This window comes from Enhydra lutris, unplaced genomic scaffold (assembly GCF_002288905.1).
Source record: "Enhydra lutris kenyoni isolate GAN:26980312 unplaced genomic scaffold, ASM228890v2 scaffoldscaffold68, whole genome shotgun sequence".
Taxonomy (NCBI): Eukaryota; Metazoa; Chordata; class Mammalia; order Carnivora; family Mustelidae; genus Enhydra; species Enhydra lutris.
Genome location: NW_019154152.1, coordinates 8,808,362 through 8,880,450, shown reverse-complemented (window position 1 = coordinate 8,880,450; position 72,089 = coordinate 8,808,362). Strand labels below are relative to the sequence as shown.

Genomic DNA, 72,089 nt, shown 5'->3' with positions numbered 1-72,089 from the left:
TGGGATCGAGTCCCACATCGGGCTCCTTGCTCAGCAGGGAGCCTGCTTCTCCCTCTGCCTCTGCCTGCCACTCTATCTGCTTGTGCTCACTCTCGTGTGCTCTCTCTCTCTCTGACAAATAAATAAATAAAATCTTTAAAAAAAAATTAAAATTAAGATCCATCATATTTCTTCAGAAACCCAATCTTCCCTCCTTTGTCTAATATTTCATAGACTATTTCCCAGTGGAATATCATCCACTAAATAAGCCAAAACAAAAACCTGAGTTGCACTTATACTTTTCTCTCTTTAAATCCCCATGTGCAATAGATTACACTGATCTAATCCTTTTGGAATCAAAATTAAAAATCTTCAACATAGCTAACAAAGTGTCCACAATCTGGTCTTGTTACCTCTTCAGTCTTCTTGTTACATTCCAGGAATGTTTGCCAGAAAACCAAGTCCTGCTTTTTCTAAAAATCTGTATGTTAAACATAATTTCCATAGAAGACATATGGTAAATTCTTCTACCACTTTATTTCCAGGGTTCCAACTATAGTCTTTAGTTTTTTCCTCAAATTTTGACTGAAACATCTGCTGAGACTCACCCTTCTTCGCAGATGAACAGAAATGAGGTCAGAAATACTGGAAAGCCATGTGATAAAGAGAAATGAGACCACCGCGACTCCTTACAGGTAAACTATCACACTGCAAGGTATTCAAAGAGGTACGAGAGGCCATGAGTGGCCACACCTTGATGCTGCACTTCTCTGGAGAGAACAATGGCCATTGCAGATAAATAAAAGTCTAAACAGATCATGTGTGCCATTCTAAATACAGGTAAGCTACACACACTCCCTAGTGTGAAAGTCTCCTGACTCTGAGACCCTGCACCTATTTTTTCCTCCTTGACTTTAGTACAAACATCCCTGCCCCTCTTCCTGTCTCCAAGCCGTGCTAGGTTGCACTTATCCATCAGGACTCAACAAAGCCCCCTTTCATTCAATTGAAATATCACCTCCCCTCAAACAGGCTTCCTGATCTATGTTAGAAAATTCCATTTCCCAATCGTATTTCCTCTTTTCTGAAATTCACCATACTTACCACCCCCATTTACTGCTTATTTTTTCTGCTAGACCACAGGCTCTACAGAGGCAAAGAGCATGTCAGTTTTGTTTTTCCTGCTTTTGTTCTTGCTGCTGTTGTTTCAGTAATGCTTTCAATAGCTACCCAACGGTGGCAGTGAAAAAGTGCTCGGTGACTATATCTGGAGCTGAATGTTGTTGCTGAGTCCGGACAAGAATATACACCTTTTCTCTAAAATACATTTAAAATCATGAGATCTCTGTTACTCTGTTAAACAAAGGAAAATAAACCCATGCAAACTGGCAGCCAATAATATGCTAAACCAGAAAAGGGCTAAAGGCATTTCTACTGAACATAAAAAGATCTTGGCTTTTAAAACATTTGTATTAACATTGCTCAAGAAGTTTTACCCAGAGAAATAAGGCTGTTTACTTTTGCCCACCCCCTTTGTCTCTGTTGAGGTGAAAATTCTTCCAGAAAACATTTTCCTAATTCCAAGACTGGGTTCTCTTAGTAACACCCGCAGAATGGTGTACTTATGTCCTATGGAAACACATATAATTTATTTGTCTATGTTTGCCTATCTTCCACCCATCTTGAGTGTAAAGACATTTTCATAGTCAGAGTTTCATGTTTTATTCTAGTATAATTTCCACAAACACTTAAGGATTGTTGAATAGAAAAATAATGTTTAAATCATTGCACCTAAGTTCCTGTGGGATATGAGACCTTTGTCCTTCTGCCACATCTCTCTCTATGCCACCTCTATTTCCCCTTCTATTTACTCTACATTCCCTTAAAGTACAGTTTAATTAATAAGTGGCTAAAGTAACTAATGTGTTACAGCTTAATTAATAAGTGGCTAAAGTAATTAATGAGTGAGTGAAATAAAACGCAAACACACACAGGGAAATCTTAGGCAAAGTGTACACAAAGTCACATTATTGCTACTTCTTAAGAACCTACATTTTAGAGTCGAGATTCAGATTTGCATTCGATCAGTGCCTGTTTTTTCATTATACCAAACAAGCTATATGATCTTTCCTCGTAAAATTTTTGTGGGCATTACATAAGGCAAGTCCTCTGCTCAGGGTTAAGCTCTCCATAGATGCTGACTGTTGTGTGATGTCATTATTATCACAAACACTTGTTAACGCACACGGACGCCAGAAACCCACACAGTAACGGAAAATTTCAAGTCACACAGAAAACAGAGTTTGGGTCTACTCTTCCAGATCCAAACTCTCAGACTGTTGAGTCATGTCCTGAAGAAAAGTTCCAGTAGTCTTATTTGTTCACATTTGCCCCATTTGTCCATCATCCTACCAACCCCTGAGACTGTTTAAAATCTGACCCCCAGGCCTGCAGACTCTCTTTCATAAAGAAAACTGGATTGAGCCCACCCCTGTCTTTTCTTAGCATCTCCTTGCCATCCTCCTGGGTCCTCTGTATGTCCTTCTGTTAGGTACCCCAGGATTCGGAGCTCTGCCCTTGGCTTCCCCAACACTCACCAAACCTAGGCCCTTGGTGAAGACCAAAGATACACAGAAATGGCACCCTCAAGCAACCAGTCCTCTTATTTCTCTTCCTGGGCTTCAGACAGGGCACTCAAAACATGTGGGCCCCTGAGAGACCATAGCCACAAACCCAATCAGTGGCTGTGGCCTGCACAGGGAACACTTCCCAGGGGTCTAGCTCCTGAGGCTCTGAGGTCCCAAGGCCGAGGTAGACTGAGTCCCTGAGGACTCTTGTCTTCTAGAACAGGCAGTATCCTGGGCAGGCAGAGTTCCCTGGGACTTACGAGATGGCAGATGCCCTCTCCACCACTGCTGAAGCCATCAGCAGTGAAATTGTGTGTGTGTGTGTGTGTGTGTGTGTGTGCGCGTGTGTGTGTATGAGAGAGAGAGGAATTGCATGTCTTTGTAGGTAACTGCATTTATGTCATAGATATTCAATCTTTGTATAACTTTATGTAATAGTGATTTTAGTATGAAAACGCAAATAGACCTATGAAAGAGAATACATGTTCTTCTGATTCAAGCCTAAAAAGCAAATGCCTTTGCTATCATGAATCAGTCCTATTGATCAAACACTTGAACCGTCATGTAAATCTCCTTACACACATGCCTGCCAGCCCCAGCAACACAGACTTTAAGATATTTTTAGAACACGTTCCTTCTTTGTCACAACACTTCAGTCCCTTGTTATTTCTGCTGTTGGACCCTCATTGATCTGCAGATCTCAGTTCTTTCCCACCAAGCCATGCTCATCTTCCTAAAATAGAGATCAGATCATCATTTCTGCAGAGTTTATAAAGCCTTTTTTAAAAAAGATTTTATTAATTTATTTGACAGAGAGAAAGATCACAAGTAGGCAGAGAGTCAGGCAGAGAGAGAGAGGGAAGCAGGCTCCCTGCTGAGCGGAGACCCGGATTCGGGGCTTGATCCCAGGACCCTGAGATCATGACCTGAGCTGAAGGCAGAAGCTTAACCCACTGAGCCACCCAGGCGCCCCTTAAAAAGCCTTTTGTATCAATAAATATACAAATACAATATCAAGCAATTTCAAACCCTTGACTTCCTCTGCAGTGTCACCTCCTGCCCCTTTTCCTCCAAACACCCTAAATTCCAGACTAATCTATTTGGAATTCCAAACACACATTATAATCTTCCAAGCATCATCCCTAGGCATATTGCAGTCCCTCTTTCTAGAATATCTTTCCTATCCTTTTCTATCTGACTCAGCTTAAAATCTAGCATCACTTATTTGGAAAGTCACCCCTTACTCTCCCTTGAGTTTACCCCTGCCTTAGCCTTAATCAGATTATATTGCAATTATCTGTCTAGCTCTCTGTTTCTGCTTCTAGATGGCAAGTTTCTCAATGACAAGGACCTTATTCCTTTTTTTTTTTTTTTTTTTAGATTTTATTTATTTATTTTGACAGAGAGATTGATCACAAGTAGGCAGGGAAGCAGGCAGAGAGAGAGAGGAAGGGAAGCAGGCTCCCCGCGGAGCAAAGAGCCCGATGCGGGGCTCGATCCCAGGACCCTGGGATCATGACCTGAGCCGAAGGCAGAGGCTTTAACCTGCTGAGCCACCCAGGCGCCCCCAAGGACCTTATTCCTAATGTTGGGCACTAGGTTTCTATAGTTGCTCACAAAGTAGGCATTCAGAATTGTGTTCTCAATTACCAGTAGTAAAATCAATATTATTAGCATCTATTTGTATGACATTTATTATATAGCATTTTATAAAATTACTAGTATAATACCAATTAGAAAATAATTTTATGTTGTATTTGGAAAAAGCCTGAAATGTATACCTGTATGTTTACAAATCTAATTACCCACCTCTTCACACATTGTTTATGGTCATTGTCTTCCTGAAGTTACAGCATAATATAGAAAAGAAAAGAAATAGTTCTCATTGCTGAATCTTAAGGAAAAATTTATTAGTTTATAGTGATATCACAAACTCAGATTAAAGCAGAATATTTTTATAGAAGTGTACATTCCATGAAAACCTCTCTTTTTAAAAAAAGATTTATGTATTTATTTGAGAGGGATAGAAAGAGAGAAAGCATGAGCAGGGGAGGAGCAAAGGGAGAGGGAGAGAATTCTCAAGCATATTTCCCACCGAGCCTGGACCCTGATGCAAGGCTTGATCCCAGGACCCTGAGATCATGACCTGAGCCGAAATGAAGAGCTAGACCCTCAACTGACTTGTCACCCCAAACCTCTTTTTTTATTGTAACATTTCTATAGCCTTCTCTCAGTTCACACTCCTACCCCATCCAATTTCCTTTTTCTGGAAAATTTATGTCCTGTGACAAGCATGATTAGTAGGGAGGAAAATAAAGAACTGTGGGATCTAATTGCTGCTCTTGATTTACTTTTGTCTTTGAGGAAGTGTCTGCCTTGTTTTATAGAAATGCTTCATTTATTCATATACTGTATTTTGGGAAATAGTTGCTATTCTGAGTAGCATCAATGGTGCAGATTTTGATTTGTATGCACAGCCTAGGGCATTTTAATGCTGATAGCCAGGTAAATATAGGGGCCCTCAAGTGAGATGAGGAAACATCACAAAGATAAAGAATTCTGGTGATTATAAATATAAACAAGTATTGTGGTTTCAAAATATGTTCACAAGTTTTATGATACTCCTGTCTTGAGGGGATAGTGCGTAATTCCCCTCCAACTGAGTTTGGGTTGGGCTCAGTGATTCATCTCTAAAAAAACAGCATATGGTTGGATGCATGCTTCCTGAGGCTAGGTCATAAAAGGCATGGAGGATTCCTCTTTGCTGTCTCTCCTGAATCGCCCACTCTGGGCAAAGCCAGCCTTGATGCCACGAGGAAACTCAAACAGCCTGTGTGGGCAGGAACTGAAACCTCTTTGATAATGAATAGCACTACCTATAGTGATCATCTTGGAACTAGCTCCTCCAGCTCCACCCAAGGTTTCAGATGTCTGCAACCCCAATAACTTGTGGACTACAACCAGTAAGAGACCCAAAGCAGAACCTTCTATGTAGGCCAGTCCTGAAGTCTTGACACTCAGAGACTCTGATAATCAATGTTTACTGTTAAGTTAACTTTGGGGGTAACTTGTTACACAGTGTAGAGAGCTGATAGGAAAAGGAACACAGATTATCCTATGTAGTCCTACATATGGATAAGGAACTGAAGGCCAGGGCAGGGTAACTGCAGTTCTTAGCCACTTGGGCCACTTAAAGATAATCCACTATAATTCTACTTAAATCACCCCCTTTGAAACTTACCTCAACAGAGACACCTGCACATGTGAAATACAGTAAGCACCAGGCATGATATTTGTCAAAGGATTTCAAGATCACTTTTTTCACACAACAAACAATTATTAAGATAAGAATAATATGTCAGGCCCAGAAACCAGACTTTATGCTAGACCCTGAATATTCAGAAATAAATATCAGTATTCCACTAGAGGACATAACCTGCTAAGGTAAACAGGCTTATAAAATGAAATTTTGATACAAATGAGAGTCGCAGGAAACCCAAGGGTGTCGTTGGAAACTGAGTGGAGGAATCACACCACAGCCTAGGGACCAGCAAAGATCGTGAGCAACAAAGTAACATACTAGGAGTCTCCAGGATGAAAAAAGGTTAAAGAACAACAGACACTGGGCATGGAGTGTGCTTGAGATTCTCTTTCTCCCTCTGCCTCTGCCCCTACCCCTTCCCTGTCTCAAAATAAAAATGAAATCTTCAATGATGGCAGGGTTGGAAATTTTATTTTTATTTTCTTTCAAGAGAATAGTATTCATTATATGTTACCTTTTCAGTGATGAAACTCATTTAACACAAGGTAGAGGGTTTCACAAAATTGTCTGAGAGGGAAGATTTGAGAAAAGTCAACAGTATTATGTTTCCCAAAGGATAGAATTTTCGGGTTTACTAATTTTATTCAGTCCTTGCACACACATGAGATAAAACTTGAAAGAATTAAAAAACCAACAAAGAAAGAAATTATGAAATTCATTTTTAAAGGAATTTCAATAAGTGATTGGTAGCAGAATCCAATTATATCTATGATTTACATTTTCAACTTCCTCAAGTTACTTATTTCTGATTATGTTTCTTTAAAGTAAAGAAGTTGGGGAGAAAAAGTAATGAAGCTGGGATGTATAAATAAAGAAAACTCTGAGATAGAGAAACAGTATTTTTTAATAATCTAGGTAAATTTCATACAGCCACCCAAGCATCCCGGGATTTCTATTATATAGGTCTTGAAATCCTTTTCCCTTTTATGCACATATTGGTATCTCTATATTCATTGCAGGTGATTAATAGGTGTTTAGTTTATCAAAAGATCAATAGTTGATTAGGTAAATATATGTACCAGATAACAGGATTCTTGTTTAACAATTTAAAAAAAAATGTTTTGGGGTGCCTGGGTGGCTCAGTGGGTTAAAGCCTCTGCCTTCGGCTCAGGTCATGATCCCAGGGTTCTGGGATCGAGCCCCACATCGGGCTCTCTGCTAAGCAGGGAGCCTGCTTCCCTTCCTCTCTCTCTGCCTGCCTCTCTGCCTACTTGTGATCTCTGTACGTCAAATAAATAAATAAAATCTTTAAATAAATTAATAAATAATTTAAAAAGTTTTTACTTGGTTTTTATATGCTTTACAAAAATTTATAACTTTAACTTTCTTCCCCATCTTAAAATATTTAGTCAGAGAATACAATTTATTATTACAGGTTTTAAAATTTTGTATGACTATCATTTTAAAATTATGACCATTCTGTGAGAAAACAGTACCAGCCTCGGGATTTTCCTCAGGACCATCTTTGTGAAATCCTATTTTTTTTTTTTTTAAGATTTTATCTATCTGAGAGACAGTAAGTGAGAGAGGGAGCACGAGTAGGGGAAGGGGCAGAGGAAGAGGGAGAAGCAGGCTCATTGTTCTGCAAAGAGCCAGATGTGGGGCTGGACCCCAGGACCCTGGGATTATGACCGGAGCGGAAGGCAGACTCTTAACTGATTGAACCACTCAGGCACCCCTGAAATTCTTTGATCTTGCTTTGAATGTTTGGAATCTTTCTCCTCGCTATAAAATACTACAAACCTTTAGGTCCATTCTTACCACTTCTGAGTAGGCGGGAACTTCCTGAGATTTTACACAGCAGATGTCTGAGCCCTTGATCTTGCTAGTTGATTGTGACAGGCTAGCTCTCAAGCTTTCTCTCTTCTTATAGGTAAATGATAAAAATTCCAACCACGATTCAGGCATGGTTTATCCCAATGATTCCACCATCAGTTATGATGTGTTTATCCTCATTGGCATCCCTGGTCTGAAGAAGCTGCTCATGAGGATCTCCACACCCTTCTGCGAGGTACCTGGTGGCTATGTCAGGAAATGTTATCCTGATCTGCATGGTGGCAGTGGAGCACAGTGTTCATAAACCCATGTACCTCTTCTTCTCCCTGTTGGTTTTGTGGGATCTAATGCTATCCCCATCCACAGTGTGTGGATGAGCATCTTCTGGTTTGATGATGTGGACATCTCCTTTGATGGTTGTGTAACCCAGCTCTTCTTTATGCTTTTTGCCTTTGTAGGGAGTTAGACATTCTCTTGGCCATGGCTTTTGATCATTAATGTGGCCATCTGTTACCCATTGAGATATACCCCCATTCTTAGCCATGGTGTCATTGGCAAGATAGGGGGTGTTGTAGTACTCAGGAGTTTTGCAACTGTTTTCCCATTATCTTTCTAGTGAACCATCTGCCCTTTTGCCAGGCAAACATTATTGCCCATACATTCTGTGAACACATGGGGCTGGCAAACCTGGCTTGTGCTGATATCACCATCGACATTTGGTATGGAATCTCTGTACCATTACTCAGTGTTATGCTAGCTGTGGTGACAATAGACATCGCCTATGGGCTCATTCTCCAGGCAGTCCTCAGGCTGCCATTCCATGATGTGTGAAGGAAAGCCCTCAGCATGTGTGGTTCCCATGTCTGTATCATCCTCATGTTCTATCTTCCAGGGATTTTCACTGTCATTGCTCAGTGCTTCAGCCAAAAAAATCCCCAAGCAAGTCCACATTCTGTTAGCCAATCTCTATGTTCTTTTTCCCCTCATGTTGAACCCAGTTATCTATGGGGTAAAGATCAAACAGATTTATGACCTAGTGGCCCTTGTGTTTTCTTTGAAAAGGAAATGTTGCCGAGGATAAATGACTCTTGTGGTTTTTTAGACATAAGTAGGAAGAGTCCTATTTTAAAAAAGGACAGGTAAGTTGTCATTTTGGATAGATTCTACTTGTTAAGAAAGTAGTCTTTTTTTATTCGCTAGAGATGACCCAACTTGTATGTGTCCCTTATTTCAAAGGTAAATACGTTATTGAAAACCCATAGGCATAAAGCTACTATTTTAAATGTCTACAGGGTTCTTTGGTATTTAATAACACATTTCCATTTCTACCAAACAAATATAAGATTTATAGAACACGTCTCCATCTACTATTCAGACTTTTAGATCTTTATGTGTCCTCCCCAACAGCTACATTCAATACAAATTAGAGTTCACCCCAAAATTGTGTATAAATAAGGGAAATGTGGAGGTTCTCCCTTCTATCTTACTTTATTCACAGAAGAATACCTTCACAATCTTGTAACACAAACGGTAATATTTGATGATAGTAGATAGCCTGATCTGCACAAATGAAATGAGATTCACTGCTGTAAGTATGTAATTTGGGAGGAAAAAAAAAGACAAGACAATTAAATTTTTGCAAACACAAACTGCTTGGATGCTATGTGTCCTGTGCTACCCTCCTAATCTGTGCTTCAGCAACCCTCTTTTCAGACTCCTTAACACCTATTTCACAGGGCTGTGGTATGAGGATCCAAAGAGAAGTCGGATGCAAGAGCACTTTAGAAATTATAAAATGCTATACAAATGTGCTGCATCGCTGTAATTAAGGTCATTATCTTCCCTGGTATGAGCTTTCACACTCCTTACAGTCAAAGGTTAAGAACAAAACAAAGCAAAAAAACCCGTCCTTTGTCTACAGCAAAGTCTTATCTTTTCTTTTCTTTTGCATCAGGATTAATTGAGCCCCAGGGTAGTGTCCTGCCACAGCTTTTTCATATCAGGCATGCCCTGCCCTCTTGGGATGGGGGATCACCAGGCATACTCCTGGGTGCTCAGTCTGCACAGCCCTTACTCTAGACAGTGTGGGCTGGGTCTGCACTTCCTTCACAAGCACCTACAGGAATTTTCAAGGAAATTCTACCTTGCTCCATAATCATGGAACTTCCTTTTGGGGTATAGAGAAAATATTTTTGTGTTTTCCCTAAGTTGGGTTTTCTGAATAACTTTTACCAAAATCTTGGCATCCTGGGCTAAGAGCAAGTCTTGGAAAGTTAATTTACAATGATAGTGAAATAACTAAGGATAATGAGAAATCTCCAGATTTACCTAATTCCAGAAGGACAAACACATGGCTGGGTTTAGAGCTGAAGACAAGTGTCTCATCTTTTCCCTGGAGAGATTTATTTCTCATCAGACTCCAAAGAAACTTTCCCCGAAAGAAGTGGGAGTGAGATAGAGGGAAAATAGTCTCTCTGGCTTCTACAAGCAGAGAAAATACATTTATCTTCAGTATTTGGTTTTGACCTAGCCTTCACTGTATAGCCCTAGTGGTAAGAATCAAGTATGGGAAACCACACAGTTTTCATTTTTTTTTTTTTTTAAGATTTTATTTATTTATTTGACAGAGATCACAAGTAGACAGAGAGGCAGGCGGGGGGGGGGGTGGAAGCAGGCTCCCTGCTGAGCAGAGAGCCCGATGCGGGGCTTGATCCCAGGACCCTGAGATCATGATCTGAGTTGAAGGCAGAGGCTTAACCCACTGAGCCACCCAGGCACCCCTTCACTAACTTTTTAAGGGAATAGTAATAATCTATTCCTGATCTAGAACAGTTTGTGTGTGCATTCAGGACAAAATTGATGACATGAGTATTTACAAGGCAACACATGCTCAGCACAACATTCCAGTATAAATGGTCTTCTACTTCCATAATACTCAACCCTGTTAAGTCTCGGGTGGCTGCTGTCCCTGTGCCTATCCCTGTCTCTCCTTCCCACTTTATTGCTTATTGCCGCATAAATCCATATACCTAAAAGAGCCTATCTCAATCACAACAAAATAATGTGCTAACCACCCCCCCCCAACAATACTACCAAGCTTAGGAAGATGACAGGTCTTGGGGCAAAAAAATGGCCAAATGGACATAAACATCAGGGTTCAGAAGACAAAAGCCCAACAGTGGGTGAAGTTCAAATGCAGTCCTAAAAGGACTGAAGTCACGGCCTGAGCATATTTAGGCCTCTGAGGTGGGCCTCAACAGAACTGCAGGCAGTGATGTACTACTGAATGCTCAGCAACTGTCTTTTGGGGGGGTTGGTTTGTACATTTGCTGATTCCTGAGGTGTAGATATTCCCAGTATAACTGATTTCAAGCTGCCAATATGCTGTTGACCTGCTTGCAAAATTCCTGAAAATTTAATACCTGGCTTTTGGCGTGAAGAGTCTTTCTTCATTCAGCACCCCACTAATTGCAGCTCTTCTTAGACCTGATACACTGGGCTTAGAATGAGCTTGGAAATTGCAGCTTTGGTTTAGCTCAGAAGAGATTCAAAAGAGTGAGGTCTCTGTGCTGGAGAAATCCCGCCTTTGTGGGAGCTAGGACAGTTAGTGAGTAGGAGCAAATACTTTGAAATCATACAGACTCATTAGCTTTATGCTCAACATATATTATTTATATGATACCGAACATACTACTTAATTTTTTGGTTAAGGTAGGATTCACATAACATAAAAATTCCCTATCTTAATTAACCATTTTACAGTGGTCAAGTCAATAGCTTTTAGTACATTTACAATGTTGTACAATCACCACCATTATCTAATTCCAGAACATTTTCATCATCCCACAAGGAAACCACATCCTCCCCAAGCAGTCACTTGTTATTTCCCTTTCCCCAGTTGTCTAGCCACTACTAATTGACTTTCTGTCAATGGATTTGACTATTCTGGACTTTTGACCTAAATGGAATCCTACGATACATCAGCCTTCTGTGTCTGGTTTCTTTCACTTAGCATAGTGTTTTTAAGCTTCATCCATGTGATATTATGTATGAGAACTTCATACCTTCTTATGGCTGAAAAAGATTCCATTGTTTAGATTGAACATATTTGTTTTATCCATTTATCAGTTGATATGCATTTGATATGAGTGGTTTCTATTTGAGGGTTTATTAAAAATAATGCCATTTATTGTAAATAAATAACATTTATTTACAAGTTTCAATGCAAACATGTTTTCAGTTCTTTTTGGTATATACCTAGGAGGAGGACTGGGTCATTTGACAATGCTGCTATATTTAACCTTTTGAGGAACTGCCAATCTGTATTCTACAGAGGCTGTAACATTTTACAGTCCTACCAGCAAAGCATCAGGGTTCAATATCTTTGTATCTCTACCAACACTTATTATTTCCCCCTTGTTTTTTTTTTTAATTACAGTAATCCTGGTGGGTGTGAACTAGAACAATAAAAAGAGATTGAAAAAATACTTCCTTTCACTCCTTTTCCTACCGAAGTGCAAGCTAAGCTTCAATTCCAGAGGAAATAGCATGTGTGAAAGTCCAGAAGGAAAGGGAATGTAGTTTGAAAAAGCATAAGACATACAAAGTGATTGTAGCATAAAGGGCATGTGAGCCAAAGTGAGAGCAAGGGTGAGAGGTGGGTCAGTGGGCACCAAGCAACAACTGGTTAGCACCAACCACGCTGTAAGAGGCATTGAAGATAAGTTGGGGCACTTGAGTTTTCTTCCAAGCAAAATGGGTAACTTGAATGATTTTTAAGTAAAGGATTGACCTCATTAATTGGGATGTAGTAAGACCACCCTGATTTCTGAGTAAAAAAAATGGATGCAAGAGAGAAAAACTTGGAGTGAGCAAATGCCAAATGAGGCTGCTGAACAGACCAAGAACACAGAAAGAGACAGAGAGAGAGAAGTGATCATATTTTAATATGGCACTTGAATGAATTTAAAGGCTATTCAGAGGACGTAATTGAATAAATGATTTTTAGTTTATGTCGATTGTGGAGTTTCAGTGGGATAACCAGGAGACATTGCCAAATACAGAGTTGGCTATGTGGGACAGAGAAAGAATTGGGAGTAGAGCTTCAGATGTGGGAATTTTCAGCATGAAGATTGTTATTCACTTTATGAGTTTAATGGGTGCTAAACAAGCCTATGAATAAAGTACTGTTTTGTTTTTTTTTTTTTTTAGAATTTATTTAAGGAGGACATTGAAGCAGAATAAAAGGACCAAAGGAAGAGTAAATATTTTTGCATTTAAGGTTTTGATTGTATAAAATTAAGATTCTTCCCTCTGATGTCTGTCATTTTTTAGGGATTTGAAAAATTCTTATCTCTCTTCCTGTAATCCCACCATTGATTTTCTCCAACAGAATTATAGTCTTGAGATTCATAGGAATTGAGTCCATTATTGGAGGACTTCCTGCTACTGATTTACATAACAAATGCTATTAAACAATATGATTACTTAACTTCCCACAATTTTTCTTTCCATATTCTCAGCCAAGGGTTACTGCATCCCTTTAGAAAAGAAAAGAAAAGTGACCTTGTCCCTGATCTGCTTGGTTTTTACACCATAAATGATGGGATTGAATGCAGGAGGGATGGCCACATAGAGGTTGGCAAACATAATATGAAAGGTGAGAGAGATATTGTGACCGAAGCGATGAGTGAGGGCAGAGAATATGGCTCGTGTGTAGAATATGAGAATGACACTGACATGGGAACCACAGGTACTAAGGGCTTTCTCTCGGGCATCTCTGGATGAAAGGTGGAAAACAGCATGAAGGATGAAAGAATAGGAAATACCAATGAGGATCAGGTCTGAGATAACGGTCATTACAGGCACAGCAAAACCATACCAAATGTTGATGGAGATGTCAGCGCAGGCGAGCCGGGCCACCCCTATATGTTCACAGTATGTGTGAGGAATGATACATGACCTGCAGAAGGGCAAACGCTTCACCAGGAAAACAACAGGCAGAATGACACTGAAGCTCCGAACAACAATGCTCACCATGATTTTGACAATTGTCCTAGGTGTCAAAACACTTGTGTATCTCAAAGGAGAACAAATGGCCATGTAACGATCAAATGCCATGCCCAACAAAATGGCTGAGTCCAGAAAAAAGCTGAAGTGAAGAAAGAACATTTGGGTAAGGCAGCTGGGAAAAATAATTTTCTGAGCTTTCAACCAGAATATGCCAAGGGTTTTGGGCACACAAGTGGTACATAATATGAGGTCTGCAGAGGCCAACATGGAGAGAAAGAAGAACATGGGCTCATGGAGGCTGTGGTCCATCGTGATGAGGTAAAGAAGGATACTGTTGCCTGCAAGGGCCACCAGGTACATAATGAAGAAAGGAATCCCAATCCAGATGTGGAACTGCTCCAGCCCTGGGATCCCCATGAGCATGAAGAAGCCTGGATTGAAACTTGTTAAATTCAGTGTAGACATCATGGTAATTGTAATTCCTTGAGGACAAAAATATAGTATTTTATTTCTGGAACTGATGGGCCATGAATTCCCTGTAAGACTTTTCCAGAGCTAAGATCCCTTCATTCTCTTTGCATGACAAACACTGTGGCAAACACAACCTACCTTTTGTCACAATTTTTATAGCACTTACCACAGGATGCCAAGAGACATTAATTAAACTAATAATTCCCTGACTATAGACAGTACCATAACACAGTATTATTACTATATTGGGACCGTCCCACCAGATCTATGACCTGGGATTATTGCTGGGCCTGTGTTGTCAGCTGAAGTTCCAAGATTATCTTGTCCTCACCAAGTAATTCAGTCTGAGATTTCCCGAATATCCTACCAGGCACGAGTCTCAATAATATCTTCACTGAGGTATCCATTCAAAGAAATAACAGGGACCCGATGCGAATTAGTAAATCTGTATTCTTCATTGCCAATAAATCATTAGGACTCTAATGAGCCAATATACTACTGCCTATTCGTTCCACTTCCTTAATATCTCGAAGAAAATCTCCTTCTAAATATTCTTCTGTCAACTCATCGACAATTCTCCAAAACCCCTTATTTCTTCCACCTGCCAGTTTCCTGACTAACTACCGTCGCTTTGTCATCACATCCTTCTCCCACCACTGGAGCATGATGTTCAGAGGGTTGACAGAGGCTCCTCCTCCTTCAGTCCCTATATCTCATCTGCCAGCTCTTCCTTTTTTTTTTTTTTAATATTTTATTTATTTATTTGACAGAGAGAGAGAGAGATCACAAGTAGGCAGAGAGGCAGGCAGAGAGAGAGGGGGGAAGCAGGCTTCCTGCTGAGCAGAGAGCCCCATGCGGGGCTCGATCCCAGGACCCTGAGATCATGACCTGAGCTGAAGGCAGAGGCTTAACCCACTGAGCCACCCAGGTGCCCCATCTGTCAGCTCTTCTGATCCTCTTTGAAATCCTGTCTGATCTGCCTACTCTATTTGTCTACTTCCTCACCTTTTCAAGTCATTAGTCACTAACTGGAGCCATACAATAAGAATCCCAGTTCTTCCAATATCCTGGGAGTTTTTTTCTTTATCTCATGCTGCCAGATTGCTCTCTTAAAAATATGAAATTATTAGAACATTTACAACCTTGCTTAAAAGCTTGTCATTGGGATGCCTGGGTGGCTTAGGCAGTTAAGCATCTGCCTTTCACTCAGGTCATGGTCCCAGGTACTGGGATTGAGTCCCACATGGGGCTCCTTGCTGGGCAAGGAACCTGCTTCTCCCTGTGCCTGCAGCTCCCCCTGCTGGTGCTCACTTGCTTGCACACGCGTATGTACTCTCTTTGTCTCTCTCTCTGACAAATAAATAAATAAAATCTTAAATTTTTTTTAAGATTTTATTTATTTATTTGACAGACAGATCACAAGTAGGCAGAGAGGCAGGCAGAGAGAGAGGAGGAAGCAGGCTCCCTGCTGAGCAGAGAGCCCGATGCGGGGCTTGATTCCAGGACCCTAGGATCATGACCTGAGCCAAAGGCAGAGGCTTTAACTCACTGAGCCACCCAGGTGCCCCTTAAAAATATTTTTTAAAAAAATAAAAGCTTGTCATTGCCCCCATTATACCTACAGAATATATTTTATCTCCTGCTTGGTGAGTCCGTCGTTTCCTTATATATTTTAGTTCTACCTATGTGAATGTGTCTCACATTTTCCCCTATAAGGTGGACGTCCATATAGACCTCCATAGATTTCTCCTTCATTCCTACAACTCATTGCTTAGATTACTGCCTTTTCCATCAGTGTAATCTTGTTTCCTCTCAACATGTGTAAATTCTATTCATTGCTCTTGATCCTTACCAACACTGATGTCTCCAGCACACCTTCTGAACCAAGCAGTCCATTCCCTTGCTTGTAAAATCACTTTAATCATTTTACCAAACTACCAGATGACTGTATTTTTACATTATTTTCATGCCTGTTCTCTTGGATTCTCTTTTATAGATATGTGAGCATCCTCTGTTAATGATTGGAACTCCTCTTGAGGACAAATTTTCTGTCCTCACAGATCTCTTCTAGAATAAAAGAAGGCAAGATTTCACATAGAATAACTGTTCATACAATCTCAGGAGTAAAACTGATATTTCAAGCCTGTCATTCTTTACTTATTTTTTCATTGTGTCCTGTTTGGGCCAGAAAATATTGAATATATAGCTTGAATACACGCACACACATACACCACACACACACACATTTTCTTGGCTCATTGTCTCATCCTCCAACCTCAAAGACAATAAAAGTGGGTTGAGTCTTTCTCAAGTCTCCTTATTCTAACCTCTACAGTCACATACCTCTCTCTGACTCTGAACTTTTCTATCTGCCTCTTCTGCTTTTAAAGACCACTGCAGGGCGCCTGGGTGGCTCAGTGGATTGAGCCTCTGCCTTCGGCTCGGGCCATGATCTCAGGGTTCTGGGATCGAGTCCCGCATCGGGCTCTCTGCTTGGCAGGGAGCCTGCTTCCTCCTCTCTCTCTCTCTTTCTGTGCCTACTCGTGATCTCTCTCTGTCAAATAAATAAAATCTTTAAAAAAAAAAAAGAAAGAAAGAAATAAAGACCACTGCAATTATATCAGAATCACCCAGATAACCCAATGTAGTGTTTTATAGTCAAGTGATTAGCAGTCATAAATATCTTTTGACATATAAATAACTTATATGCAGGTTCCAGGAATTAGGATATGCATATCTTTGAGGGGTCATTCATTATTTTAGCTATTATAATCTTTCCCTGGATTTTTCCCAGGATCTTTTCCAGTCTGCCTCCCCAAAACAACTACCAACATTACCATGCTCAGATTATACTCACAGGCACCTTATTCTGATGTTAGGAAACCAATAAAGGACTCGAAGATGATAATTCCAAGATAAGAACAGAGAGATACAGGAGGTAACACAACACAGTTGGGGAGAACATATAAAGAGAAAGGTACCCAGACAAGAAGTGAAGAGCATAGGAACAAAGAAATTTAATTCCAGCCAAGAAAGACAGACACACCTGGACAGCATAACCTTTTATTTCTCACTGCTTTTCTCAGGGGATGGAAAGACTGAGAAGCGAGGTGTCTAAATTCTGGGGGAACTCCAGGGAGTCTAGTCACCAGTCAATACTATTAGTATTAGTATATAAATGTTTACATTAATGTTTTCCTGGTCTAGAAACATGGTATGATTCAGGGTTTGGGATAGAGAGGAGGAACCACGAAGTGCTGGAATACTTCAGCGTGCATAGAGTAGTCATTTACAGAGAATTCAAGAAATAATTTTTTTGAAAGAAAAAAACAATTTGAATTAGCTAGGCTTCAGGTTCTGACTCTGAAGAATGGTGTGATAATAACCCTTTAAACTCAGATCCCAGATGTTTATGTGAGTGTTTGGAGAAAAACAATTGATTGATTAGGGATGTGGGTGAGTTCCAGATATGGTTGTAGGACAAATACGAGTATCACCTGTTTCACCAAATGGGGCTTTCTGGTCTCTCCTTGTAACTGCCTTGAGGTACTTTGAAGAAACTCTAGACTCCTGAGCAAGATGAGCTAATCTTTTACATAAACAACTCCTTTAGGTCTTTGCATATTATCGAATGTTTAACCTACTGCTGGTGATTATCATTAACAACCAGATGCTTATGGCAGAAACTTTAAAGTTATTCTTGAAACCACTTCTTCTCTCACTTCTCTTATTTTCATTTTATTGATTCTGTTAATGTGTTGCCAAAAACAAAACAAAACAAACAAAAAACAACAACCTACCACAGGTCTTAGTATCTTACAGGGACATTTCACATTTGAATTGCCTTGACAGTGTAACAGATCTGCTTACTAAGGAAAGAGCTGAAGATACATTGTAATTTTGTGGTACTAAGGTTTCCATTTTACAAATCAGATAAAAGTATCAAGTTCAGAATATCTCAAGGGAAAACAGGCCAGCATATTAAAGATTGTATGCTGGCCAGCTTGGTATATCAACTGTGGCGCATAAAAATGGGTAAAATAGGGGCGCCTGGGTGACTCAGTCGGTTAAGCGGCTGCCTTTGGCTCTGGTCATGATCCCAGAGTCCTGGGATGGAGCCCCGCATCGGTCTCCCTGCTCAGCAGGGGAGTCTGCTTCTCCCTCTACCTCTGCCTGCTGCTCTGCCTACTTGTACTCTCTATCTGTCAAATAATAAATAAAATCTTAAAAAAAATTTTTTTAATGGGTAAAATAATCTCCTCCTCCCCTTAAAACGTATTCTTTTGATTCTGCTGTGCCCCTGAGTTCTTGCAGATCTTTGAGCAACTTACATGAAATTGACCTTCTTTCATCTCAGGAGGTCAAAGTGAAAATTCCAGAGGAAAAAATCAAACTGAGCATGAGGTAACACTAACCCCATCCATTTCAACTATATAAAAAAGTAAGTCTAACATTCCAAAATAAAAACACATAGTATACACAAAAACTCCATTTCAAAAAAATCAAAGTAAAATAGTAACACACTGAAATATTTTAAAACTAAACTGTTCCATCTAAGAAGAGCCTAAGGAGATATGAAACTAAATATAATGAAGTTTCCAGGATAGGACTCTGGGACAGAAAAAGTACATCAGTTAAAACTAGAGAAAACTGTTATGGCTGCTTGTACTAGATTGTCCTTTGTCTCTGACTGAGGAATTTGTGTCTTCTACCAGCCACCATGAAACTGTGGCAAGATAACTTGGTTAGCTTGCAAGGAGAGGAAAATTTCAGACTCCTCACAGTTCTTAACATAGACAATTTGGGAATATAGAATAAATACATCATAAAACCAAGTAAACAAAATATCCCTAAGAAACAATGACTCACAGAAATGAAACTATCTTTACTATCAGCTGTCCTCTTTATAAAGGCATCAAGATTGATTCTTTGGAACAAATAAATTTAATTATAAAATGATTTGTTGAAAATGAAACAGATATATACCATTCTAGGATGCTATATCAAAAGAAGTAGTGTTGAGTTATAGCTCTTTCTAACAAGGTTGTTTTCTGAACCTACAAAACATATAGTAAATGTTCAAAAGATGTTTAACTATTATAATTAATTCTTGTATATAAAATAGAATATATTGGGTGAACCTGGTAGTGGTATTAGGGAGGGTACATATTGCATGGAGCACTGAGTGTGGTGTATAAACAATGAGTTTTGGAACACTGAAGAGACATAAAATAAAATGAAAAAAAAAATATATGTATGTATGTATCACCTATAATTATATCATCATCATTTTTTCTGTACAAATAATCTTAGTTATATACTGGTATTTCTACTGCAAATATACTGTAAATAGAAGTAAGTCTTTCGATATAAATTATATCTGAAATGAACATTTGTTGATATCACTTTACCTTCATTAATAATAATGTGTCAATATTGGTATATTGGTTATAAAATGTACCATACTGGTATAAGATATTATTGATATCTTATTATTAATTATAGGAAATCTCTGTACAGTCTTTGTAAGTTTTCTGTACCAGAAACTACTAAGATAGGAGCTTATTACAGTAAAGGGATACAAGATCATGTTTTTTTAAAAAATCACCAGCATTTCTCTTCTCTTACGTAGTCCTAAGACTATGAGAAAAAAATGCTCCCCTCATTATAGTTTCCACTTCTTTCCTCCCATTCCTTCATGAACACTCTCCAGTCTCTACCACCCACTAAAACTGCCCTCTCTCTGGTACCCAGTGACCTGCATAATGTCCAGTCTTATGGGTAATTCTCAGCTGTCTATCTACTCAACACATAAGCAGCATTTGAAAACTATGAACACTTCCACCTACTCCAATTTTTTTCTTTCATATCTTGATTTTTATATTTTCTCCTGTCCCTTCTTCTACCTCATTGGCTGATTCTTTTTTTTCTCCCTTTCTATGTCCTCTGTCTTTCCTTTTTCTGAATCTTTTATTACTCCAGGGTTCCGTCTTCAGCTCTCCTTGCTCTAGTTTTACTCCACAAAGTGTGTGTGTGTATGTGTGTGTGTGTGTGTGTGTATTTTAAGCACCATTTATTCACTCATGACTCCTAAATTTATATTCCAATTCCTAGATTCAACTGCTTTCTCAGCACATCTACCTAATGCTGTATAGGCATTTCAAGCGAAACATGCCCAAAATCAGACTCTTCCTCCTCCTTAAACCATCTTTATCACTGTAAATAGCAACTCCATCATTCCAGTTGCTGAGACCAATAACGTTTGAATCATTCTTGATTCTTTCTCTTATATCACTCGTGTGATCATCATTAAATCCTATTAGCTCTACTATCAAAGTGTATTCAAATTTATTTTCAAAACCTCTAATTCTCCATCCTTAGTCCATGTGGCTATAATTTCTCATCTGGAAAATCAAAATAGCTTCTTACATGGTCTATCTTCAGTTTACTTACCATAGAAAAGCCAATAATATTTCTAAACATGTAAGCCATAACATGTAATTTCTCACTTCAAAATATTTTTGACGACCACTATGGAAAATTGTTTAACAGTTCTTTTCAAAACTAAAAATAGACTTTCCATATAACCCAGCTATTGCACATTTTGCAGTAGATATGGGGCATTTATCCCAGAGAAATAGAGATTTTATTTTCATGCATGAACTTATAGTTGGATGTTCATAAAGATTTATTCATAATAGTCTCAAACTGAAAACTACACAAATATCCTTCAAAAAATGAATGGTTAGACAAACTGTAGTATCACTGAATACTACCTAGCAATAAACAGAAACGAACTGTTGGCACACTCAACAACTTGCATGAACTGCAAAGAAATCATGCAGAGTGAAAAGCCATTCTCAAAAGAGTGAATACTGCATAACTCCATTCATGAAACATTGGTAAAATATAATTATAGAGATAGAGACTAGAATAGTGGTTGTCAAGCGTTAGGAAGAGGGAAGGGATAGTCATGGCTATACAGAAGTAAAATGTGGGAATCTTGTGGCAATGTTCCATTTGAATATCATGATTTTGTTGGTAGTTTAGCAAGGCAATACATGTAATAAAATTGCATAGAAATATACATACAGACACAAATGAGTACATGTATAAATGGTGGAATTGGAATGAGCTCTATGAGTCCTTGTCAATCTCTTGGGTTTGATATTTTGTGATAGATACTTAAGACATCAACATTGAGAGGATGAATAAAGGTGCATGAGATTTCCTAGTATGCTTCTTTGTGAACTTCTATGAATTTATAATTATGTCAAAATTTAAATAGTTTTTAAAGACCTCTTGCTGTGCTTTTCTAGCTCACTAAGAATAAAATATAAAATCTGTATTGCATGACTTACTGAAGCCCCTGAATGATGCGGCCTCTTCCCCACCCAACCACTTATCCCCACCAATCCTCCAGTCATAATATACCACTACCTATTCTTCAGACACACCAATCAAGCTCATGTTTCTAGGTTCTTGCTCTTAATTATACCTCTGCTAGGGATGACCTTTAACCAAAACTCTGAATGTTTGCTTTCATCGTCTAATCCAAGTATCTGATATGACATCACTCTTGATTGATCCTATGCAAAATAGAACCTATCTGTGCCCCCATCATTCTCAATCCCATTACCTTACTTTATTTTTCTTCATTTCTCTTATCACAACCTGTCATAATTATGGATTCACTTATTTATTCACTTATTATTATCTACATGTTTCCACTGGAATATAATTTCCATGAGAGCAATGACTTTATCTGTTCGGTTATCACCAGTAAGTACTCAATAACAAATACTATTGACTAAATAGTGTTTGACTCTAGAGGAAAGAGGGCTCTCATACAGTGTACATATAAAATCATATGACTGTTAGTTGGCAGAGAAACTCTAGAGAATGATAATAATTTTATGTATACTAAAAATATTTGACAGAATCAAAGGAATAGTTTCAAAGAACAGAGCAATGACTGCCAGAATGGTATTTTACTAGGGCAGCTACTATATCCAGGGTTACAATTAAAAAAAAAAAAACAAAAAACAAGAATCAAGAAGCTAACACTTCTGCCATGAACATTAGCACAGGTGATTCTCAGTTTCCAGAAAGCTGCAGAATAAACCTTTATACCATACAATCTAGGGGTCACAAGTTAGAATCAAGGTGTCACCAAAGACACCACCATCAATGGCTATCACATCAACATATTAGTCATACTGGAAGAATGCGAGTGAAATAAGTCAAGCAGAGAGAGTCAATTATCATATGGTTTTGCTTATTTGTGGAGCATACGAAATAACACAGAGGACATGGGGTGATGGAGAGGAGAAGGGATTTGGGGGAAATTGGAGGAGGAGACAAACCATGAGAGACTGTGGACTCTGAAAAACAAACTGAGGGTTTTGGAGGGGCAGGGGGTGGGAAGTTGGGTGAGCCTGGTGGTGGGTATATGGAGGGCACATACTGCATGGAGCACTGGGTGTGGTGCATACACGAACTCTGGAACAATGAAAAAAAAATTTTAAAAAATAAATAAAAATTTAAAAAATAAAATAAATAAAATTTTAAAAACAGAGTAAAAAAACCTTCGCTTTGAACTTTTTTGGGAAGAAAAACAAAGAAGGAAATCATGATTTCTGACTTACTCTTTCCTGATAGATCTTTAAGAATACATCCAACTGAAGAAAGTTAAATTTCATTCAGATGTAGATATAGTGTTCCAAATATTTCAAAAAGAAGGAATGTTAAATGGAAGTTTAAAAAGCCAACTGGCAGAATTCAGGGTAAATACATTCTCAAATACATATATTAAACATACAGGTGTCTTTGTCTTTTCTTTGCCTACTTATTTTATTTGACCCATTTTCTATTGCAATTTTTGTCCTTTTTTCTTATTAATTAATTTATTTATTTATAGGGCTGCCTCATAGTTATTTTCCCATTATTAAAAAAAACTGCTTCCAGGCTGATACTTATCATTTTACTTATTTTATATTTGTCTATACAGACATTTTCTATGAAGGTATAATTGTGCTCGCTTCTGCAGCACATATTCTATGTAGGTATAATCAATTGGTTAAGCATTAATTTTATTATTTGTACTTTTTGAGTTCTAATAAGAAATAAGTTCTTATCCAGTTGTCATAAATTTATTTTCCTATATTTTATTCTGTATATTTTACATGTTTGCATAGAATTTGAAACACCCCTCCCTTTTTAAAATGACAAAACTTAAAAAGAAGGATATGGTAGAGAAAGCCACAATCAGTTTTTTGAAACTCTTTCAAGCCAGCTCAAGCACACTTCTGCTCCTATGTTTAAGAATGCTTTTTAGGCCCCATAGTCCCTGTTAGCTCCTGGTTGTTGCCTCCAAACTTCACCCCACTGAATTTTACCCGTATTCCAAAACCCCTTCAAGAAGAGCACCCCCTGGACTTAACACTACCCACTCTAGAATCCCCATCAGATTAAGGAAGCTTTCTCTTAAGATACGTATCACTTAAAAAGTATGATAAAATACTCATTTGTAAACAAACTGAAGGATTTAACTTCTCTCTGAACCCTCTGAAATTCAAAAGGTTTCAGATACACTTGGAAATGTTGGTTATTTCACCAAGGCTTTGACTGGAATGTCATATTTGAGAGAGACATGCATAGACTCAGATATGACCAAATAGCTCTGAGGAACTAACATGGCTGACTTTATGAAACCTGGAGCCATAAGGCTCCTTGGAAATGTTGGCCTTGCTTACAGAGTTCCCACCATCCTCACCAGAGACAGACACAGAGAGAGAAGGAACACAGCAGGGGAAGTGGGAGAGGGAGAAGCGGGCTTCCTGCAGAGCAGAGAGCCCGTTGTGGGACTTGATCCCAGGACCCTGGGATCATGACCTGAGCCAAAGGCAGAAGCTGAATGACTGAGCCACCCAGGTGCCCTGGATTTCTCATTCTTAATAGCCATACTGATCTTAATGTGTTGCCTTTTTTAATCTCCTTCTGCTTGCTGTTGAGACTCCATCCCTACTAAGACTTCACAACAACAGATGATCCCTATCACCCAGAGATACTTCTGTCAGCATTGGATTCAACTGCCTCCACTTCTGTAATATGTTCAGGGTGTCTCTACGCCCCTACAGCAGGAGGATCTTACAGAAGATGAGAACTTCCACCTTCAGCAACCTCAGATTTAAGGGTCAAAATTGTTCAGGGAGGAAATGAGGGAACTGAACTCTAGCTGAGGACAAAACATAAGCCTGCTCCCTGCAACCTCCCCTCCCACCCCCGGGGACTCTTGGGTGGGACATGTATGACAATCTTCCAGGAATCTGCCAACTGTAGTAATGTGCTGGAGGGGAAAACAAATTTAAGGAAAGGCAAGGTCTCCAGTCTCTTACGTATATTGTAGGTTGGTTCTCCTTAGAATATGAAAGTTCTTTTGAGAACTTTCCCTCCTTTCCCCCAACTCCCAGTCCTCAAGATCCTCATGCAGCAGTTCTCTCTGCCCCTGGGTTCTGTCCCTGTCCTTTAATAAGCTACCATTTTGCACCAAAAAAAAAAAAAAAAAAGAATGCTTTTTAAAATTTTTTCCATTTGGATGTTGTTTTATTTTCCATATATGTATTATAAAATAGGGGAAATTCTCCCCCCAGTGTCCCAAATGAGGTAAAAATTATGATGAAAATTTACTATAGGTTCACAGTTTCTCCCTAAGGGATGCAATCTTGTACATAAAAGGATCAGAATAGCTCCGTTGTGCGAAATGGCATAAGGCTAACCTTTTTAAAGTTTTGTTAGTGAGACTACATCTGTTTATTTGATTGTTATTTGCTTCTATTTGTTTCTGTTTTTATTTTGTCTTTTCTTCATCACTGAAAGAGCAACACCTGGTTGGGGCTTAGATGTTCATAGAGAATTGAAGAATCCCACCTTAAAACAGAGAGCTGAATACTGGGTTAGTGCTATTTGAACACCATTTATCATTATTTTAATAATGAAGAGAAAATCTGTTAAGACTTATGACCAGGGCTTATCAATATGTCCTGAAATTTCAATCTCATTTTAATATTAAGACAACCAAATTAAGGAGATGACATGGAAAAATGGATGAGTAAAGACCTGCAATACTTTGCCCTCTGTAAAAGTTATGAAAAAAATTAGATAATTAATTAGGGTCAACTTATTCATAATTATGGGAGTTAATCAAATGCTTGAAGCCACTTGCAGAGCATTTATTTAAGAAAGATGGCTCAACAGAGTCAAGAAAAAAGAGCTTTGTGGAGTTTTAAGTTGTCTGAAAATTATTCTCCTCTCTCCAGCTATGTAGAGCCTTAAAAATAACAGCTGACATTACCAGAGAAGTTTGGCAGCCACTGGAGGAAGCAAAATGGAAACTGGGCTCATTCAAATCCTCATTCCCAAAGAATTTTCATTATCTGACTTGTCTGGTAGTTCCTTGGAAGACCTGACTTACACAGCTGAACAAAGTTTGTTCAGTATTAAAAGGTTTCTGGGGGAAGGAAACATTTATTGAAAACAAAGCTGGCAAGTATTTTAGTTTTGTTGCTGCTTGAGGCAACATAGAGCATTACAGTAGACAGTAAACTAACCAAAAAAACTGAAATGTTAAAGCTGTAGAAATGAGACATCTGTAGAAGCTTTGGAAAAGACTGGCATATCCTTGTAAATCTAGAAGCTCAGAGACATGTGAGGGCAGTGAGCATGCTCAGGAAAGACCTAAGAATGCTCTAAGTTCTCACCTCTTGCCAACCTCAGGCTCTGCAAAAGCTGGAAATGAAGGCTAAGGCAGGGTTGTAAACTGCATGGCTGAGTAGTGACTATGTGCTCTAAAATGCACACAGAGCCCCCTCAGTAAAGACTGGGTGGTTTATTGTTCTTGGTATTTATGAAAATCTCTGTTTAATCATTAGCTGACCTCTAGGATAACTGAGTAGAGACTTCAGTGATCACATGAGACAAAGAATATAAACTTTAGAGAATTAGTTCAAGAAAGTGATTAAAGAAACAACAGCTAGAACAATTAGCAACACAAGCATACCCTAGGAATAAGGGAAAATCCAATTTCCAGAGTTACCACAGTTTAAACCACTGCCCAGTGTCTTTGCATGTCTCATATAGTTCACAGACTAGAAAAAGAATAATCAATAGAAACTGTTCTTGAAAAGCCCAGATGTTTGAATTATACAAAGACTTGATATCAGCTATTTTAAATATGTTCAAAGAGCTAAAACCAACCATGTCTATAGGATTAGAAATATAAAAAAGAAAAGAAAAAGAAAACAAATATAAATACTGGAGTTGAAAATTGTAATAACCAAACTGAAAGGGGCTCAAAGGCAGATTTGAACTAGCAAAATAAAGACTCACCAAATGAAAAGACAGGTCAATTGAGGTCAACCAATCTGAGGGACTAAAATTTTAAAAAGTAATAAAAAATTAATAGAGCCTAAGAGACATGAGACACTACCAAATGTACCAACATATGATACATAATGTGAGTCTGAGAAAGAAAGGAAAGAGAGAACAGTGCAGAAAGAGTATTTAAAGAAATAATGGGAGTGTCTGCATGGCTTAGTTGGATAAATGTCTGCCCTTGCCTCAGGTCATGATCTCAGGTCCTGGGATTGAGTCCCACTTGGTGGGGAGTCAGTTTCTCCCTCTCCCTCTGTTCCTCCCTCCTGCTTGTGCTCTCTCTCTCTCTCTCTCTCTCTCTCATAAATAAATAAATAAATAGTGATGGTGATAATAAAGAAAAAAGAAAGAAAGAATGGCAATAAACTTCCTAAATGTAATTTTTCAATGAATCTATGCATCCAAGAAGCTCAAATATTTTTTGGTAGGACAAATACAAAGAAATCCACAATGGGACATTTCATAATGAAATTGCTGAAAGCCAAAGACAGAGTATTGAAAACATGGAGAGAAGGGGCGCCTGGGTGGCTCAGTGGGTTAAGCCGCTGCCTTCGGCTCAGGTCATGATCTCAGGGTCCTGGGATCGAGTTCTACATCAGGCTCTCCACTCAGCAGGGAGACTGCTTCCCCCTCTCTCTCTCTGCCTGCCTCTCTGTCTACTTGTGATCTCTCTCTGTCAAATAAATAAATAAAATCTTAAAAAAAAAAAAAAGAAAGAAAGAAAACATGGAGGGAAGCAACTCATTATGTACGAGGACTTGTTAATAGGACTGGCAGCGGATAATTCATCAGAAACCATGGAGGTGAGAAAGCAATGGAATAACATTTAAAGGGCTGAAAGAAAAAAAAATCTCAACTAAGAATTCTATATCTGACAAAAACTCTTCTTCAGAAATGCAGATGACACTCAACAAACTAGGATAGAAGTTCCCTCAACTCAATAAGTTGCATCTATGTAAAGTTCACAGCTAACATCGTACTTGATGGTGAATGATTGGATGATTTCTCCCTAAGATCAAGAAGGTAGGATGTCTGCTCTTGTCACTTTTACTCAACAGTGTACTGGAGGTTCTAGCCAAGGAAATTAGGCAAGAATAAAAAATAAAAGGCATCTAGATTGGAAGAGAATAAGTTAAACTATCTCAATTTATAGTTGACATGATCTTTATATAGAAAATCCTAAGGAATCCACTAAAAATAAAAATAAGAAACTATTAGAACTATATATGAGTTCAGCATGTATAGTTAATTACACAATATTTAAGGTCAATATAAAAATTGCTTATATTTCTATTCATTTGTAATGAACAATCTTGTAACAAATTAGTAAAATGATTCAATTTATAAGAACATAACAAAGAATAAAATACTTAAGAATAAATTTAAGATGTATAAATTGTATACTCTGAAAAATAGAAAGTATTGTTGAAAAATTAAAGGAGACATGCTCTGCATAATGAATGGGGAAAAATATCACATGTTCATGGGTTGGAAAACTCAACATTGTGAAGATGGCAATACTTCCTAAATTGATCCGCAGATTCAACTCAATCTCTATCAGAATCACAGCCGACTTCTTCATAGAAATTAATAAATTGTTTCTAAAATCCATATGGAGTCTCAGGGATCCAGAATAGTCAAATCAATTCTTAAAAAAAAAAAGCAGTGTGAAATAAGAGGACTCATAATTCCTGAGTTAAAACTTATAATGAAACAGTAATCAAGGAAGTGTGATGCTAGTGCAAGAATAGGCACTTAAATCAACAGAAACTTACAAAGTTCTTTCACATTCATTGTCTCACTTGTCACTCACAATAAAATCATAAACACACAAATCTGTGCACACCACATACTTTCAGTCCCAAGTGCAATTGGACACTCCCTGAAGCCACCCTAACTTTACCAAGCAGAATTATACTTCTAACCTCTGGATTCCCATAGGTCTTTACACCCACTGTCTTACTTAATTACTCATAGCTGCTCACGGTAAGAGGACATGTTTTCCTTACTGTAGACCTGAAATATTTACTAAAGAAGGGATGATTCTTGACTTTTCCAGTTTTTAAATGAGCAAGATAGGAACAATAGTCCCTATATATCCTTTCCTTCAGGATGACATTTGAATACAACAGATTTTAGCAATGAAGGGGTGAAGAGAGAGCATTAAGGTAAAAAAGGAGCAGAGGTTTGAAGACAGACACTAGACAGATGGTGAATGAAAGAAGCCCAAGAGGAAAATACTCTAGGAAGGATGAAAGGATGAGAGAAAGAGAGGAGAGAGAGTGGGATTGAAGGCATGGAAGAGAACTAGTATCAGGAAGGAGATGCAAAAACAAGTTCAATGGAAACTCTCACACTAAATAAGAGCCTCTGAGTTGGTGCTGACCATCACTGCACCACACTCCTTTGGTTCTCAGAGTGTCTATCAATTGATTTCTTTTCTCTGGCTCTATGCCAGAGCATCTCCTTGTGTGCCTTAGATCCTGTGTTGAACAGAAGTATATTGGCCCAAGTGTCAGGGGAGGGCTTTGAAACTAAGGGGGGAAAGGACATACAAAGGGAGGAGAATCCATATCCCCAAAGGAAAAGAGGAAACAAAGACCATATGAAGCAAGACCCTAGATTCAATTCTATATATTAAGGAAGGCTGAGCTGTGCAAGAAACATTGAATCAAAAAACTGTGAATATGAGAAGGTGGCCTCAGGGAAGTAAGTCTGGGTCATATATTTTCAAGTTGGAGAGGAGGTTATTAATATGGTGGAATGAATGGGTAATGGGTACAAGATAAGTAGACAGCTCTTAGCAACATTCAAGGAGATGTGAATGATGAAGGGGAAGAGTGGACTAGGTCACCCGAGGGAATTTTGTTCTGCAGGGTACAATGGGGGAAAAGCAGTTTGAAGGGTCACTTTTTATAACAGGTCTCTTTTATACAGGTGAGGATTGATGAGCAGGTGATCCTTGGCTTGTAAGAAAGATAGTAGAATCATAAATGGCACACAAGCACTATCCTCTGACATTGAGAAACAATGGGGAAAATGTTTTTCTACTGCAATTGGGGGGGCATTTATAAATGATAAAGTTCCTGGATGGAACAGTCAGGTAAAGGACTCAAAAACAGGTGGGAATTGGAAATAGAAGGAATACTTTTTCTGGTAATTTCCCCAAAGCTGAGAAAAGCAAGAACTAGAGGGCAAGAGAATTGGACATAGAAGGAGTGGGAGATCTGAAAACAGGGGTTTCCAGAGAGAAAATTGTGAGTGGAGCTCCTAGGGATACTCCCTAATTTGGGGGTGCAGCAACATCAAGGCTGCCTCAACTGGACTGAAAACACAAGCCCCATGGATTAGCAATAGGGAACTGCTGTAAACTAAGGCTGCCTTGGAGGCTGATTATGGAGAAGGAGAACTGAAGTCAGAGAAGAATGGTGACTCGGACAAATGGGACCCAGGAAGGTGGGAGCACATAGTGGAGGGTGCCCATGGTGAGTGATGTTGGAGGAAGAACGGAGGCAACAATTGGCATGGGCTGTAGACTAGAAGAGAGTGTGAGAACAGAGGTTCTGTGCAAACCCATGGTTTTTATGGCATGAGTGTGTGCCCCTGACAGTGTGAATTTATGTGGCCATGTGAGTGGAGCCTTACCTATTCTCTCATCTTTCTTAATGTTCACCACATGTCAACTCTGTCCCAGACACCAGTGAATAGGACAGCAGCCCTGACCCTTAAGGAGCTCGCAATATATTGGGGCTGAAAAGATTTCAGTGTGGTAAATTCTAGAGGGAGATAGGTGCTTGCAAGGGAACGCAGGTGCCTTGAGGGGGCACACAGCCCCCCTCGGGGGATGAGGAAAGTCTTCCTGAATGAGAAAAATAAACTGGGTAAATAAAAGTGAGGATGGAGGTAGAAGAAGCAGAATATATGAAAGACCACAGAGAAAGAACAGGTTCAGAGACAAGTATTTGATCCAGTTTCAGCAGAGGAAGCAGGAAACATTTGGGTGAATCTTTCAGGCAGAGGGAGTTTATGATTTGTAATCAAGTCAGTACTGTGCTCAAAATTATCTTTAGGAAACATAATTTACATATGGAGGCTGTTGTAGAGACTGGAAGAAGTGCAGACTAGGTGGTGGGAGTGGGGGCAGTGTTCAGGTAAGTGGAGCTGAAGCCTGGTAAACCGGGTAGATGACAAATACAGATTTGGGAGGTATTAGCACGAGCACACTGAATGAAGCCCAGGCTGTGGGCCAGATCAGTCAGGGAGAGTGGGCAAATGAGGAGAGGTTGCAGACAGCCCAGAGGAAATACTGACAGTCCTGCGGGGACAGTTGAAGGCTTGATGAGGACTGGAAAGCAAGGCCAGGAGACAAGAGAAGAACCAGTGGAGGATAAAGAAATCAAAACCTAAAGAGGTGTTAATGGAAGGACTGACTTTGAAGGAAAGAAGAAAGAACAGTAAGTAGTGGAACAGGTAGTAGAATAAGATGTTTATATGAGAGCTGTTGTTGTTTTGTTCGTTTGTTTTCAAGGTTCTAAAGACATGAATATTTATAAATGCAAAAGATCTAAGAAAGAAGATCCAAGAAAAATTAGGAGAAATTGAAGATATAGAAGAGAGAAGTAATTGATGGAACAAAGTCCCAGAGGAGGTAGGAAAAAAAGAGGATTCAGAGAATAGATGGGGAAATTATTCTTTTAGAGATGCATACATACTTACACACATATGCACATATATACATAGGCACACACACAGGAATATGTGTACGTGTGTGTTTACACAGCTAGTTTTAAAAATAGTTTAAGAACACACACACATGAAAGTAATTGTGGGACCTGCAGATCCGGGTCTTTTCTTTTTTTTCCCCACATAATGTCCAGTGCTCTTTCTAAATGCCACAGCAGACTTCACTGCCTCCATACTTGTCAGAGCATCTGTGATGGGGGGAAAAGAGATGCAGTGTCTTCAGTGCCCACTGCCCCCAATCCCATTCTCCCACATGGTCTGCCAAGCAGAGAAAATTGCTCCTTGGTGTGGGGCTGTAGCCCTTCTGTGCAGAGCCTGGGGCTTTCGCAGAGCTCATTATAGTTCACATACCTGTAGCGATTAGAGATTGCTTTTGGTGTTCTAGCTGTTCCTGTTCTTTTCAGAACCTGTGGCACTGTATTGGGTCTGGCAATGTTTTTGAGCCCTGTGAAAGTCCTAGAATGATACTGAAATCCTTGGAATAAGAACACAGACCCTTTCTGTGGGCAGGGTCTATAGCCGTGCCCTTTGTGCAGAGAGCCTGTGGGTCGTTGTCTAGAGAGAATACGCCTTCGCAGAGCCCAGAGTGGTTGTAGGACCTCTAAGTGTGTGCAGACCTTGTGGCTGTTTGCAAGCCTCTCCATGCATTCTGCTGGCGTGTATGAAGTCTGAAGCTACATGTTTCCCCTTTGGTACAGGAGAAGAAAATCATGGCCCTTTCATCTGCCAGCAGCACAGCTGCTGGGAATGACTCTGACACTTGCGTGGCAGGCTGCCTCCTCACTGGCATCCCTGGGCTGGAGCACCTGCACATCTGGCTCTCCATCCCCTTCTGCACCATGTATGCAGTTGCCCTGGCAGGCAACAGCATTTTAATTTGTGTCATCCTCTCCCAGCCAGGTCTGCATGAGCCCATGTACGTATTCTTGGCCATGCTGTCCAGTGCTGATATCTTGCTCTCCACTTCCACAATGCCCAAAGCATTGGCCAACTTCTGGCTGGGTTCTAGCCACATTTCCTTCAATGGCTGTCTCACCCAGATGTTCTTCATCCACTTTCTCTTCATGGCTGACTCTGCTGTCCTGCTGGCCATGGCCTTTGACTGATTTGTGGCCATCTGCTTCCCGCTGAGATACGCCACAGTCCTCACAAGCTCGGTCATTAGGAAGATCGTCGCTGCCGCCCTGACCCGTAGCTTCACCATCATGTTTCCGTCCATCTTTCTTCTCAAGCGCCTGCACTACTGTCAGATCAACGTCATTGCACATACTTTTTGTGAGCGCATGGGCATCGCCCGTCTGTCCTGTTCCAATATCTCCATCAATGTCTGGTATGGGTTGGCAGCTGCTCTACTTTCCACAGGCCTGGACATCATTCTTATCACTGTTTCCTACATTCATATCCTCCGAGCCGTCTTCCGCCTCCCTTCTCGCAATGCCCGGTCCAAGGCCCTGAGCACTTGTGGCTCTCATGTCTGTGTCATCCTGCTCTTCTACATCCCTGCCCTCTTCTCTGTTTTGCCTACAGGTTTGGTGGGAGACACATCCCACACTATGTCCATATCCTCCTGGCCAACCTCTATGTGGTCATCCCACCTATGCTCAATCCCATTATTTATGGAGTGAGGACCAACCAGATTTGGGAAGGGGCGAAACAGACGTTTTCCTATCTTGCCCAGGAATCTAAATAAATGTTCTCAACTTGACCTCAACCTAATCCTTTCTGTATCTATCGGTTGTTCCTATAGTCACCCTATCCTTATCTCTACATCTCCCAGATATTGCAGAGCTATTATCATCTATGTCCCAATTTATTTAAATACACGCTCTACTCAAACCCACCTTCAATTTCTTTTTTAGAAATCTACAGTAATATCCATGCCACTTTCTTCTACCTGTTATTCAAAACCTTTTGATAACCCACTGTCTTAAGAAAAACTGATTAGGGGAAATGTGATAACTTACCTGAATCTACCATCCAAATAAGACTTTTCTCAGCATCCACTTGTATCTTCTCCTTACTATATGTATAAGAATATGTATTATATGTATTCCTATATTATAATACATATAATATAGAAAAACATGTATCATATACTATATATATATATACAGTGCTTGGTATATAATAAATGCTTTGCAAATATAGCTTTATTTGTATTGTTGTTTTAAGTAATAGCTCTTCCAACTCAATTAATAGCTAATTACCACATAATTAATAATAAGTTGTCCTGAGAAAAACCATAAAAGACTCTTAATCATAGGAAACAAACTGAGGGTTGCTGGAGGGAAGTGGGTGAAGAATGGGGTAACTGGGTGATGGACATTAAGGAGGGCATGTGGTGTAATGAGAACTGGATGTTATATGCGACTAATGTATCACTGACCTCTACTTCTGTAACTAATAATACAATATATGTTAATTAATTGAATTTTTTAAAAAATTAGTCCTGGGACCCAAGCAGAATCATACATGAGTTTTATCTCTACATAGAGGAATAGGAAAGAGAAAACAAGATTTAAAAAAGAATTAATCTAATATTCATAATAAGGGAATTCAACCAAATATAATTTTTAAATATAAAAATTAACCATATTTAGAAATTGTTGTAGACACTGTTTTAAGTATACCTACTACAAAATACATAGACATTATTGCTGTTTTGCAGACACACCAAGTTCATCTCCTCCTCAGGTCCAGTTACCTGTCAGTCTGATGCCTAAAACACCCTCTTCCTTTATCTTTACATGACTCAACCCCTCCTTTCATTCAGTTTTCTGTTTATATGTTTCTTTCACAGAGATATTCCTATGATCTTCCAATAATAAATACTTCCCTTTTTTTCATGGCAAAACAACCAAAACCAAAGCTGTTCCCCCAAAAAATCCCCAAAATAAAATACCATAAGCAAAACCAAAAGTCAATATCAAACTGGGAAGAAATATTTTCAAATTATATTACAGATGAATGGTTAATTTTTCCTATGATATAAAGAGCCCATAAAATGTAGGGAAAAGGGATGCCTGGGTGGCTCAGTTGGTTGGATGACTGCCTTCGGCTCAAGTCATGATCCCGGAGTCCCAGGATCGAGTCCCGCATCGGGCTCCCAGCTCCATGGGGAGTCTGCTTCTCCCTCTGACCTTCTCGCTCATGCTCTCTCTCACTGTCTCTCTCTCAAATAAATAAATAAAATCTAAAAAAAAAAATGTAGGGAAAAAAAGATCAACAATCTAATGAAAGAAGACAAAGTCAATTGGGATATGCTTAACTATTATCAAAAGAAAATGTTAAGGCTACACCAAAATACAATTTCTCACCTGTCAGATTGGCATAAATTAAAAGGATTAACACTGTGTTGGCAAAGATTTAAGAAAACAAGCCCTCTCATACATTGTTTATGAATATAAAATATGACAAATTTTTGTGGAATTTGGAAATATCTTAACAAAATTCTCATGCATTTATCCTTCGATCGAGCAACCACACAGGAAATTGCCTTTTAGACATATCTTCACAGGTACAAAACAATATATACACAAAGTTGGTAATTACGGCAACATTTTTATAATACTAAAGTAATTGAGACACTTAAATGGAGTCTGAATTCTGGACTCCAGTGCTTACTAGGAGTGGTACATTCTTTAAGTTCCACAAAGACTTTAAAACCACACAGATTTGACTTAGAGAAATTCACCATATTCAATACATACCAGCCATTTGTCACTAGGCAATATATTGAACCTCTTTAAACTTCTCTTACTTCTCTGTAAAATGTGGTAACACCCACTTCAGAGTTGTTTTGATTATTAAAGAGATTAGCCTGACATAACAAAATAAATGGTTTTTAAATGGACATTTTGTTGCTATCAAATTTGTCACTATTGGGGAGCCTGGAGGCTCGGTCAGTTAAGCCTCCCACTGTTGATTTTGGCTCAGGTCATGATCTCAGGATTCTGTGTCAGACTCTGCACTCACCTGGGAGTCTGCTTAAGATTTCGTCTCCCTCTCCTTCTGCTCGTGTCCCTCTTTCTCTAAAATAAACAAGTAAATCTTTATTTAAACAGGTGTCACTATTATAAAATAGCTGGAAATACACTTCCTTTCAGGTGTATTTGTGTGCACCTCTGGGGGAACTGTATTTCCACAGGTTTAATACCTCAAAGTGGAACAGTTGGATGATAGATTATGCATATTTAAAATTCTAATAAAGTACGTCACTTTTATTACTAAGAAGGCTTTTTTAAAAAGCCTTATTCACATATTTTTGTTCATATCAATTATGACTTGAATTAAACAACCCTAGGGTATCTGTTCCATTTTAGCAAAGTCTTCGTAACTGTTTTAGTGACTTTTGGTAATGGATTCTCTCTTTTTTTTTTTTTTTTTGTCCTTCACCCCTCAGTCTGAATAACCTTGAAAAAATCGAGAGCCTTAAAGGCCTTGACAGAAACAGAATCTCACCAATCTGAATTAGGAAACAGTTGCTAATGAAGAACAAGGAAAGAGACAACCTGTGTCACCATCCTGGACCTTCTGACAATACCCTTGAGCACCAACTATGCCCCCAGCATCCAGAGAGGCTGGCTGCATCCTCACAATCTGGGAGAAGTAAGAGTCAGCCAAGGAAAAAGCCAAGCCTATATTACTGTATGTCATGATTGGATCATCTTCCAACCTAGAACACTACCATTTCTCCATCTGGCCATCCTGGCTGAAAACTACAGGGCACTGAAGCCGGGTCCTAGAGGAAAACTTCACAAGAATTGTCAAGAAACATTGGCAAAGATTTGGAAATGGGAGAAAAAGACTATTGGTGCTCTTGGAGTGGAATTTTGGATGTTGTCTAACAGACTCTGGGAATTATCTGGTTCTATAAGGATGTATTACTGTGATTATCTTTGACTGACTGGGGTCTAGGCTATTTTGAAACCCTGCAAATTGTAGAAAATGTTAACAAAGTAAATGTTTTCTGTCTGGCATTGCAAATGATTTCTGTTCATGGCAAATGAAATTAATTTTGTCTACTGAGAATACAAATTTCTTGTCAACTGCTGGCTTCCTCAGAGTAACCCATAAATAATATGCTGATAAAACAAGGCAAAGTTTAGTCTTAATATAAGAAAGGAGCCAGTGTCTTCAAAGGGAGAGTGGTAAAGTTGAGATATTTATGAAAATTTAGACTTCTATTCAAAATAGGTCTTGCAGTTCAGGGGCTTAATTAAGACTGGGTGAAGATAACAGTTTAAGACTGATGGAAACAGTAAGGTTAGAAGAATTTTAAGGTAAGAAGGCTTGAAAAATCTTGAGGAGTAAATGCTGTCTATTAAAGTTGATCACATATAATTGTATTTCTAGGTTGAATAATAAACTTATTTGAAATTTTTACTTTCCTGGACAAGAGCCTCCTAAAATAGCAAAATCATGTAGGAATAGTAAGTTTTTATTAATGTAGAGAGTAAGTTATGTAGGATGTAGAATGCTTCCATTCTCATTCTTCAAGTCGTGTTTTATTTGAACTGATTTTAGTATCTTACTGGCTCCTTCCTTAATTAATGAATTAAGTAAATCTTTGACATGTGTTTATTTATAATTGTGTAAATGTTGTCCATTTTATCTCTGTTTTAAATCCTTTAATGAGAAAGGAGATGAGAACCTAGGAGGATGAGAGGGAGAGAAAAAATTATGTGACATTAAAGACTCACGTGAATTTAAAGTGAGGGGTGCATGTGTGTCAGCTAACTGGAGAGAGAAGCAGCAAAGAGTCAAATAAAAACAGGATTCGTATCTTTCTAAGAAGCCACAAAGACGATGGAGAATGGCAAAGTATTTGAACATGTCAAAGAGTGATTATAATAGTGGAATTTAAACTGGGAAAATTAAAGAGTAGTACAGACATGGAGGGAGTACTGTAGACAGGGAATAGGAGGCAGGAACCAGTTTCATTAAGGTGGGATTAAAGAAAATTATGGTGATGGCACCTAGAGACAGAGAGTGAAAATTGAAACCGAGGTCATATAGAGGTTTTGTAATTACGTGACAATAGGTATGCAGCATGACCATGGGAAGGAGGGACTGAGAAAGGATGGAAGACAAGCTTATTTTAGGAAAGATAGTGAACAGAATGAAGGTCAATATAAGTAAGGATCTTCTATGAATAGAAATATTAAAAATCATGATAAAAGAGTTATGGAGAGAGAGAGAGAGAGAGAGAGAGAGAGAGACAAAGAGCCAGAAGCAAGACCAAGAATGTAAAGATAATATTCCAAGAAGTTGAAAATACAGGGAATTTTACTGATAGATGACTATAAGTCTCAGATTGTCCAGTGGAGAATTTCAAAAGTTGGAGAGGTGTGGAATATGGAATTAAAACTAGGGATATCCAGGGTCTTATGGTATGAGAGTCTGCACAATGACCTTGAATCATGAGATTCTTGCATGTGACATAACAGGGATAAAATGCATAGTGACATTGTTCCTAATGGTCTCAAACCAGTGAGTGGTGGTGACTATCCTGAAGAAGGAGGTGTGACAAGTCAATCCAGGAGAACTCATCGTTGTCTGCTCCAGCCTCTGGAGATGTGGAGGCTGGGGAAGGGCTGGTCTCCTCTGAGGCAGAGGGTCACTGTCTTGATTCCTGGGGCATCACTCCAACATTCCATGCCCCTTTTGGACAAGATAGACATCATCTGTTCTCCACAAAGCAGTTGAGTTCTCCAAGGCTCCCTTCAGCCTTAAATGCACAATGTTAGACTCCAGGACCTCTTAGGTGCTTACAAAATATTTGATTCTTAAAAACAGTATTGCCTATAATTTAGAGGAGGGGTAAGCTTTAAAAACAAAATTAATCAACACTTAACTGTCTATTAACCATACTGTTAGGTTTCAATTCGACTGTCCTAGTTAATTATTTTGAACATGTGGGATATGGGCATTTTTTCTTTGTTTTAAATCATGTAGGAAAAATAAACATCCCTGAGGCCAAGACCTCAATATCACCATCTCCTAACCTCTGATAATACCCAAGTCCTTTGTATTTGCTGTTCTTCAAGATCCTGTCACAGTGAGGCAGGCATCTCTTCCTCTTTCAATTTTACCATAAATGTTGCAGCATTCTTGACAAAACCCCACACTGAAAATAACTGGATATACTTTGAAAACCTCCCTATAGCAGGCTTTTGGGCTCCTTCAATCCCATCCCATTCTTTCCTCTTTTACCCCTCCCCCACCCCCAGAAGTTGTCCTTGCTCTCTGTCCCAATCTGCATATGCAGGTATAGGTGAATGAAACCAGGTGTCCTTCATCCTCCCTCCAGAGAGTTTCACCTCCCCTGGAAGACTTCAGGAGTGGGCTGGTGTTGAGTGGAGAAGTGTAGGGGATTTTGCAAGTTTTAAGTTGTGACCTGAGCTTGGGGAGAGAGCACAGAAAAGCTGATCTTGGGCCCAAAGTAGCTGTGGAAAGGCCATTGACCAGCAGACCCTGATACTGAAAGCTAAATGGAAGAGGAGAGGCAGCCCTGAAGCCCTGAATAAAGGGATGGGGCCATCAATGAGAGAGACTGAGAGGCCCACAGCCCACATTTCTTTCTCTTCCTGCTCCAGGAGGTAAGCCCAGTTTCTTTCTTTCCTCCTAGCTGCCACCTTCGCCGGACACCTTAAAGATCTACCCAAAATACAAGGAGGTACACTTTCCATTGCTTATAGGATAATAAAATCAATCCCCATAAGGACCCCTGGGTGGCTCAGTCAGTTAAGCATCTACCTTCAGCTCAGATCATGAGCCCAGGGTCCTGGGATGGAGCCCCAGCCTCCAGCTCCCTGTTCAGTGGGGAGCCTGCTTCTCCCTCTGCCCTTACCCTTGCTTATTCTCTCTCTCAAATAAAAAAATAAAATCTAAAAAACACAAACATGAACAAAACAAAAGAAAAACAACCCATAGAAGATATTTATTGAATGGAAAGTAAACTAGCAGACACATTACAGGACAAGACCTATTTAGTACCTGACATGCCAGTTAATTTTAGGCAAACTAATGTAAGTTGAGTTTCTTAGAGTTTCTTTCTAAAGCAGATTTCCATCTTTCACTATCTTTTTTGTGATAAGCTGAATTTTCAGGGGTGAAAACTGAATTGTTAAAGGCCTGTGAAGGGTGAGGGTGGGTGGACTGGGCTTGCATGAAGTAGGGTTTCAACACTGTGGGGAAATAAGAGAGATCAAGGAAAACTTGTTAAGAGAATTCAAACTGATTTGAAAGATAAAAAGACGTTTTAAAAAGAGCAAAGCAGTGTGGCATTTGACGTGGAATTTTGGAGTAGCTAGTCCCTTGAGAGAAATACAAGTCAGAAGAGAAATGCAAATTGTATCGAATGGAATCAGGTATCCGCTCTGATTTATTTATCCTCATGTTGAAAAAAGATTTTGATGATGGGGCTTCCGGGTGGCTCAGTTGGTTAAGCGGCTGCCTTCGGCTCAGGTCATGATCTCAGGGTCCTGGGATACAGCCTCACTCATGTCAGGTTCCCTGCTCAGTGGGGAGCCTGCTTCTCCCTCTGCCTGCCACTCTGCTTACTTGTGCTCTCTCTCCATCTCCTTACTTGTGCTCTCTCTCCATCTCTCCGTCAAATGCATAACTAAAATCTTAAAAAAAAAAAAAAGATTTTGATGAAAAGAGTTTTGAGCTAATCCCTATGCTAGATACCATCTTTCCTTTGTATCTTTTCCAGACCTAGATCTTAGACTTCTCCTTTAAAAAAAATTGTTATTGAAGTATAGTTGACATACAATGTCGTATGAGTTTGAGATGTACAACATAGTGGTTCGACAATTCTATTGATTATTCAGTGTTCACTACAATAAGTATAGTCACCACCTGCCACCATAGGATGTTATTACATATTATTGACTCTTCTTTATGCTGTACTTTTTCATTCTGTGATATTTATTTTGTAACTGGAAGTGTGTTAATTCCCTTTACCTATTTTGCTTCCCACCGAACACACACCCCAGGCCTTCTTTAATATTGGGGTTCCCTTGAGCTTTCTCTTTGGCCCTTTGCTCTGTTTCTCCCAGGTGCTTTCCCTGGAAGGAGGTGCCTTCGGTGTACTCCTTTGAATATCACTTCATATATCTTCTTACTTGTATTCTTCATCTCTTAAGATGTGAAAGTAAGAAATCTGGATGTATATCTAGAGTTACATATCCTTAATCCTCATGTACACATTATCACCAATTTGTATGGAGAGAAAACAAATTATTTCACAGATCCACTCTATCTGAACTCAAGAGCATCTAGTTAAGCATGTTTTCCTCTGTACTAAAGCAATAGCTAGACATTTACTCTCCCTGGATCGAGGCATTTTGTTACTTGCAGACCTCTCTACCCTGCTCACTGCTGCTAGGTGATCTCTTATGTGTCATTTACAAATTCAGAACATGTCATTCCCCACTTGCCCCCTACTATCTCACATCACACACTCACACACACACACACACACACACACCCCTGAATAAAACTCTTTAGTGGCTTGTCAGTGATGTTAAGATCACCCGGTGGGGCAAGAATATGGTCCTAGGACAACTGGATATCCATGTGCAAAAGAATAAAATTGGACTTCTATTTCACACAATAAAAATGAACTCAAAATAGGTCATAAACCTAAGTATAAGAGCTAAATCATAAAACTTTTAAAAATATATAAGAGTAAATCTTGATAACCTTGGATTATGTAAAGCCTTCAAAGATATGACAACGAAAGTTTAAGTGACAAAAAATGATGACTTTCAGCAAAATTCAAAATTTGTTCTTCTAAAGGATCCAGTCAAAAAAATGAAGAGACAACCCCTAGCACGGGAGAAAATATTTAGAAATCAGAATTCACAAAGGACTTTTATCTGGAATATATAAACTCTTACTTAATAATAAAATGACAACCTGTTTAAAAAAAAGGGGGGGCTAAATAGACATTTCTCCAAAGGAGATATGCAAATAGCAGTAAAGTATATGAAATGATGCTTAACACCATTAGTCCTTTGGGAAATGCAAATTAAAATATCAGTGAGATACCACTTCACACCTACCAAGATGACTATAAAAGTCATAATAACAAATACTGGCAAGGATGTGGAGACATTAGAACCCTTTACACTGCTGGTGAGAATGTAAAATGGTGCAGTCACTGTGGAAACAGTCTGGAAGATTCTCAAGAGTAAATACATAATCTGGCAATTCTATTCTTAGGTATATGCCCAAGAAAAACAAAAAGCTTATGTTAAAAACAAAACAAAAACAAACTTATAAAAGAAAATTCATAGTCACATTATTCATAAAAACCAAAAAGCAGAAACAATCCAAAATACCTAAAACCTGATGAAATGGTAAAGAAAATGTGGAAAATCCATACCATGGAATGTTATTCAGCCATCAAAGGAATAAAGTACTCACACACATGCAACAATAATGAACTGTAAAAATAATATGCTAAGTGAAAAAATTCATGTTGCCCAACTCTTCTGTCCTTTTATCTTGACATCTCCCGCCCCTAATCAGCCTCTCTGCAGGCCCTCCTCCCCCAACCCACTTTCCCAAACCAGGTCAGGTTCATTTTCTAGGTTCCCTTGGGTCAAAAGCTTGCCCTTCTTTTTCTTCTCAAAAGTCGCTGTGCCTTTGAAACATTATAGTTCAGATCTCGGGCTTCATAAGCTTTGCATATATTCACAAGGACGTAAAAACCCATATATACGGTCTCTCGTAGGGTTCATAGGTCATATAGGTTAAAATCTTGGTATAATTTTTTAAAGTTAACGATGTTTTTGCAAAACATACCATTGTGATGCGAAACGATTATCTTTACCTACTCGTTTAAATTTGGATATTCTTTATTCAGACATTTTAATCAGGCGTATTTTCGGTGTTCCTCAACACTGACACGAAGTCGGAAAACCCAACGGATGACCACTTGCAAACGCCATCTGCGGCGTTCAGGTGTTCTCCTGGGCCCCAGGACGTGCGGCGCACAGGTAGGCGGAACAGCGCCCCCGCCCGCAGGTGGGGCCCGCTGGACCACACCCCTGGAGAGCCGGACCCGTGCGGCGCTGGACTGGCGGGCCCTATCAGCAGCCCTCGCCCTCCCTCGCCCCGCCTCTGGGCCCGGAGTCTCTCCGCTGGGGTGGAGGAGTCCGCTGCGGTGTGACCTCGGCTCCGATCCAGGCCCCAGAGCCCAGGTTAGTGAGCCAGTCTGTTCTCTGGCCAGCCACTGTTGTCCGCGCAGGTTCTGGGAGTTCGACCCGCCCTGCACGCTGGGTTGCGGGGTTCGCGGGTGAACAGGAGTGAGGGAGACCTCTGCGGTTTTGAGTTGACTGACTTTTGCATGGGAGCTCCTCAGGCCAGGCTCCTCCTGTCTCGGGACCCGGGGGTGGTCTGTGCAAAGGGTCGTGACAGGAGACCGCAGGAGGTAGGGGAGGCAGTCCTGAAAAGTTTTTTGAGTTCGGGAATGCGTGCAAACCATGGGACTGGCGTGGATTCCGAGGTCAGCATCCCCTCCCCCATCTCTGCCTCTCTGCCCCAGGAAGTGACACCGCTTATCCTCCACCCGGGAGGCCCTGACCTCTCCCCGGGGAGCAGGAGGGTGAGGCTTCCGCCCTCGCCGGACCTGAGGGTCTGTTCCAAGGCCGGGTCCTCGAGCCCTGCGTTTCAGGGAAAGGAGCAGGCCCACACGCCCCAGGCCCTCACAGTCTACCCAAAACTACTGGGAGTCTTGACCACCTGGGGCTGCTCCCATCTGGATCCTCTAGGGCTTCTCATTCTGTCGGTATGCCGGTCACAGGGAGACGTCTGCCCTTCTGTGACGGGCCACTAACTGTCGCTCCTGGCGGAGGTGAGAGAGTAGTAAAAGATGCGGTCCCTTCGCTTTCTGAGCTTATGATATAGATCATTTTATTTTTATTTTCTTTTCATCCTTCTGACACTAATCTCTTGGAGCTTCCATTTTTTTCTTCCATCCGTAAAATGGATCCAGTAATATTTATACCCTAGAGTTTTGGTGAGAATAAAGTGAGGGAGAGGTTTAACATGGGCGACTGCCTGACAAAGTGTAAATTAAGTCTTTATTCTTGAAAAAGTCAATGCTGAGCTTTTAAAAAAATTGCCAAAAAAATTTTTTTTTGCAAGAATAGAGCGGGGAATAAAATGTGTTAAAATGCACTATTGTAAAGAAGAGTATAACCAACATCTAAACAAATGAAAGTATAATAAGAGTTTTAAAAATTTGGAATTGCAAGTGGAATATCACAAGTGCAGGGGAAAAAATAATAATTTTGTGAATTAGCCATTAAAAAAAAAAGTGGACTGTCTAAAACTCAGGGAAAAGAAAAGTTGTGCAGGACAGTATTTTAAGAATTTGCAAAGTTATTTAATTGTACGTTTCTGAAGTGGATGGGATAGAGATTCTTTTGAAGTAAATTTTAAAAAGAATTTGAGACTGATTTTGTTCCAGTTCCAATATTTATCAAGTGTCACCTGTTAGATAACCATTCCAGATAATAGGTTAAAATAGAATATAACCCTACACAAAGGTTAAAAAAAAAATAGTTATTCCCTAAGTACAAGAAACTAAACTCTCTTATAAATGCAGCTTCTACCTGTTTAGGTTTTTTACCACATTTTCAGTAGAGCTCCCAGCTGGTGGGTAGACTGCCCATCTTATTTCTAACTCATTCTGAGGCCCCATCCTGAGCTAGCTTGTAGTATTTCTTGCCCTGTCACTGACTTATTCTGAAGCCATTTGATATTGAATTCTAAGCTTCCTTTGGAGTGGATGCTTCTGATCTAACTAGGAGCTTATCCTCTGACTTTTCCTCCCCACCCCACCCCCCTTCTAGCTGTTTTGCCCCCAGATTGCATCTGCCTGGGAAGGACGTGCCTTTACGTAAGACAGGGCTTCTGAAACCTTGCTGTGCATAGATGTCACCTAGAGATCTTTATTGACTTGCAGAAACTGAATTGTCCATGATGAGGCTAGATTCTGCATAAAGAACTCCAGGGATGCCAATGCTGATAGTCAGCAGACTACCAGACATTCTTTTTCAGGCATCTGCTTCTGATTTAATAGTTCACCAGGACATGAATTTGGGCTCTTTCATTTGCAGATTTGATCCACAGGGCTCTGGCATTTCAGCCTCTGGGATCTGCTCTCCTCCCACAGCCAGGTTGTCATCTCTCCGTCTGACCACACTGCTCTTGAGACAGGCTTTCCTGGGAGACTGAATTGACCCGCCTTGGCTCCTTTGGGGTGTGCTCTGGTGTCTTGGGTAGTGAGCAACAGCTACTAAACATGCTAACTGTATGCTTCCCTCCACAATTTCTTCCTTTCTGCAGCCTCAACTTTATACCCTCTGACAAGACACATGAACTCTTTGAGCAAAAATCTTTCTCTGTCCTGAATATCTATAGTACTGCATTAGATGGAAAAGAAATACAGAAATATAACAGGACCACATTTATCATTTTAAATTTTCCAGTGGCCTCATTAAAAAGAAGAAACAGGTGAAATTGATTTGAATATATTTTACTTAACTCAGTGCATCAATAATATAAAATATTAGGATGTGTTATCAATATAAAAGGTGTTAGTGATATGTTTTAGATTATTTTTTCTAACAAAATCTTTTGAAATCTGGTGTGTATTTTATACTTAAAACATCTCATTTTTTGACTAGCCACGTTTCAGGTGGCTACAATATTAGACAGCTCAGTTCTAATTTATGCTTAGAAGATCAGAAAGACAAGCCTTTAACTTTTCTCAATGTGTTTCTTTGTTCTGTTTTTGTAGTAATCAGCTCTAATGAGCTATAATTTACATCTATAAAATCAATTTTAGGGCGCCTGGGTGGTTCAGTGAGTTAAGCCTCTGCCCTCCTCTCAGGTCATGATCTCAGGGTCCTGGGATCCAGTGCCGCGGTTGAGCTCTCTGCTCAGTGGGGAGCCTGCTTCCCTCTCTCTCTTTCTGCCTGCCTCTCTGCCTACTTGTGATCTCTCTCTGTCAAATAAACAAACAAAAAATCTTTTTTTAAAAAATCGATTTTAAAGCATACAATTCTGTGAGTTTTGTTTCGTATACAGGTGTGCAACTGCCAACACAACCATTTATAAAGGTCATTTCCATCACCCCCAAAAGTTCCTTGTGTCCTGATGCAGTTAATCCCCTTCTCACAACACTGGGCTTTGGCATCCACTAGTCTGTTTTCAAATAGCATAGTTTTATTTTTTCTAGGATTTCATATAAATGGAACCATACAATAACTTTTGATATCTAGCTTCTTTCCTTTTGTATCATGCTTTTGAGACTTGTCTTGTGTAAGTATCAGTTCCATTTTATTGTTTGGTAATATACCATTGTATGGAATATACCACAATCTTTTCATTTACCAGTTAATGGTTTTATGGATTATTTCCAGTTTTTGGCTGTTAATGCATTGCATCTATGAGGCAGAAATGCCCTGTGTCCTGTCCTGTACATGAAGGTCACAACTGAGACCCCAGGGCTAGTGTGTCTTCAATGAGGTGGTGCATTTGTGAGTTGGCTCTTCTTTAATGTCCCTGAGAAGAGTCCAGCTAGGTGAGCAGAGCAAATGGTTTCCAAGGAAAGTGATTAAATGCAGAAACACATACTCACTCACTCTATACACACGTAGATACATACATAAGAAAAAATGTGTAAAAAATTCTCATTGTGATTTAAGACAATGGTAATATAATTGCACAACTGAAAATGTCTAATAATGAGAATAAAATAGTGTTTTTCAATGAGGGCATCTATCTTAATTCAGCACAAACAGTAAAGTTAGAGTACGTTCTAGGATCTCAAGTTGTATAGTTAGAGAAGCTTCTAACTTTCTTTTTTTTTTTTAATTTAATTTTATTTTTTCAGTCTTCCAAGATTCATTGTTTATGCACCACACCCCAGTGCTCCATGCAATACGTGCCCTCCTTAATACCCACCACCAGGTTCACCTAACCCCCATCCCCCTTCCCTCTAAAACCCTCAGTCTATTTCTCAGAGTCTGCAGTCTCTCATGGTTTGTCTCCCCCTCTGATTTCCCCCAACTCACTTCCCCTCTCCTTCACCCAATGTCCTCCATGTTATTCCTTATGCTCCACAAGTAAATGACCATATGATAACTGACTCTCTCTGCTTGACTTGTTTCACTCAGCATAATCTCTTCCAATCCCGTCCATGTCCATGTTGATAACAAAAGTTGGGTATTCATCCTTTCTGATGGAGGCATAATATTCCATTGTGTATATGGACCATATCTTCTTTATCCATTCGTCTGTTGAAGGGCATCTTGGCTCTTTGCACAGTTTGGCAACTGTGGCCATTGCTGCTATGAACATTGGGGTACAGATGGCCCTTTTCACTACATCAGTATGTCTGGGTAAATACCCAGCAGTGTACTTGCAGGGTCATAAGGTAGCCCTATTTTTAATTTCTTAAGGCATCTCCACACTTCTTAACTAATCCTTTCCGCAGGCAAATGGAGACAACTAACTCAGGTCAAGCTCTCTCACATTGTCCTTAAGTGCCATCTCATTAAATCTTGTTATGAATTTTAATAGTGGATTTTTCTCCTAGTTCCAAAAGAAGTAAGAAGAAATGAAAAGGGGTAAGAAAGTAATTCATAAATTCTTATAACAGATACTTATGAAGAGCTATCTCTCCACCAGACTTTGCTTTGTCCCTGCTAAAAATATGAAGAGGCCCTTTTCCTCCTGGTGGCAGGCAAGAGCACTGAAGGATCAGAGAGCAGCACCAGCGTAAGGGTAGCCATAATTAATCTTTATTGAGACTATTCTCTGCATTGGCTTAGGTAATTATCACAACTATACTCCTAAGGGAGGAATTTATCTCAGCAATGCACAAAAGACGGAGCCGCATCTTAGATCGGGAATCATTCCAGTGTTCTAAAACTAGATCAATGTATTTAGGATTTAGACCTGGGTCTACGTTGCTCTAGCACCAGTGCCTTTTCTGCCCTACACTGCCAGGAAAAAGAAAGCAGCTTAGGTCTGTACGATGTGCTTCCAGAAAGGAAGCAGAGCGGGACTGTGGAGGGAGCCTACAGATATCTTAGGAAGAGCTGTAGGGTGCTTTTCAGTGCTAAGAAGAATGGAGCTATCGTATGAATCAGCGCAGCGACGTCACGGCCTGAGTGCCCTTGCAGGTGGTGTGGGTAGCGTGAAGAAAACATTCCCTTTAAGAACCAGATGGGTTCCTGGTTAATAACCTGAGACTGGGAGGTGCATAAAATTGGATTGTAATCTTTACTTTGTCACTTACTCACTCTGAGACTTTTGGCAGTTAAATACCTTCTTAAGAAATTCATTTTTGGGGGCGCCTGGGTGGCTGAGTGGATTAAGCCTCTGCCTCTGGCTCAGGTTATGATTTCAGGGTCCTGGGATCAACCCCGCATCAGGCTCTCTGCAGGGAACCTGCTTTGCCTCTCTCTGCTTGCTGCTCTGCCTACTTGTGATCTCTCTCTGTGTCAAATAAATAAACAAACTTTTTAAAAAAAGAAAAATTCATTTTTCACCTTCATAAAATAGGTGTTATTAAGCTTCCCTTATAGAATTATTGTGGGATTTGCTTTTTTTTACAGTATGTTTTTTTTACAGTTCATCCATTGCCTAGCACTTAAGAAGTGATCAGAAAATGGTACTGGTGATGATTTTCCGTCTTCCTGTTACTGTTCTTAAAACAAATACCTTCATACATCATTATCTCCCCACACCAGCCACAAAACCATGCTTGACTCTCCAGTCTTTTCCCACAAGCACACATCTTCCTGGGGTCCTACACTAGAATGCCTGTGGCCTTCACCGCCACACCTTTCCCTCCTCCCCTTTCCCCCCAGCGCACAGGTCCCTGTCAAAGTTTATGACGGGCCGTGTTGAAATTTCATCAAACAGAACCTTTCTCATTCCACATTCCTAAAGCCCTGGGTCTGTGTTTGACTTTTACTACTGTTACCACCGAATGTCTGGTCAAAGTTCTGAGGTTGAGGACGGGGCCTTGAGCTAGGACTGTGGACATGTTAGGTTCTGCCAACTCTGTGACTCACAAGATGTTTGATTTTATAATGTCATTCATATCTATTGTTTTATCAGAGAGCCACAAATAATCTTATTTATTTGGAGTTTTTCTGTGAGGGATAAGGAAAGCAGGGAAATGGGAGTTTTAAATCGCAACTAGGTATCAAAGATTACCTCAGGGTTATTATGATCATTGTTTTTTCAGTGTGTCTGGGAAGGTGACCATGATGGATGAGAGGGCCCCGTGAGGAGCAGAACTCTGAGAAGCTGCAAGTGTCTTCACAGTAAAAGGATTCTCACGGGAAAGCTCATGACAAAGGAGGTTCTAGATGTTCATTCCTCAAAAGTTGAGGACCTTAACACACTTGAAACTAATGTAATACCGTATGTTAACTCTACGGGCATTAAAATTTAAAAAGAAGTTGAGGACTTGCGTGTAGATACTGCTATTTCTGAGGATACGGTACTGAACAAAAACAGAACAGTCTCTGATTCCTAGAGCTTATATTCTAGTGGGAGGATTCAGGCAACAAAAGATATACATTAGGTAGTGATAAAAAGAAAAATCAAGCATATGGAGAGTGACTGTGTGGGTGGCCAAGCTTTAGTTAGGCTACACAGAGCCATCTCTGCCGATAAGGGAGTGGGTAAGGAGATGTGGAATGAAGTCACTGAGTCAGGTGGAGAGTCGGGTGAAGGGTCTTTCTTGAGGAAGTAACAGCAAGTATAAATATCTGGAGGCAGCACTGTATTTTGGTGCTTTTTTAAAAAAATTTTTTTTAAATTTAATTTTATTTTTTCAGTGTTCCAAGATTCATTGTTTATGCATCACACCCAGTGCTCCATGCAATACGTGCCCTCCTTAATACCTACCACCACGCTCACCAAACCCCTACTCCCCTCCCCTCCAAAACCCTCAGTTTGTTTCTCAGAGTCCACAGTCTCCATGGTTCATCTCCCCATCCGATTTCCCTGAATTCACTTTTCCTTTCCTTCTCCTAATGTCCTCCATGTTATTCCTTATGCTCCACAAGTAAGTGAAAAACCGTAGTGAAAAGAAGGGCCGTATGTACCCCAATGTTCATAGCAGCAATGTCCATGATCACCAAACTGTTTCAGTGCTTTTAACACCAAGGTTGTATGAGAAAAGATCAAACAGATGGTGGCTTACTCAAGGCCACTTCTCTCATGGGCTTCACTTGGTCCCTCCATCCACCAAGAGTGAAGGAAAATCAATCCTTGTTCTGATGCGGGTAGAAATTGATGTCTAATATGAGCTGGGGATGAATAACATGTTTGAAGCTTGAATAAGAAGCCCTTGTGACCCCAGGTATCTGGCCTGTTTGTCCAGGATACTCAGCAACCTTTTATTGACACTCGTTTCTTACCCTGAACCTTTTTTTTTTTCCCCCTCACCTACTCAGGATTCTGTAAGCAAGAAACACTTTAGAAATTCTGGCTGGGCAGGCAGGAGCCAGGAGAGAAGCTACAATGACCTCAGCGCTCCTGGTGGACATACGAGATGAAGTAACCTGCCCCATCTGCCTGGAGCTCCTGACAGAGCCCCTGAGCATAGACTGTGGCCACAGCTTCTGCCAGGCTTGCATCATGGGGAATAGCACAGAATCGGTGATGGGCCAAGATGGGGAAAACAGTTGTCCTGTGTGCCAGACCAGCTACCAGCCTGGGGACCTGCGGCCAAATCGGCACCTGGCCAACATAGCGGACAGGCTCCGAGAGGTGGTGTTGGGCCCCGGGATGCAGCTGGAGGGGATTCTCTGTGTGCACCATGGAGAGAAACTCCAGCTATTCTGTAAGGAGGATGGGAAGCTCATTTGCTGGCTTTGTGAGCGGTCTCAGGAGCACCGAGGTCACCACACGGTGCTTATGGAGGAGGTTGTCCACGAGTTCCAGGTAGGATTCCAGAGGGAAGGCAGGGAGGAGCAGGGCCCTTGGCAGGAGAGTGTAACTTTTCTCCATGCTATAATCTCATTTCTTTGGTTTTCCCATTTGCCTAGAGGATGAACCTAGAAAATGCCCTCCTGCCCAAGAGTAGAGACTTTATCTCTTCCTTGCTGCTCAAGACCTGCTCCGCATGAGTACAGGTTGCTGCGGAGGGTAACTAGGGGGCTCGGTGGTTGAGTGTGGGGGAAAGTCCTGCATGGACAGGTTCCCTGGGAGGAAAGAGAATCCACCAAAGCCCATTGGCTTTTTATGCACACCCCCTGTGCATAAAAGAGCCTTAGGCCTTCTTATTTCTCAGTCCAGCAGGACAGGCTTCCGAGGTCAGCATACCCTCCCCCCCACCCCATTCACTACGTTCTGAGCACAGAGATAAGGTAGTGCTTGACCCTGCTTGCCCTGATGTTTCTTTAAGGAGAAGTTCCAGGAGTCTCTGAGGAAGCTGAGGCTAGAGCAGCAGGAAGCTGAGAGACTGGCCACGGTTATCATAAGGAAGAGGACATCCTGGAAGGTAAGAAGGATTCTTCTGAAGGTCTGAAGGTGTCCTGGGAGAAGAATTGGGGCAGGGCATGGGAGTCTGGGTCCTATCTCTTCCTAATTTGGCTGGCAGAGCTTCTCTTGCATAATCCTTCACTGCAGCCCTTCCCAACAAGGGTGTTATTCATGGCACAAGGATAGAGAAGGGGGAATTAGAGAATGAACATATCAAAAAGGAATTCGGGTTTTTAAAGATACTTACATAGGAGGGGAACTGTGGCCATTGGCAGCCGGCAATTCCTGATTCCAGACCTTGTTCTACAGTTGGAAGTTCTGAAAGCTCCTGGAAAGACAGGTCACACACCAGCTTATCATTCCCACATGGGTACTCAAAATTGGAAGGGGAGATGGATGCAGAGGCCCAGGAGGCTGGGGAGGCAGCTTTAAATCTAGACCTCCCCTGGGAGCCACAGTCTATGTCTTAGAGTCCTAGATAAGGTAGCATGGGGCTCATGGTTTGGGAAGAGCTGAAGAGAGAGCAGAAGGAAAGAACAGGTTCTGAGGGACTTCCTTCCCATCTCTGCTCCTCCTTTCCCAGTGAAACCTGGCCAGGAGAGCAGCGCTGAGCCTGACCCTCCACCCCTGCCCACCCCCAGCCCAGTTCGAGAGCAGAGACCCTAGCTCAGCAGATGAGCAGGCTTTTTCTCTTGCATGTTCCCAAAGAATCAGATGGAACCCGAGAGACACAGGATCCAGACAGAGTTTAATAAGTTGAGAAGCATCCTAGACAAAGAGGAGCAGCGACAGTTGAAAAAGCTGGAGGAGGAAGAGAGGAAGGGGCTGAGTATTTTAGAAGAAGCTGAGAATGAGCTGGTCCGGCAGAGCCAGTCACTGAGGGAGCTCATCTCCGATCTGGAGCTTCGGTGTCAGGGGTCAGCGGTGGAGCTGCTGCAGGTAAGGCTCGTGAGGAGCCCCTAGTCTGAGAGTCATGGCAAAGGGAGACCAACATTCCTTCCCTTCATGCATGGGGTTCGTGACCTGGTAGGGGCAAGAAAAAGATTTATTTGGCCCTGGTGTGCTTCTTGCCTATTAAACCATATGGAGGTCATGGGTAAAACATAGGATGATTAAAGTACAAATGCTTGGGGACTGTCTCATTTTTATTTATTAAATACAAAGTGTAGTCCAAAAGTTTATTTGTTACCGTGGAGATCTGTTATACCCACTGATGTTCTAGAGCAACATTTCTGAATCTCAACACTACTGATACTTTGAGCTGGAAATTCGTTGCCATGAGGGGCTGCCCGGTACCTTGTAGGATGTTTGGCAAGCCTCACTGGCCTCCACATACTGGATGGATGTCAGTAGCATCTCCCCTCAGCTGTGACAACCCAGAATCTTCCAGATATTGTCAGATGTCCCTGTGGGGTAGGTGTATAATCCTCTCTCCCCCTGTTGGGATTCACTGGCCATGTGGTACCTGTTGTCTCTGAGGCTGTGTTGGGATTTGTCGGGTACTTTTTACCCCAGCTTAGTCACAGACAAACACACATCAGGCTCAAGTACTTAGAGATTCTGTATGTCATCATCATTCCTTCTTTGCTTTCACTCTCTCCTCTTGGGCGGAATCATTTAACATGTTGTAATAGAAGTATAAACAGGTCTTTTTAAGGCACAAAAAAGGCTGGGCTCTGGGGTGTGTGTGTATATGTGTGTGCACGTGTGTGCACTAGGAGGGTGCAAGGTGTCAAATTTGGACAGATTTGATGCAGGAGCTTGAACAGAAGTTGAAATCTTTTCAGGTGTTTTCTACATAGAGTGAATGGTGTGACTGATGGTGGAGACAGGATGTATTTTGTAACATTCTGGAAACTTCAGGCTATTCCTTACTTTCTTGCTTTCCTCTTGCTCTCCCTTTGTTGGTAGAATAATCACTTCTTTACTTATTCTTGGGCCCTGGTGTTGGGGTCATGGAGAAGCTACACTCTACCTATTGGGGCTTTTCTCACGCGTTGCTTCTGGTTTCCAATCTTCGTTTTATTCCTCTTGCCCTTTTTCTTCAGCTTGGGTATTGGGTTACCCTAACGCTTCTCCCTGCCCCATTCTAGCCCCTCCACAGATTTTTCAAGCTGTAAAAATTGCTCCCTAAGTGCAGAGATCATCAGTTTGTATGATTTCACCCAGGTCCCTGTCGAGACCCTCACACCTCTTCATATGACTGCCCAGTGGGTCTTTTAACTTGAGTGCTGTTTCACAGTCAGGTTTTCTAGAGCTCACCCAGCACACTATCTTCCTCCTCTTCTCCATATCTGTGTGACTTTGTTGCTCGTTAAGATTTGATAACCGATGGAAGTCTGCAGCTCTCAAGTTTCAGTGTGACCCTTGAGAATAAAGTTAATGGAAGAGAAGGAGCCAAGAAGTGGCCCCAGATTGGCCATTTGAGTTCCTCCGTACAACCATGCCTGAAGGCTGATGCATCCTGGATATTCGGTATAAATTGACACATCTACCCCCTTTGCTGCTTTCTGTATTCAAGCCTTTGAGCTGTGTTTCTGTCAAATGCTGCTGAAAATAGCCCCAACACAGAGAAAATAATTATTCCTATGTTGTGTAGATCAAGCCTTTTCTTCAGTCAGTGTGGTGTGTAGAACAGAAGTCAGGGAGACCAAGGGGGAGGCCATGAGGTAGCTTTGCTCTAGGGAGGCTGGCGGTGGCAGTAATGACAGTGAAGAGCAGGTGGCTAGAAGATGGGGACTGGCTTTGTTTGAGATGGGACATCAGGGTGAATAGAAGGTAGTTTTTAGGATCACGCTTTGTCTGAATTTAGTGATTAAATGGATGGTGGCAGCACTGAGGGAGATTAAAGGAAAGAGACCTCACAGTTGCAGGAAAAGTAAGGGTTTTTTTGTTTTGTTTTGTTTTGTTTTGTGTTGTTTTTTAAATGTCTTGATTTTGTGGTGCCTGTGGCTCATTTGCTGGCATATGTGAGAGAGATGTGAGCAGAAGGACAGGTTTGGGAATCATGAACGTGGGTGTGTTGAAATCAAGACAACTGGATGAAGTCAGTAAGGGTAGCATAAACGGTGAGAAGAGGTGAAGTTTGAGAAATAACCACTTTTAAGGCTCTTGAATCTTGAGATAGCAACATCTCATCTTTGAGAATGGCAGCATCTCAAAGACAGAAATTATGACTTAATCATGTGGGATTCTCTAGTGCTAATAGATGATACAAATATACACACTCTGTCATCAAAATAAAGGTACCAATGAATGAGTTCAATCATCTCCCAACATCTCTATGTAGGGTCTCAGGGACAGTCTACTCTGAGTTTGTATTTTACTTTGTGGCCTCCATTTTGGGTCCATCTTTATTCCCATCATACCATGAGGTGGTGGGATTGGGATAAGGAACATGGATGAACCTATTACTCCCTGACTTAACATTTCTCTTTCCTTCCTAGGATGTGAGTGATGTCATGAAAAGGTATGTTTAGGAGAGAATACAGGGTGGTTCCCTTGGGTTGACAAAAGATTCCTATACCCATAGAGTTATCTTATGGTCGGTGGAAAAGTAAAGAAGAAAAATCACAAGGCAGGGAAGGTTTAGGACTGTGATGTCATGAGTTGCTCATCTTGAGAATTTTTGAGTTCCCTGAAATAAAGGGAATTACCTAGTTTCTATGGTAAGAGAATTTGGGGTAATTTTGTGGGGGATGGACACAAATTGGGGACAGTAGTGTTCTTAAGAATAAGATTTGCAGTATCACTAACTCCTGTAGTAGCCCATGATGCAACCCTTTGATACAAAACTACCTGTTTCCAGCCCTGATTTTAGTAGCTTTTAGTATTTTATTGGGGAACTTTCCCATCTGTCTTTCCAAGGTCCAAGAATCAGTGCCTCGGTCATTTGCTTTCAATTTCCCTTTCTCTCTTGGCTTTAGAAGAGTCCTGCCTTGCTACCTGTTTTTCCTCAGACGTCCCATTTTTCTCAGTTCCAGTAAAAACATAGACATGAGGTCTTGAGAAGATTGGTTTTGGCCCTGGAACAAAAACATGTTCTCTTCTCTGTCCCATACTCTAGAATCTCATCCATCAAGGTGACCTCTGAGGTTCCCCACACACCTGGCACCTTTAAGCTTCTCACAGACACATGAAATATGGAGCCTGTTGTCACTCCTGAAGTGTTCACTCATGGTTTAGAGGTGAAGATGTCTCCTTTCTCCAACTGGCATGATACTCCCAGAGACAGTGCCTCCTCAAACACTGTTCTGGAGGCCTTTGTCCCTAGGCCTTTGACAGATCTTAAGGCCTAACCTCACTGTTCAGAAGGAAACCCTTTACTCAGTACTCTCAGAGTCCCAGCAAGCAGGTTCCTGGTATTCTCCCTGTCAACACACACATCTCCAGCCCCTTACACTAGACCCTTAAGATGGCACTGACTGTAAGTATTTAGTATCTTTCTTAGAGTTAGCAAAAGATTTCCCAGTGATTGTTTAATTTTATATAATCTTAGGATGTAGAGAGAGAGAGAAGGGAAATGGTATTTTACAAAAACAAAACAATCCTTTGCAGGATTAGATCTTATCAAAGTTTGCACAGATGGTGAGAAGCTAGTTTCTAGTCTAGGTCTTCTGGTCCCAGTGCCAGAGCTCTTTGCAGACGGATGTTAATTTTCTTCAAGAAAGAATGCTGAAGTTCTCCCAGGGGCTTGGTTGATGAGGGGATGGATGTTGGAGAAACCCAAGGCCAGCAGTGTAGGATATTCATAGGTCTGTTCTCTCTAGAAGTGAGTTCTGGACCCTAAAGAAGCCAGAAGCTCTCCCTACTAAGCTGAAGAGTATGTTTCGAGTTCCAGATCTGAAAAGGATGCTGCGAGTGTTCAGAGGTGAGGAGATTCAGGGAACAGCTTTTTGGAGGTGGAATTATTGTAACATAAGCAATAAATAGAATAGAGTATAGAGTTGGTGTTTGGGAGTAGTGGTGCAGAGAAAGGACAGGGAGAGAGGGACATTCAATGCTGAAGAAGATGCAGTTCATACTTAAGGGGGAAGCAAGATGGCCAGCTTGCATCCTTATAGAATTCCCTACCTCACCCCTCAACCAAGCAGACCTGACCTATGTCCATTCTGTACAATGTAATTGACTCTATTTATTGTTACAGAACTGACAGATGTCCAGAGCTATTGGGGTAAGTAGCAACCATGGCATCTTTGAGCTGACATGTCCTTATCCTTCCTCATATGCTCCCCCCTGGACATACCACACACTCTGTTAGAAGGTGTTAATACCATCTCTCCATCGCCCCACATAGTTCCGATTCCTCCACTTCTGTCTTTCCTCTTCTCGGTGTCTTAAGACCCTGTACCCATCGTCATCTGCTGATTTTGTACCTTTTCCCACAGTGGACGTGACTCTGAATCCACACACAGCTAACTTAAATCTTGTCATGTCTAAAAACCGAAGACAGGTGAGATTTGTGGGTGCCAAGCTGTCTGGGTCTTACCTGGAAGAGCATTATGACTGTGGTATCCTGGGCTCTCAGCACTTCTCCTCTGGGAAACATTACTGGGAGGTGGATGTGACCAAGAAGACTGACTGGATCCTAGGGGTATGCTGTAATTCAGTTGACTCTACGTTCTGTTTCAACCAGTTTACAAACAATCGGAATGTTTACTCCAGATACCAACCTCAGAGTGGCTACTGGGTGATCGGGCTGCATCATAAACATGAATATAGAGCCTATGAGGAGTCTTCCACTTCCTTGCTCCTCTCCATGATGGTGCCCCCTCGCCGTGTTGGGGTTTTCTTAGACTATGAGGCCGGCACTGTCTCCTTTTATAATGTCACGAACCATGGCTTTCCCATCTACACCTTCTCTAAATATTACTTTCCTACCACCCTTTCTCCATATTTTAATCCTTGCAACTGTGTAGTCCCAATGACCCTGCGTCGGCCAAGCCCTTGAACGTTCCTCTGTCTGCATCCACATCTGAGCAGGATCCTTCACTCTGAGATTCATCTGTACCTCAGTCTCTCCTTTCTGAACTTCCATTTTCTCGTATTCTTACATCCTTCCCTTCAGACATTTGCTCAGCGCCAGAATATACCCAGAGGTGATAGTTAACATCCCTAATTAATTACAGATCTTGGGATGGGTTGGGGGGTCGCTTTCAACATGTTACCATTAAGCATGATATTTGACAGAGTTTTTTTTGTTGTTGCTGATTCATGGGAGCAAATTCAGCAGGTTCCTTTCTATTAATTTGCTATACTTTTTGGTACTGAATGGAAAATTGAATTTTAGCAGATAGTATCTATAATTATTGAGATAATCCTCTGTCATTTTTATTCTGTAACTGGAATACATTGATTGGTTTCCATTTTTAAGTGTAACACCAAGCCCTGGAATAAATCACTGTTCTTCATATGCAATATTGGATTTGTTTTTGCTAATACATTGTTTAAGTTTCATTTCTATCTCCATTTATGAAAAAAATTGACCTGCATTGTAACATTGTTGTCAGGTTTTATAAAATGTAATAAATAAGCAAAGAAATTACTGTATTTCTGTGTAAGTATATATAGGATAGAGTGCTAAAAAGCATTATACAAGTTAACTTTGGTGGATTTAAATTCAAAGAAAGAAATCTTAACTTCCGTTTTCACTGCAACCTTCATGGATTTAAAAATTTAAGGGTAGTAATTGAAAATTTAAAACAAATTCTCCCAAATTCACTGAAGTAGATAAAGGGGAGAAGAAAATGATCACTCCAATACAGATTTTTCTCCCAGAATGGGAGGGAAACATACAAAGAAAATATAAAGTGGTTTTAGGAAGAGAAGGAGTTTTTCGGGCTTCCCGCCTATCTTTATGCTCAAACGTGAACAGCTGGTGGGTGAGCTGCTATGACTTTGCTAGAGGTGGTGTATGCTTTTGAGCCAGCTCTAGAAGAAATTAGGAGGTGGATGTGAGTGTGGAAACAAATATCAAGGAGTCAACTAGAGCTGCTGTCCAGTATGGTAGCCAAGAGCTACCAGAGGCTATTGAGTACTTCAGGTGTGACTAGTCTGAATTGAAGTGTGCTTTATGTATAAAATGCACACCTGACTTTGAAGACTTAATTTTAAAAAACAATGTAAAATATCTTCTAGCTTTTCTGTTGTAGATTGCAATGATAATATTTTGCATATTCTGGATTAAAAAATACATATTAACTTCACCAGTTTCATTTTGCTTTTTAGATACTAGAAAATTTAAAATTACATGTGGCTTATATTGTCTTTCTATTGGACAGCTCTTTCTGTAATGCAGTCTATCCTTACCAGGGCCCTAGTGTGGGGCAGATAGGTTCATCTCTATATAGACCCCTTACCCTTCTGAGGTATTTTTGTAGAAGGTAATGGCAGAGAAAAGAAGATCTCAACATGTTTAGAAATTTACAAGGTGGAAGATCATAGAAAGGGATCATGGCCAGAGAAAATGATTCTGCCTAGTCCAGTCCCTGTCTTTAGCCCTCAGTCTGTTGGACATTTGATGTTTCTTCATGGTTTGAGGAAATAGTAACTAGTTCATCCTCAGGGCTCAGCTCTGGTGTCTGTGGGGACATGAAGTACAGGTTGCAGTAAAAATCCCATACTGGTTTGCTCTAGGGCAGAATTCTCTTTGGGAGATGAACTTTGTGGTTGACCAGAGGCCAAATGCACTCTTCATCCTGATTTGCCCTTCAGCAGATGAATGGATAAAGAAGATATGGTCCATATATACAATGGAGTATTATGCCTCCATCAGAAAGGATGAATACCCAACATTTATATCAGAGGGGGAGACAAACCATGCATTTCAATTAGATCTATGAAAGGAGATAGAGCAGGCAACTCATTGCCTACAGAGCTGGTGGGGGTCTGAGGATGAGGGATGGTAGAATCTGCCTGAGTAATTGCTCCCTTCCACTTATTTCCCATGTAATAAGTCCCAGGTAAAAAGGAGTTAGCTGTCCTCTGCCAGTGGAGGTGTTCAGTGAATGGCCTTAGACAGTAAGGAAAGACAAAGTACTTGCTGGGATTGTGTAGGTGAGATCTGGGGAAAGTTGTCCAGTGAGATTTGGAGGAATGAATTTGCAGCCCTGACTCTCCTAGGGGTCTGAGCAGAGGCATAGTGGCCTTGACATTTTGGGTATAATGCAATAGACTAACCTGCTACGAAAAGTAAACCCAAAAACAATGGATCAAATACCAAAAAAAAATTCTTATAAAAATCAAACATGAGTGTATTTAGTGCTGTGTGGCACTGTTCCATGTGGGTTTTATGTACCAAGCTTGCTTCCATCTGAGTCTGCCATCCCCAAAGACAGTATTGTCTTAAGCATCAAGCCTGCAGAAGGGTAAAAAAATCTGGGGAGGCAGTTTGGTTCTTAAATTCCTCTCTTAAATATGGGATTCATAATTTCTGCTTACTTTCTATGCTGAGAATAGCCACAGGGCCATACCTACCTGCAAGGAAAATTGTAGAAGTGTCTAGCCATGTACAATTATGTACAATCAAATTTCAAGGAAGGGAAAGTGCACAGATTTTTGTGGAGACCTAGTAGTCTGTTACATGGGCTACAAGAAGCACCTGGAACTTTAGGGTATTCCTCTTTCTCATAGAAGACCCAGAACCTTAGCTTTTTTTTTTTTATTTTTTTTTTTAGAACTGTGTTCATTCCATCCTGTAGCCTAAAATTGTGAAAGAAAGGGGAAGAGATGAGATGTTTTGCTGTCATACACATGGGCATGGGCTAAGTAACAACCATCTTTTTAAATTAAAGGCCACGCTAAGATCAAATAGTAAATAAGTTAAAGGAGACAGGACAAAAGGAATGGAACTGGTGGAGAGTATATCAGGATTTTCAGGAGGTTGGAGGACAACCAAATTTGGAATGCATGCTCTGCTCTGATTGGATGGACTCCTAAACAGATTGCAAATGGGTTTTGTCTTTTACCTTGTCACTTCCAGGAAAGATTTTGCAGAGATTGAAGTGAGATCTAATGAGAGCTGAGCTGAGGAGGTTGTGCATGTGGACATACACAAAGAGATGAAATACTCAAAAGGAACTACAGGAACAAACATGGATGGATAGAATAATTTACTTAAAAAAGAAATAGATGTCCATTTAGTTACTGAATAATGAAGTTAGAGGGGAATGAAATAGTTGTTAAATACTCACAAGAAGTTGAATGTCAATAAATGATTGAAATGTTTACCGAAAGAAAATAAGAGGTCAAACTTCCTCTGCCTTCCCTTAAGTTATTGAAGTGATAATTCCATATTACAGGTAGAACCTCTGTTTGCCAATAACAGTAAAATGGTTGATAGGAGGACAAACCTACAACATTAGAAAAACTTAAGAAGTAATACCGAGAGGAAAACTTACAAAAGTAATACCGAGAGATGACAATGTGACGGCCTGAAGGTCTCAGGGGCAGTTATTTTACCAGGAAGCTCAGAAGTAGAACCACCTTTTTAATATCTCTCCCTGTGACCCACATACACGGGCTACATATTTATGGCTTTTTAAACCTGCACATCCCTCCACAATACCATCCCTAAATGAGGGTTGCAGACGTGTTATTTCCAGTAAATGAATTGTTAGCATAAGTGCACCAAATTTCCACTCGGAAGGGAATTATTAACAAATATTCTAAAATTTGTATGGAACCAGAAAATATCCCAAATAGCCAAGTTAGTATTGAAAAAGAAAGCCAAAGCTGGAGGCATCCCCGTTTGACTTCAAGCTGTATTACAAATCAAGACAGCATGGGTATGGCACAAAAACAGAAACCTAGGTCAGTAGGACAGAATAGAGAACCCAGAAATGGACCCTCAACTCTGGGCAACTACTCTTCGACAAAGCAGGAAAGAATATCCAATGGAAAAAAGACAGTCTCTTCAACAAATGGTGTTGAGAAAATGGGACAGCCACATGCAGAAGAATGAAACTGGACCACTTTCGTATACCCTACAAAAAATGAATTAAAAATGGATGAAGGATAGTGATTTGAGGGGGCGCCTGGGTGGCTCAGTCAGTTAAGCAGCTGCCTTCAGCTCAGGTCGTGATGCTGGGGTCCTGGGATCCAGCCCTGCATGGGGCTCCCTGCTCAGCGGGTAGCCTGCTTCTCCTTCTCCCTCTGCCTCTCCCCCCAAGGTTGTGCTCGCTTACTCTCTCCAAAATAAATAAATAAATCTTCAAAAAAAAAATAGTGATTCGAAGGGGCACCTGCACCCCAGTGTTTGTAGCAGCAATGTACACAATAGCCAAAATATGGAAAGAGCCCAGGTGTCCATCGATAGAGCAATGAATAAAGAAGATGTGGTGTAAATGAAGGGGGAAAGCAGGGTGCTTGTCTCACAGTTGAAGAATGAATCTTGTGGACAATGGAGAGTAAGTAAAGCAACATTTTATTAAGCAAGGATACAGAGGGTCCCAATAGTATCGCCGCTGAGAGCTTTTAGGGTTGGTCTTTTACAGAAAGCTAACCAGGGAACTTAAATCTTTCTGGCTTCTCTACTGGCAGCACCATTGATTCACCATTGATTAAGGACTAGTGATAAAACATTTAATGATTTACTTCTTTTTAGGGTCTGGTTATTTTTTGTTGACCACAGTAGACGGTCGTAAGGAAGACTTACTCCTTGGAGACCTGGGGTGGGTGGTCTGGAGAGTTCCCTTATCTCTTGTTTTCTTACATCTCCACATTGTTTGGGATTTCTGTGAGCATGACATGGAGCCCAGCTTTCTCTCTCTCCCAACCCAGCCCCGCCTCTTTCTCATATATATACTGTGGGGATGGGGTAATTGAGTGATGGGCATTAAGGAGGGCACTTGATGTAATGAGCACTGGGTGTTATATGCAAATGATGAATCACACAATTCTACCCCTGAAATTAATAATACCTTATATGTTAACTTAATTTAAATAAAACAAAAAAATCAATGTTTAGAACATTAATTACAAAAAATATATTCCTTCATAATTTGGAAAAACTTGAATTTAAATACATACCGTATTAAGTCATTTAAACATTGGCATTTTTGATAATAATGTTTTAATATTTACATGAGAATACTGATATTTTGTCTTAATCCATTTATGCTACCTTTATGAGCCAAAGTTATTAGGATGGCTGTCATCAAAAAAACAAAAGAACAACAAAGTAACTCATAGGAAATTGTAAATGTTGGAAGAAATGTAACCCCTGGGCACTGCTGGTAGGAAGGTAAAGTGGTGCAGGTGTTATAAAAAACAGTATGGTGGTTCTTTGAAAAATTAGTAATAGATTTACCATATAATTCATCAAATCCATGCTGGGTATATATATCCAAAAGAATTGAAAACAGGGCCTCAAAGATCTATTTGTATAACTGTGTTCACAGCAACATTATTTGTAATGGGCAAAAGGTGGAAGCAAACTAAGTGGTAATCAATGGATGAATGGATAAACATGATGTGGTTGCAATATTATAATTTATAAGAAATATATGTATCTGGTCACCCAGAGGCCCAAAACCCAGTCCTCACACGTATTTGGTCTTCATTTGAGGTTTCTGCCTCACAGCTCTTTCTAACCCTTGGAACTTCCTGTGATAGGGGCAACAAAGGTATCTTTTGTTATGTTAATAAAGATGACATTAGGACTCCACCCAGGAGCAAGAGCTGGTTCCCCCAAGGACCAGTTTGTGATTAAGGGGTTGGAACTTTTGGTTCTGGAAGAGAGAAGGGCTGGAGGTTAAATCACCCAATGGCCATGACTTAGTCAGGATATGTGTGAAGCCTCCGTAAAAACCCAAAGACTAGGACCTTGGCGCTTCCAGGTTGGTGAACCTGTGGAGATGTAAGCAGAGTGGTGCACTCAGAGAGCGTGGCTGTGCCTCGCCCTTTCTCCATACTTCACTCTCTGCATCTTTCCCATCTGGCTGTTGATTTGATCCTTAAGCTGTTACATGTGTTTCCCTGCCTTTTGTGGGCCACCCTAGCAAATTAAAGGACCCTAAGAGGAGGCTGTGTGAGTCAGAAGCCAGGGTAACAGCCTGGGGCTTGCACCTGGCATCAGAAATGGGGGCGGGGCAGTCTTGTAGGACTGAACACTTACTCTGTGGAATCTGACGTTATTTTTAGGAATGTAGTGTCAGAATTGAATTGAATTCTTGGACATCCTGGTGGGGGCCTAGAATTGCTTGGTGTTGTGTGGAGGATCTTCCCCATGCTAGAACTAGGTCTGGGAATGCTTAAATGAGTGGTATATACATATAATAGATTATTGAGCCTTCAAAAGGAGGGGACTTCTGACATATGCTACAACATGGATGTATCTTTAGGACATTATGATAAGTGAAATAAGCCACTCACAAGACAAAGAGTGCATGATTCCACTTGTATGAGACCTTTAGAATAGCCACATTGATAGTGACGAAGAGTAGAATTACATTTGCCAGTGGCTGGAGGATGGGGGAAATTGGTAGTTATTTTATGAGTATAGAGTTTCAGTTTTGCAAAATGAAAAATTCTGGAGTTTGATTGCGCAACAGTGTGAACATGCTTAACACTACTGAATAGTACACTTAAAAATGATCAAAATGGTAATTTTTATGATTATATATGTGTGTACACACACATATATATTTTTTTTAATTTTTTTTTTTTTTTTTGAGAGGGAGAGAGAGCAGTGGTGCAGAGTGAGGGGCAGAGGGAGAGAGAGAATCACAAGCAGGCTCCATGGCCAGTGCAGAGCCCAATGTGGGGCTAGATCTCACAACCCTGAGATCATGACCTGAGCCAAAATCAAGAGTTGAATGCTTAACCAACTGAGCCACCCAGGAGTGACTTATGTTATACATATTTACTACAATTAAAATTTATTAAAAATGTAAAAATAATAATTATGAAATGGGTAGGTAAAATATGATTTTATCTTAAACTGACATATTTTGCATATATAGCAGAAAATATGTTTGAAATATAATAACTATTATAAATCTCTGTAAAAGATGGTTTATGAATATAAAAAATATATAGAAAAGAGCAAAGAAAAAATAAACCATACTAACAACAGCTGTCTATTTCATGGATTTCATTATTTCTTATTATTTTAAAGTGAAAATTTCATGATTTTATATGATTTAAAAAGAAAAATATTATAAGAATCTTTAGTACCTATTCTGTCAGATGATCTAATAGACTAATGGAGCAATATATATGGAACTCTGAACCTCCTGTTGATTGGACATGTTGGGGAGGAAGAATTTCTTCTACCCTTCAAAGTCCTATCTGGACTAAGAATCAAATTGATATGAGACAGATTAACAGGACAAAATCAAATTTAATAGCAGTAGCGTAGATATGGGGAATCCACACAGACGTGGAAATCCCAGACCGTGAGGCAACAGGAAGCTTATATGAACTAAGAAGAGAGTTAAGGGTCCGAGGATACAAAGGAGAGAAAGACCCTTAGCAAGTAGGTGAAAGGAGGAGTTTGGCAAACAGGTTGTCCTTTATGCAGATAAAATTCTTAGGTAAAGAGGAATCTCTCTGTTAATAGCTCTCCTAGTAAAACTGGCTGTTGAAGGAGGGTAAAGAGTTTACCTGAATCTGCTGGGTTTTGGTTGCTTTTTACTCAAAATAATATTCATGACAAAGTGCCTTATCTTGGGGCAGCCTGCTCTTGTTCCCTACAAACACAACAATAAATAACTAATTACAATGATGTGTGATAAATGCTTTTTAAAAGAGTGTACTTGGGGGCACCTGGGGTGCTCAGTTGTTAAGCATCTGCCTTGAGCTCAGGTCATGATCCTGGGGTCCTGGGATTGAGCCCCACATCGGATTCCCTGATCTGCAGGAAGCCTGCTTTCCTCTCCTACTACCCTGCTTGTGTTCCCTCTCTTGCTGTGTCTCTCTCTCTGTCAAATAAGTAAATAAAGTCTTAAAAAAAAGAAAAAAGAGTGTACTTGGCTAAATTATACATGGATAAATTATAAATGTCTGCAGAAGTCCGTATGTTTGTCGTGGTTACATGTCCACTTTATATTGTTAAGTGAGGAAAATGTGTTCCAGAACGGTGAATAGTATTTGGTATATTTTAAAGGCAAATATGTATCTAGATAGAACACATACAACACAGAAAATATTTAGCAATATTATCTGAAATGATAGTAGTGTATATCTCTACATTGAAAAAATAATGATTTTTTTTTTTAAGAAGTAGCCTATGTTCTTTTTTTTTTAAAATAAACATATAATGTATTTTTATCCCCAGGGATACAGGTCTGTGAATCACCAGGTTTACACACTTCACAGCACTCACCATAGCACATACCCTCCCCAATGTCCATAACACCACCCCCCTCTCCCAACCCCCCTCCCCCCAGCAACCCTCAGTTTGTTTTGTGAGATTAAGAGTCATTTATGGTTTGTCTCCCTCCCAATCCCATCTTGTTTCATTTATTCTTCTCCTACCCCCTTAACCCCCCCATGTTGCATCTCCACTTCCTCATATCAGGGAGATCATATGATAGTTGTCTTTCTCTGATTGACTTATTTCACTAAGCATGATACCCTCTAGTTCCATACACGTCGTCACAAATGGCAAGATTTCATTTCTTTTGATGGCTGCATAGTATTCCATTGTGTATATATACCACATCTTCTTTATCCATTCATCTGTTGATGGACATCTAGGTTCTTTCCATAGTTTGGCTATTGTAGATAATGATAAACACTTTATTTGGACTCTTGTCAAATTGTTCTACATTTACCTGCCTTACTAAAAAATATATTTTTAAAAAAGAGGAATGTGAACATGTTGTTTTCTCATCAAGACAGTATGATTTTAAAATGCTGCGTTGGGAAAATGATTTATAGCATGCTCTACAAAGAAGCTAAGATTTTAGATGGTTGAGATCTGAGTACAGGTTCACCCATCAGTCAAAGAAACAGGATATTCCTGGAAGAACAAAATCAATGAGGATATGGACACAGAAGTAGTAGAAGCACATGGCATGACTAAGGAGGGGTGAATGATGCACTGTGTCTGAGGAACAGTTATGAAAGATGAAATGAGAAATATTGCTGGAAAAGTAACCTGCAGCAAAATGCCTAACTACCGGAGGTGGGAATTCTTGAGAAACTTCCCTATGAATCGAATAATGAGAGTTTCTCAAATCCCATTCCCTGGCATCATTTAACACCAATCAAACATTCTAAAACTACCAAACTGTCCCTGACTGTGGCATCACCAGGCTTCAGGGTATCCAAGCACCTTAAAAATTATACCCAGTGACTAAAGTCATATTTCTATCCTTTGGATAAAGGTTATTCATTCAATCATATTGCTTTCAATAAATATCGTGGGCCTACTGTATGCCAAGAACAGTTCAGGTTTATGCTATGAAGAATAGCATAGAATCATGAATAATGATTTTTTAAAAGATTTTATTTATTTATCTGTCAGAGAGAAAGAGCACAAGCAGGGGGAGCGGCAGGCTAAGGGAGAAGCAGGCTCCCCACTGAGCAAGGAGCCAGATGCAGGACTCGATCCCAGAACCCTGGGATCATGACCTGAGCCAAAGACAGATGCTTAACTGATTGAGCCACACACGTATCCCTATTATCAAGCTTTTGACCATTTGTCACTGATAATTTATCTAGTGTGGCTGGCCCCTCTGCAAAAATGGCTGACAGTAATTCTTGCAACTATAGCAAAACCCTTTCCTTTATGGCAGTTGGTGTGCTTCTGTTGTCCTCCATGTGATCTCTCTCCACCTGGTCTCTTAGTCATTTGTCTAGCCTGAGCTTTTTAACGGGCTGCTGGCTTCCAAAAGGGCAAAATGGAAGTTGCAAGGTCCGTATGCCCTGGAATTCACAGATCATTTCAACCCTATTTTACTGGTCAAAACAAGTCATAAGGCCATCCCAGATTCAAGGGGATGGGGAACAGACTGCACATCATGACCGTGGGAACTGGCTTATGCGTGCTGCCATTTATGCATGCAAATGGTCAAAAGCTTGACAACAGGGATGCCTAGGTGGCTCAATCATTAAGCATCTGCCTTCGGCTCAGGTCATGATCCCAGGGTTCTGGGATCGAGTCCTGCATCTGGCTCCTTGCTCAGTGGGGAGCCTGCTTCTCCCATAGCCTGCCACTCCCCCTGCTTGTGCTCTCCCTCTGACAAATAAATAAATAAAATCTTAAAAAAAAATCATTATTCATGATTCTAAAATTTGCAACTTACTAAAATCCAGGGGATGAATATAACTTCAACCTAAATCTTTATGAGGAACAAAACTTTACAGATAGAAATCATTGGTACATATTTTTTATATTTATATTCCCTTTGAAAATGAGTTAACATTCATTAAATAGGCCTCTAGGAAGGCTAGATTAGGTGGAAAAGGCTTTCCAGGAGAGATTATCAAGAGGAGAGGTGGGGAGATGGGAAATGGTTTGAGAGAGCCAGCCTATTTGGGAAGAAGGTGAGGCTGGTGGAGACTGGCTCTGTCCCTGGAGCCCTAGTGGAAGTGTTCCCTCCATGGTTCCACAAAAGAGGATAAACAGCCCAACTCTAGACCCACAAGCTGAACTTTATTATGGAGCTCATGTGGTCTGCTCCTGGAGAGCCAGCCCAAGGCTGGTGAGTGAATTATACATCTGAGGGTAGGGAGGTTTCTGGATCAAGGTAAGGACTGGGCTGGTGTTCTGTCCCCAAGAGACCAGAGGTGACAGGACTCTTGGAGGCTACTGGTACATGTGGACAAAGTGCTAAAGACCAGAGGGGCAAATCTGATTGGTTCTAGCAGATGTGGAAAGCGAGGTCTGGGAGGGGAACTGAGGATATATGGGCGGGATGGAAGCTCCTGACAAGTGGCACATCAGGAGAAGCCATCCTGTTGGTGGCAGATGCCCTAATAATTACACACTAGAGATGAGCAAACAGAAAATGCATTTGCTTAGACTACAGACTCCTGGAAAACTGCAAGGAGCCCTGAGAATGGCAGCAAGCTGGCCACCTGCCCCAAGCCGGATGGTCGGAGGCGACTCTGGGAAAGGAGCCAGAGCATCTCTTCAGGTGTGAGAACTAGGAGCCAATTTTCCTTCCCAGAAAGAAAGAAATCAAGGCAGCAAGAGAGGGAGCTGGAGTGGAAGAAATAATGTTCGTAAGTATAAGATTTTTCTTGGCCCCTGAGCTAGATATTTTAAGATACCCCTTCATCTAATATCTTCAGAAACCCCGGGAAGAAGGTACTTTATTATCGGCTCCATTTCTTCTTCATTCTGGAGAAAACTGGATGAGATATGGAGCTCTTCTTAGGAGGTGCCCTCTGAGCCACACCTGGAACATTTTACTGATCCTGTCTGTGTACATACCCACCACTCTCTCAATCCATAAGCCCAGTTAGGACGGATGCCTGAAATACAGCCCACGCTCCAAACAAGCTTCCTGAATGATTAAGCTAATGAATGAAGTAAAGTTTGCTAGGAAGAAATGGTAAAATTACATGGTAGTTTCTAGCAGAAGAATCTTCCAAATATCAAGTATTGCACACCCTCCCCCCCAGAAATAATGCCTTTCCCCTCCTCAACTTTGTCATTTCTTATTATTTTTTAATTCTTTTTAAATTTTTAAGTGTCCTTTACACCCAATACAGGCATCAAACCTACACCTCAAGATCAAAAGTTGAACAATCTGCCGAATGGTCCCCCAATTTCAGTCATTTCTAAGCTTAGCTCCCCAGGGTGTGAACATTGAGACACAGAAGACCTGACTGTTACCACTGAAAGTTCTCATGATCATCTTCCCAAGTGAGCAAAATGTATGTGATGAAGTCCAAGAGATTTCAAACCCATTCCATCAATTATTGTTGTGAAATTTGGCAAGTGATTCATATTCTCTGAGTCTCTCTTTAGGTGTGAAATGGAGACAATGAAAATATTCATTTCCTAGTTTAAAGGTCTGCTCGCTACATGATGCTACATGCAATGTGGATACTATAGTTCCTGGAAAAACAATGACTAGTAAATATTAGTTTAATTCTTCTCTGATTGTATTACATTCAGATCCATTCTGTTCCTAGAACACAACTTACTTTTTAGCATCCAGTTTCTCAGTCAATTACTAGTCTAATAACTCTTCAAGACAGGTAATGGCTGCCCCCTGGGTAAAGGGTGAGGTCTAAGTATGAAGTTATGATCAAGACTCTTCACTGCCTGTGCTCCCCTCCCTGCCTCTCAAGCATTGCCTGTGCACCTGTCATCCTAGGCTGGAAATGTTTCATGAACATTCACGCAGGGATCTGTATATTCACCTTTTCTTATGCTGCCTCCCTTCTGATAAATTAGTCAACTTCACGTATCTTTTACACTCTTCCTGGTCATGCATAATGAGTTTCCCTATTTATGTATAATCCTCTGTTTGAAAGTGAAATACAGGGGTGCCTGGGTGGCTCAGTGGGTTAAAGCCTCTGCCTCCAGCTCAGTCATGATCTCAGGGTCCTGGAATCGAGCCCCTCATCAGGCTCTCTGCTCCGCAGGGAGCCTGCTTCCTCCTCTCTCTCTGCCTGCCTCTCTGCCTACTTGTGATCTCTATCTGTCAAATAAATAAATAAAATCTTTAAAAAAAAAAAAGAAAGAAAGAAAGTGAAATACATACAGTAATGTTTCTGACTCTGGTTAGTTGGAGGTGAGTATAATAGGCTGTCACTCACTGAGGCACAGACCATATCCTTCATCTTTGCATATTTTCTATTTGCATGTTCCGAGAAGATGAAGAGTGTGAGATATGCCAAAAGCTCTACTATTCACAAAGAATATTAGAATAATTCCCCTTGAGAATATATTAAAAAGAATATGTATTTTCAGGGTGCCCGAGTGGCTCAGTCAGTTAAGCCTCTACCTTCAGCTCAGGTCATGATCTCAGGGTCCTGAGATTGAGCCCTGTGTCAGGCTCCCTGCTCTTGAGTCTGCTTTTCCCTCTCCTTTTGCCCCTCCCCCTGCTCATGCTCACTCACTCTCTCTCTCTATCTCAAATAAATAAATAAAACCTCTCTCTCTCTCTCTCCTTTTAAGAATATGTATTTTGTAAACAGAAAGTAAGATCCCAGGCCATCTGCTCCAGGCATGACTGCCTTAAACCATACTGGTGTTAGCCACACGGTCTTCCGCTTACTGGGCGTCCCCGGGCTAGAGGACCAGCACATGTGGATTTCCATCTCCTTCTTCATTTCCTATGTCATCGCCCTGCTTGGGAACAGCCAGCTCATCTGCATTATCCTCACAAGGCACAGCCTCCGGGAACCCATATACCTCTTCCTCTGCATGCTGGCCGGAGCAGACCTGGTGCTCTCCACATGCACCGTACCTCAGGCCTTGGCCATCTTTTGGTTCCATGCTGGGGAGATCTCCCTGGATCGCTGTATCACTCAGGTATTCTTTTTCTCTTCCACTTTTGTCTGTGAGTCAGGGATCTTGCTGGTGATGGCGTTTGACCGCTACATTGCCATATGCTACCCCCTGAGATACACCACTATTCTTACACCTGCTCTGGTTGGGAAAATTGGAGTGACTGTCTGTCTGAGAAGCTACGGTACAATTTTCCCTTTAATATTTCTTCTGAAAAGATTGACTTTCTGTCAAAATAATATTATTCCACACACCTATTGTGAACACATTGGTTTGGCCAAGTATGCTTGTAATGACATTCGTGTGAACATCTGGTATGGATTTTCCATTCTAATGTTAAAAGTGGTTTTAGATGTTGTGTTAATTTTTGTTTCCTATGTGCTGATTCTCCATGCTGTCTTCCGCATCCCTTCTCGAGATGCTCGCCACAAAGCTCTCAACACATGTGGCTCCCACATCTGTGTCATTGTCCTCTTTTATGGGCCTGGGATCTTTACAACCCTTACTCAGAGGTTTGGACGCCACATTCCTCCTCATACCCACATCTTGCTGGCTAATGTTTGCATGCTCGCCCCACCTGTGCTGAATCCTATCATTTATGGGATCAAGACCAAGCAAATCCAAGAGCAGGTGGTCCATGTGTTGTTTACAAAGCAGAAATCACTTCGGTTTAAAATCTGAGTTTTTGGACTCTCCAGCCATCAGTGAGGTGGTCTCTGGAAATGGCGGGTGGGAGGGATCCACTGAAATACTCGGAAATGGCTCAGGGAGTTCTGTCTGTGGGGCAAGTTCACCAGGGTGTTGCAGGACTTACTCTTTTGTCCTCAAAACAACCTGAGCACAGAACTCCCGTTGGAATGAGCAAGCCTGCTCCCGCAAAGACCCTGGGACAGGATGTTTTGATTTTCAGAAGTCTTATATCGTTAATGACTCTAACATGATCTTTAGAAATAGATGAAGTGAGAGCTGTGCTCTGGGCTGGGATTTTGTTCAGCTCTTCCTGTGAGCTTCCTCAAGCTCTGAGATGTCTTGTCTTGTGATGTCTCTAAACAATCATATACTCCTTAATGCCCTTCATTTTGGCTAATGATATTCTTAGAATCAGTGATTCCTATGTTTTACAGTTATTCCTATTACATTATAATTTATATCCTGTCAACATGCATGTCTGTAATATGAGAATGTAAATGAATTGTGTGTTTTGTATTTGGCAGAAGAACCTCTGAGGGGATTGAGGGAATGGACACTGGTCCCTCCTGTGGTTTCTGAGGGGTGATGTGTGCTGGGGGATGATGAGGAAGGGGTCCTCCAATCTCAATGTCAGGCCATATTCTTCAGTGATCCCCTCCTCAGTGGGGCATTCAAGGCCTTTAGTGATCTGACTCCTGACGTCCTTTACGGCAACACTGCCCATGTCACCTCCATCAGACACCAGGCCATTAAGGCCTCACCATTTCCAGATCATGCCACATTCTCCATGTCCCTGCTCTGCCTTGGGATAACCTCCATCGGCTTGTGGAAACGCCTGTTTCTCCTTCTACACCCAGTTCTCACCTGGTCTCCTCTGTGACACATTCTCCAACCACAGCTCCTTCCCAGTGTGCTCTCTAGTTGGTACATCCTCTCAGAGAAAGATCACGTGCTGTCCATGTTTCTTTTTTAAATATGCATTTAATTAAAAATCTGTGTCCCTTGTAGAAAATATTAGAAATTATGAAAAAAGACAAACATGACATGAAACTCATAACCCCATAAATGTACAGCCCCTAAGCAA

The 72,089-nt window shown here is 40.6% G+C and overlaps 4 protein-coding genes and 1 pseudogene across 4 annotated transcripts; 4 read left to right on the top strand and 1 right to left on the bottom strand.

Moving 5' to 3' along the window:
• The first annotated feature begins 7,952 nt into the window (after positions 1-7,952).
• LOC111159292 lies at positions 7,953-8,785 on the top strand (annotated as a pseudogene).
• A 4,448-nt stretch (positions 8,786-13,233) lies between these two features.
• On the bottom strand, positions 13,234-14,184 carry LOC111159524 (olfactory receptor 52H1-like). Its single transcript, XM_022522047.1, has one exon. It carries the CDS (start codon positions 14,182-14,184, stop codon positions 13,234-13,236), a length of 951 nt encoding a protein of 316 aa, XP_022377755.1.
• Positions 14,185-27,365: 13,181 nt separating this feature from the next.
• LOC111159291 (olfactory receptor 52B6) lies at positions 27,366-33,052 on the top strand. The gene is given in 3 exon segments (XM_022521704.1): positions 27,366-27,422; positions 32,061-32,874; positions 32,877-33,052. Coding segments are annotated over 3 exon segments (1,047 nt in total).
• Positions 33,053-49,875: 16,823 nt separating this feature from the next.
• Positions 49,876-56,848, top strand: LOC111159594 (tripartite motif containing 6). The gene is made up of 7 exons (XM_022522133.1): positions 49,876-50,358; positions 50,822-50,917; positions 51,607-51,837; positions 54,345-54,367; positions 55,668-55,768; positions 56,045-56,071; positions 56,286-56,848. Exons 1-7 carry the CDS (start codon positions 49,936-49,938, stop codon positions 56,846-56,848), a joined length of 1,464 nt encoding a protein of 487 aa, XP_022377841.1. The 5' UTR covers positions 49,876-49,935.
• A 13,185-nt stretch (positions 56,849-70,033) lies between these two features.
• LOC111159290 (olfactory receptor 52B4-like) lies at positions 70,034-70,996 on the top strand. The gene has a single exon (XM_022521703.1). The coding sequence runs from the start codon at positions 70,034-70,036 to the stop codon at positions 70,994-70,996; it is 963 nt and encodes a 320-aa protein (XP_022377411.1).
• Positions 70,997-72,089: the final 1,093 nt, after the last annotated feature.

Coding starts and splice junctions, on each gene's coding strand:
- LOC111159290 (XM_022521703.1), top strand. CDS start 70,034: ATGACTGCCTTAAACCATACTGGTGTTAGCCACACGGTCTTCCGCTTA.
- LOC111159594 (XM_022522133.1), top strand. CDS start 49,936: ATGACCTCAGCGCTCCTGGTGGACATACGAGATGAAGTAACCTGCCCC. Junction 50,359..50,821: donor AGGTTGTCCACGAGTTCCAG/GTAGGATTCCAG, acceptor TGTTTCTTTAAG/GAGAAGTTCCAGGAGTCTCT. Junction 50,918..51,606: donor GGAAGAGGACATCCTGGAAG/GTAAGAAGGATT, acceptor ATGTTCCCAAAG/AATCAGATGGAACCCGAGAG.
- LOC111159524 (XM_022522047.1), bottom strand. CDS start 14,184: ATGATGTCTACACTGAATTTAACAAGTTTCAATCCAGGCTTCTTCATG.